At 45.1% G+C, this 60948-nt stretch overlaps 2 protein-coding genes across 2 annotated transcripts in view; one reads left to right on the forward strand and one right to left on the reverse strand.

The window, feature by feature from the left end:
- lamp1a (lysosomal associated membrane protein 1a) overlaps positions 1 to 26732 on the forward strand; it is a 46980-nt gene extending 20248 nt beyond the window's left edge. Inside the window, exons 3-9 of the mRNA XM_067992478.1 lie at positions 1234 to 1444; positions 3456 to 3617; positions 7471 to 7667; positions 15787 to 15909; positions 16855 to 16924; positions 22033 to 22203; positions 24491 to 26732. Coding sequence (XP_067848579.1) covers positions 1234 to 1444; positions 3456 to 3617; positions 7471 to 7667; positions 15787 to 15909; positions 16855 to 16924; positions 22033 to 22203; positions 24491 to 24630 — 1074 coding nt within the window. The 3' untranslated portion in view covers positions 24631 to 26732. The remainder of the gene's footprint in view (positions 1 to 1233; positions 1445 to 3455; positions 3618 to 7470; positions 7668 to 15786; positions 15910 to 16854; positions 16925 to 22032; positions 22204 to 24490) is intronic.
- Positions 26733 to 32813: 6081 nt separating this feature from the next.
- grk1a (G protein-coupled receptor kinase 1 a) lies at positions 32814 to 58492 on the reverse strand. Its single transcript, XM_067992262.1, has 7 exons — positions 57791 to 58492; positions 46057 to 46184; positions 40269 to 40426; positions 39097 to 39180; positions 37568 to 37692; positions 36412 to 36613; positions 32814 to 33109 (listed from the first exon to the last, which is right to left on the reverse strand). The coding sequence occupies exons 1-7, from the start codon at positions 58490 to 58492 to the stop codon at positions 32814 to 32816; spliced, it is 1695 nt and encodes a 564-aa protein (XP_067848363.1).
- Positions 58493 to 60948: the final 2456 nt, after the last annotated feature.

Below are 60948 nucleotides of genomic sequence, written 5' to 3' on the forward strand. Positions count from 1 at the left end.
AGAATAAGGAGGCCACATACTCCTTGGGAAATAGGAGTCTAAAAGGGGTAGAGAAGCAGAGGAATTTGGGGGTACAGATACACAAATCACTAAAAGTAGCGACACAGGTTTTAATAAGGCCACAAACAAAGCACTCTGGTTCATTTCTAGAGGGATAGCATTGAAAAGCAGAGCAGTTATGTTAAACTTGTATAGAACCTTAGTTAGACCACAATTGGAGTACTGTGAACAGTTCTGGTCTATTATAAAAAGAATATAGAGGCACTGGAGAAGGTGCAAAAAAGATTTACTAGGATAATACCAGAACTGAGAGGTTATACCTATCAGGAAAGATTAAACAGGCTGGGGCTGTTTAGAAAAGAGAAGGCTGAGGGGTGACCTGATAGAGGGCTTTAAGATAATGAAAGGGTTTGATGAGTGGATGTATAGAAGATGTTTCCACTTGCGGGGGAGACCAGAACTAGGGGCCATCAATATAAGATGGTCACTAATAAATCCAATAGGGAATTCAGGAGAAACTTCTTTACCCAGAGAGTGGTTAGAATGTGGAACTCGCTACCAAAAGGAGTAGTTGAGGCAACTCTCATTGAAGGGGAAGCTAGATAAACACATAAGGCAGAAAGGAATAGAAGGATATGTTGATGGGTTAGATGAAGTAGGGAGGGAGGAGGCTCATTTAGAGCATAAATACCGGCGTAGACCTGTTGGGCCAAATGGCTTGTTTCTGTGCTAATATTCTATAATTCTATGTAAATAAGATCTGTAAATCTACAGATTATGTTTCATGCTGGTCAGCTATACATTGAAACATTTTTGCATAGCACATTAGCTGCAGGATTAGCAGTTGTACTGTATCTGATCAAATAGAGAGAGTAGCCTTGAGTGATTTCATGGTTCAAAATTAAATGTACTAAAAGAATTGAAGTAAGTTTAAGAATTGAAGTGATAAATTAATGTTCACTGCAAAGCGACCTGAGAGAGTTGCTGAAATGGCAAGCATGAATTCATGAAAACAAAAGGACAATAATGAACGTGTTTATGCTGAAACGAGTTTGGTACAGTGAAATTTGTGTGCAAATTCTTTTAACTTGTTTATCAGATTATTTCAATCTGGGTATTGATACTTCTGGTGACATTATGATCGAGGATTAAACCAGAGTTCACACAGAATTATGTGCTGAATGATTGTAACCTTTGGAGAGCTGTCAAGCAATTTTTTTTTTTCTGTTTCAGAGTACAGTTTTGTTCTCCCTCCCAGCAGATGCACAAGTAAACCAGGACAGTGGTTGTAATAATATGACTGCACTGCTGGTGGTCAGCTTTGGGGGCGGTCATTCTGTCAGCTTGAACTTCTCAAGGCACGACCGATCATACAAAATGGATGCACTGACTGTTTCTTGCAACGAGGGTGACACTGCACTTTTTCCTAACGCAAGTCATATTGGTAAGTTATAGTCAGTATCTATATGTGCTTCAGACATCACACAGTCTAATGCAAATTTCAATGTTCTATTTAAATTTCTTCCACTTGATTAGCTGATGTGCATATTTATGCCCAGACAATCCTGACTTGTTCTTCACCTGTCCAGTCTGTCCCCTCAACCTGTGCACTCACCACCAGACCTGTGCCTGCTATTTTCCTGCACCTTCCCCTCCTGTTCTTACCCCTTGAGGTTCCATGTCAGTTTAAAGTTGGTTTTCAGAGCTAAATGTGCATGCACTGTATTTGACTGTATACAGCATTTAGCACTGAAATGTTTCAAGAGGCAGAGTGGGCCAGGAGATGCCAAACCCAGGTTCCCATCCCCAGTTTTGCCAAATTAAATGGGTACCCCTGCAGTTCTCCCAATGTCCAGGCCTCTGTGGTACTTTACATCCCAGGACTTCTTTCCATCCCAGTGTTGCTAAACACTAGGTAGCCACATTAAACCGCTGCACATATTGATTCTGTATCTGATGTGGAAGTTAAAAATTTGAAACCCAAACTGAAATGCAAAGTATAAGAAAAAAAATGAGCGAACTAGAGTCATTGATTAAAATAAATAACAGGCTTTCATGTCTGACTGAAACACGCCTGCAGCTGGGTACGGGTGGGCAAAACCTGGACAAAGCAGGATAGGGAAGGAAGGAAGGGAGAAAGGGGACTAGTATTTGAGACAACATTATAATGCTAGTGTCAGGATTTAAACAGAGGTAGTCCAAATAGAATTTCTGGATTGAGCTGAGGAATAGCAAGGCATCAGTCACATTACTAGAAGTATATTATAGACTGATTGACAGTGGAAAGAACGTTGAGGATGAAATTTGCAGACAAATTAGACAGGTGTATTTTAACCAGAGAGAACTTTGTCTCTTCACAGAAGAGAGAGATGCTGAAATTGAAGAACCACCAGAGGTGGGTGACCTATAGTTAGTGGGGGTGGTTGTTCCAAGAGCAATGATTCTAAAAAAAAAAGTAAGTCAAACTTAAGGTGGATAAATAAATCAGTGGGATCTGATAATATATAATCAAAGATCGTGAGGGAAGTGTAGGAAGAAAAAGCAGCTTTGACTAATTCTCCATAATTCCATGGAAGGGAAAATTGTGCTGGAGGACAGCAAATGTGACCCCCGCCCCCCGCCCCCCCCCCCCCAAAAAAAAAAGTGAAGAGGGATAAGGAAATTATATTCCAGTTGGCCTTAATTTGATAAACTACTAGAGCCTATAATATGGGAAGAAATCACTTAAATGCTTAGAGAAACAGGAGCTAATCAGGGCCTGTCAGCATAGATTTCTAAAAGGCTGGGATCTGTACAGAATTATTTGAAGGAATGAGGTTAGATAAAGGAAATGCAATGGATGTGGTTTACATGGATTTTCAAAAAGCATTGGATAAAATACTTGACAGTTTATGGCATGTACTAATGTAGGTTGTTATGTTAGATGGGTTGAGTGTCAATATAAAATTGGATGGTGCTCTGCCGGTCACCAAGTGGCTCCCTAGACTCTCAATAGAAAATTATGTAAATCTTGCTGCGGGTATAAATTACTTCACCTGAAGGCCACTGAATCAAGTTCATTAATTTGAGTGCTTTTTTAAAAAAAAGTCACTTTTATATGGGTTGAAAATCTGAGTTGGGGTTTGCTAAAATTTTCGAAGTCCATCAGATCCGCATGGGAACAACACCACCTGCACGTTCCCCTCCAAGTCACACACCATCCCGACTTGGAAATATATCGCCGTTCCTTCATTGTCGCTGGGTCAAAATCCTGGAACTCCCTTCCTAACAGCACTGTGGGAGAACCGTCACCACACGGACTGCAGCGGTTCAAGAAGGCGGCTCACCACCACCTTCTCGAGGGCAATTAGGGATGGGCAATAAATGCTGGCCTCGCCAGCGACGCCCACATCCCGTGAACGAATAAAAAAAAATCTAAGAATTGTTTCTAAATGCTGTTTTGAAAATTCCCCCAGATTTGTTCGTGAGGACTTCAAGGTCTGTAAACATCAGTGCGAAAGTGAATACAACGTACAGGTGTATGAGTGATTCTACTGTGCACATGGAGAATATAAGCGTAACTCTGAGCAGTGTCCGAATGGAAGCATTTCCACCAGATGATGATTTCAGTAAAACCGGTAAGCATTTTCAGCTTTCACACACAGTATAGAAGCTTTCAACTAAGTAATGTTTGAAAGTAGTTGATCCTTTTTTTATACTGTTTCCTTTGTGCTGTGGGCTAAAGCAGAATCTTACTGTCCAAAAATAAGCAGCACAATCCTATATTTAGGTTACTTTCCAACCATTTGAGGATATCGCCTGATTGGTTGAGATTTGGAAAATCCACTTCTGATTGACTGAAAAGTGATGATGGTTGTGTTAGATCAGTGCTTTCCATACTGGCTTGTTCTATCCATCCCCTCAGTCTGTAAGGATGTAGGTTTTATGACTAACTTTGGTGTATTATAGGAACCATTATTGACTCTGGCTCCATGGGTGGCATGACACTGCTTTGGCTTATAGGCATGTTTCCTTAGCAATCGTTTTAATATTTGGCTAGGGTTGCAGACACCTACACAAAGGTCGGGGCCCACCAGCAGGATGTGCATGTTTCGGCCTGTGTTAGTGGAATAGCTTCTAGATTTTTGTGTCCAGATTTAGAGGAATCATCTATTTGGAACATCTGAAGCGCTATATTGGGACATTCTGGCATTTGAAGTGGACAGTTTTATTTCAGGTGCCACGAGGTCATTAGAGAAGAGCTGTTATTTATATTACCGTGTGATTCCTTAAATTATGCAATATTGCTTTATTGAATTTTCCCAGTTAATTGAACAAATCCAATACAAGAATTGTTAAACTAACTGGGGGAGGGTGGAGAAGTGGTGGGAAAAGTTACAATTATCTGCCTCAAGTTATCCATAAAATTTGCCCAAAGGTTTTAATGGCTAGTGCCCAAGTTTGATATTTATAGCAAGTGCCCAATACCTTAACAGCAACATCTCGAGAGTGGGGGGGGGGGGCGGCCCCTCCCGTCGAGAGTGGGGGGGGGGGGCGGCCCCTCCCGTCGAGAGTGGGGGGGGGGCGGCCCCTCCCGTCGAGAGTGGGGGGGGGGCGGCCCCTCCCGTCGAGAGTGGGGGGGGGGCGGCCCCTCCCGTCGAGAGTGGGGGGGGGGGCGGCCCCTCCCGTCGAGAGTGGGGGGGGGGGGGGCGGCCCCTCCCGTCGAGAGTGGGGGGGGGGGGGCGGCCCCTCCCGTCGAGAGTGGGGGGGGGGGGGCGGCCCCTCCCGTCGAGAGTGGGGGGGGGGGGGCGGCCCCTCCCGTCGAGAGTGGGGGGGGGGGGGCGGCCCCTCCCGTCGAGAGTGGGGGGGGGGGGCGGCCCCTCCCGTCGAGAGTGGGGGGGGGCGGCCCCTCCCGTCGAGAGTGGGGGGGGGGCGGCCCCTCCCGTCGAGAGTGGGGGGGGGGCGGCCCCTCCCGTCGAGAGTGGGGGGGGGGCGGCCCCTCCCGTCGAGAGTGGGGGGGGGGCGGCCCCTCCCGTCGAGAGTGGGGGGGGGGGTGCGGCCCCTCCCGTCGAGAGTGGGGGGGGGGTGCGGCCCCTCCCGTCGAGAGTGGGGGGGGGGGCGCGGCCCCTCCCGTCGAGAGTGGGGGGGGGCGCGGCCCCTCCCGTCGAGAGTGGGGGGGGGCGCGGCCCCTCCCGTCGAGAGTGGGGGGGGGGGGCGGCACCTCCCGTCGAGAGTGGGGGGGGGGCGGCCCCTCCCGTCGAGAGTGGGGGGGGGGCGGCCCCTCCCGTCGAGAGTGGGGGGGGGGGGTGCGGCCCCTCCCGTCGAGAGTGGGGGGGGGGGGTGCGGCCCCTCCCGTCGAGAGTGGGGGGGGGGGGGTGCGGCCCCTCCCGTCGAGAGTGGGGGGGGGGGTGCGGCCCCTCCCGTCGAGAGTGGGGGGGGGGTGCGGCCCCTCCCGTCGAGAGTGGGGGGGGGGTGCGGCCCCTCCCGTCGAGAGTGGGGGGGGGGGGTGCGGCCCCTCCCGTCGAGAGTGGGGGGGGGGGTGCGGCCCCTCCCGTCGAGAGTGGGGGGGGGGTGCGGCCCCTCCCGTCGAGAGTGGGGGGGGGGGTTGCGGCCCCTCCCGTCGAGAGTGGGGGGGGGGCCTCATCTCCACTAATCTGAGAATGTACTAGATTTAAACACACATTTTGTGCTGTGTTTTGAGCAGAGTGCCTATGCATTGGTAAGGTTGTGACCAGCCACGTTTCCCAGCATAAGGCACTTACTCCAAGCATGCTTCAGAATGCATATTGCTGCCTGCCATCTGCCTCTTGATAGGGTTACGCATTGTGGTGTCCTGGTTTCTGAAGGGTGACTGGCAGGTATGCCTCTTTTGATTAAATTGTTCCTACATGGTGCTAGAACCTCTTGAATCCATGTCCTCCTACCATCTTAAACTCCTGTCTAAGGCTATTGCTTTACTAGCCTTGTGTCAGTGCAGTTAGTATTCTAGATATACATCTATACCTCATAAATGGAAATAGAATATGCCAAAAATACAGTCTTATAAATCTACATTCACAATAAGGACTTCCCTTTTAAAAACTGCAAAATGTGTCAGCCTTGGATCAGTGGTAACATCCTTGTCTGAGTCAGAAGGTTTTGTGTTCCAGCCCCACTCCAGACACTTGAGCACATAATCTAGGCTGACAGTTCAGTGTGGGGAGTGCTGCATTGCCAAGAGGTGCTGTCTTTCAGATGAGATGCTAAACTGATTCCTGCCTGCTAGGGTGAATGTAAAAGGTCCCATGGCACAATTCAAAGGAGAGCAGGAAAGGTCTCCCAGTATCCTGCTCAACATTTATCCCGTACCATCATCATTAAAACAGATCATCTGGCCATTTATCTTATTGCTGTTTCCCTACATTATAACAGTGACTGCACTTCAAAAGTACTTCATTGGCAGTGAAGCACTCTGGCATGCCCTGAAGACATCAAGGTGCTATATAAATACAAGTTAATTTTTCCTTTCTCTTTGCAGTTGCTACTTGAAGTATCTTTCCCACCTCTGGGCGTTACTGCTTAGATCTGTCCTCCAAGGATGACCTGAGTTTGGCTGGCTGTTTTGTCTACACTGTTTTTCCCCCTTCTCCACCACCACCACCTACCCCCTACCCCCCACCCACCACTTCCCAGATTTTTCTTGGGATAGATTCCTAGCGTGTCTTGTGGGGTAGTTTTCATTCTTGAGACAAAAGCAGACTTACAAGAACCTGCTGAACTCTACAGAGAAGATATTGTTTTCCATGTTCATTTTTTTTCATATTTCTGCCTAATATGAAAAAGAACTGACATGTAGCCCAGTAGAGATACAAGTACAGAATAAGGAAGAATGTGTGGGTGTTTGTATAATGTCACAACGAGCAATGGGACCTGTCTGCTTGCAGAGATGGGACTACAGCTCAATAGTACATGCACTACCCAAGACAATAAGGTAATCAATTTAAATCTTTCTCAGTGGTTCTCCCTATTGTCAGCATGGTCCTACTCTTGTAATACACAGTAGGTGCTTTACTTGAAGAATGAAGCTGCTGCAAGGTAGCCAGCTGGGGGAAGGGAGCAGGGCAATGGGAGTGTAAAATCAGCTCTCTCGAGGGACCTAAATTTAGTGCAGGTACGAGGGGCTGAATGGCCGCCTGTGATTCTACAGAATGTGATTTTTTTTTTCATAATTAGTGTCCTGTTTCTTCTTCTTTCATGTGCTATTTCTAAGGCAAAATGTTTTAATTCATTGTGGAAAAATCCATCAGGCACAAAGGGTACTTGCACTGGGATCTAAGACAAATGTTCTCAAATTTATATAAAAATACACAAAACTGAACTATTAGGTGACACAAATGATTTTCTATTAGTATGTAATTGAAGTGTACATTGTATAGTAAAGCACTATTTATATGGGATTGTCCTGGCTTTCATAAAGTCATGTATTTATATCCAGAGTGATTTTTTTTTTAGAAAGTATATGCCACGCTGATGTGACTCCAACTGTACCTACCACGACACTGGTTACCACCCTGGCTCCAACTACTGCAACACCTCCGACCAGGAATCCTGTTCAAGGAAAATATAATGTCACAACGAGCAATGGGACCTGTCTGCTTGCAGAGATGGGACTACAGCTCAATATTACATACACTACCCAAGACAATAAGGTAATCAATTTAAATCTTTATATTTGAAGTGTAGTGTGGGAGGTATTTGCTTGTAAATTGTGTTTTACCAAAATAACTTATTGAAAAGAATCCTTCATAAACATAGTATGATATAGCCCCTTCTGTGCCTTTTCCATAACATTATGGTGAACTGCATCAGTCTACTTAGACATTTTTTGATTGGAGAAAGAGATGGCAAGGATTAGTTTCATTAAATAATTTGAGTTACGCTTTATAAATCTCATAAGGTGTGCATGTCCTGTACTTGTCCATGGAACTGCTGTATTATTTTAAATGGCTTGTGTGCTTGTGGAATGATTTGAGTCATTTAGATATGTATGCAATCTTGAGTATTGGCCCCAAAACAACCAAGATATTCATCCCAACCAGCCTTACCTAGGCAGGAAGAATCTGATCAGATACAAAGTTGGTGAAAGTTTCATTTACCAATGAGTGCAATTTAGATGGATAAAATAAGTTTGCTGTGTAGATCGATTTAATGTTGATTAGCTTTGAGTAGATGTAGGGGAAAATCTAAAATGTTAAAACAATTTAGTTTTTAGTCGTATGACTGGTTCAGCCCTTTAGAGTGCATGTAATATAATGTCTTTTTGGAACAGTTTTGTCAGCTATATTCACATGTTGAGCTCATCAGTTGATTTGCTGCATAAATACTGAATTTTTTATGGTACAGGTGGCTGAAGCTAATTACCTTTGACAGAGCTTAGATTAATGCTCTTTATTTTTTAAAATCTTAATTACATTTGACTCATCTATTGCAGATCCAAATTTGTATAACTTGGCAGTGCCGATTTATAAATACTGCATGCACCATAAAAATTAAGATTTAGTTTTTGTAGCAACGCTTTCACGGTGTCAGCTGTGGCTTGTTAGCACTCTTGCCTCTGAGTGAGAAGGTCATGGGTAAAAGCCTCACGCCACAGATTTGAGCACATAATTTATTGCATAATCTGGTAGATTAATTTCTCTAATCGCTGACTCACTGAAGGAGAAAGTTTGCAGGAAGATTGTAATACCTAGACGTTGACACCTCAACATGAGAGTGTGGACAGGTCTGACTGTAACATGAATTCCCACAATACAAATCAAGGAGTAGATTGCTTTAGTTCTGAATGGAGCTCTGAATTCCATCGGTGGTATGGATTTAGAAGCTTACATTTCCCAATGCATCATGAAGGTTTACAAAAGACTTTGATCTAAAAATCTGTTTATTATCGGATTGTGCAAGAAATACAATCCAAAAAAGGTCTTTTAATCTCTTGTGTACCTTGGTCTGAAAGTGTGCCATTATCCACCATTTGGAGCAGACAGGAGAATGTGGGTACTCCACATGATTTCCAAAGGTTAATACTGAGGGGTGTTAATCTTATGACCTGCTATCCCACTCTGGTTAGGGCACAGGATTTGATTCATGGAAGATTAAGTCTGCATATGGGAATTGCTCTTTTGCCGTGAATACAAGGCTTAAGAGAAACTAACCCTTCCAGGTCTTAAATAGACTCATGAGACCATTTTCACTGAGTTCCTTGAGATGTTCTATGTCTCCTCTTGTTGGACCTACACTCCGCTCTCTGTGTCTTTAATCCTCTTTCTATAATGAGGTGCCCAAAACTGTGCACACTACCCTATCCATGGCCTAATCATCACCTCTTTGGTCTTATACTCTTACGCCCTTATTTATAAAACCCGAAATGCTATTGGCCATTAAATCTCTTAAATTTACCACCTAGGGGTATAACCCCAGACCCTGTGACTGCAACTCCAAATGTAGGGATGAGCTCTTGTCGAATTTGTCATTGGGCACTATTTGCTTACAAAAGAGTGATCCAACCCCAGGTGGTTGCTAAAGCAGACTGTGGCATGTATTGCAACTAATGCCCTTTGAGGATCAAATGTAAGCTGCCATACTGTCAGAGGAGGCAATATTTCACTCCTTGGCCACTGGACTGAGATTAATTTGTTGGTTTGCCCCACAGATTGGGGTAGCTGTGTCTGGTATCACTCCTGTGGGAGCTGCAGCGCCATCTGCAACTGTGACAGACACGGGCTGTGCCCTGTGCCACGTTAATATTTCTCGATCATATTTTATATAAATTGTAGAGGGCAGGGCACTAGAATATTTTTTAATAAGTGGGAGCCATGACTGCTTTTCTGATCAGACTTCCAACATGCTTTTGTCTTGAGAGCTTGTGGGTTGATCAAATCTACAATTCTGTTTGGAGGTGGGATACATGACAGTTAATAGTGCAGTGATCCTCTCTGGTCTGTGTAACAATTGATGGTTTGTTGATGCACAGTCTTGCATAAAAAGGGTGGTCTGTCCAGATGTAATATTCCAATGGCTTTGTGTAACAAACAACTCGATAGACAGCCAAGGGAGTTGTTTTCCCTTCCCATCCACCCATGGTGATAAAAGGACCAAGTTATAGTCCAACAATTTTATTTTTAATCCCACAAGCTTTCGGAGGCTTCCTCCTTCCTCAGGTGGTGTGCTTCCTCCATTCCACACCACCTGAGGAAGGAGGAAGCCTCCGAAAGCTTGTGGGATTAAAAATAAAATTGTTGGACTATAACTTGGTGTTGTAAAATTGTTTACAATTGTCAACCCCAGTCAATCACCGGCATCTCCACATCATGATAAAAAGACCAGCAGCATCACATCCTGCAAGAAAATGCTTGCTTGCTTTCCTGGCTGCTGCCACAGCACCATCATTTTAAGGCAAGCCTCCCTTCATGCTTCCGCATTCAGCAGGAATAGAACTTGGCTGGGTAGATCCTGGGACATTGAGGCAACCCTTTACAGCTATGGCTAATGACATCAACTGAGAACATCCTTCAGCCATCAGAGTTCTCGGAGAGCACACTATTTAAATGTTGAAGGCATGCTTCAGGTGTGTGGATCGGCCTGAGGGTGCTCTGAAATATAACATTGCTAGGATTATGATGCTATGCTGCATGTTGCTCAGTTTTGCCTTATAAAGAGGTCTCCTCGTGGAGGTTGTGAAGGAGAACAGCTCCTGAGCAGCAGAGAGGTTCAAATACAGGCAGCAGCAGTAATGTGGAGCGCAACCCTTTTCAGCTGCGAGACATTTGTGCCAATTGTGGCTACCACATCTGCCTGCTGCATGAAGTCCTGCCTACATCTTCCTCCTTCCAATAGAAAGAAATAAGGACTTGCATTTATATGGCACCTCAGGGTGTTCCAAAGCGCTTTACAGCAATGAAGTATTTTTGAAGTGTAGTCACTGTTGTAATGTAGGAAACACAGCCAATTAGTGCACAGCAAGCTCCTGGCAATGTGATAATGACCAGATAATCTGTTTTACTGATGTTGTTTCAGGGGTAAATATTGGCCAGGACACCTGGGATAACTCCCCTGCTCTTCTTCGAAATAGTGCCGTGGGATCTTTTACGTCCACCCGAGAGGGCACTCGGGGCCTCGGTTTAATGTCTCATCTGAAAAACACAGATGCCTTCACCTATAGTCGCTTCTCAGTGCACGTCAACTTGCACAACTCCCATTCATGCAACCTTGTGAAAGCCATTCTGAAACATTGCAAAAATGTCTGCTTGTACATCAATTTTAGTGCAATAGAAACATTGTGTGTCTGCTGTATCTTACTCCATGCTTCACCTTGCCCTCTTAATGCTAGCCTCGTGCTTCTAGGTGCTGCCTGAGTGGCTGGCGTTTGTGAGGTTGGTTGGTTTGTTCCTCCAGGAGCCTCATTGGACTGGGATAAACTTATCTTATTAGTACTTCCCACTGATAGGTGGGAAAGCAGACACCAGCCAGATTAGCAAAGCTTTTAGATTGATGTCTATGACTGGTTGCCAAGCATGTTGAAGTTAGAGACAGTCCCCTCCTCTCGGGCAGCAGACTGAGCATTTACAACAGAAGCTAAGACAGTCCGTAAATCCTCTGGTGAGGGGCCTCTGCTGCAGAATGAGCTGCCACGTGCTCCAGGGTGAAAGTGCTGAAAGCCCATTCCTTCACGGTACCACAAATGCAGGAAGTGGGTTTCTCCCAATTGTCCTGCCATCTTCACATTCCAATCCATGCTTGGGGTATCGTACACATCTATCACCATGTACATGATAACCCCACTAGATAACAGTCACACAACCTCGGTTGTTATCTGAACCATGAAGAATAAATTGCAGACAGCTTAAATGTCAGGATTGCTTAGAGTTGCAATGCCATAGAAATTACATGGTTTGAAGGACACAAATATTTGTATATGGTGACCTTATGGTTTATATCTGTTAAGTGCTAGTTATTAACCAACATAGCCACCTTTATCTGTGATCAGATTAATGCAGTGTTTTTTTTTAATTCAATCATGGGATGTGGGCATCGCTGGCAAGGCCAGCACTTATTGCCCATCCCTAATTGCCCTTGAGAAGGTGGTGGTGAGCCTCCACCTTGAACCCCTGCAATTCGTGTGGTGAAGGTACTGCCACAGTGTTATTAGGTAGGGAGTTCCAGGATTTTGACCCAGCAACGATGAAGGAATGGTGATATATTTCCAAGTCAGGGTGGTGTATGACTTGGAGGGGAACGTGCAGGTGGTGTTCCTATGTGCCTGCTGCCCTTGTCCTTCTAGGTCGTAGAGGTCGCGGGCTTGAGACGTGCTGACGAAGAAGTCTTGGCGAGTTGTTGCAGTGCATCTTATAGATGGTACACACTGCAGCCATGGTGCGCCGGTGGTGGATGGGGTGCCAATCAGGCAGGCTGCTTTGTCCTGGATGGTGTCAAGCTTCTTGAGTGGAGAGTATTCCATCACACTCCTGACTTGTGCCTTTGTAGATTGTGGAAAGGCTTTGGGGGAAGGGGGGGGTGTCGGGAGGCGAGTCACTCGCCGCAGAATACTCAACCTCTAACCTGCTCCTGTAGCCACAGTATTTATGTGGCTGGTCCAGTTAAGTTTCTGGTCAATGGTGTCCCCCAGGATGTTGATGGGGGGGATTCGGTGATGGTAATGCCGTTGAATGTCATGGGGAGGTGATTAGATTCTCTCTTGTTGGAGATGGTCATTGCCTGGCACTTGTCTGGCGCGAATGTTACTTGCCACTTATCAGCCCAAGCCTGAATGTTGTCCAGGTCTTGCTGCATGAGGGCATGGACTACTTCATTTTCCGAGGGATTGTGAATGGAACTGAACACTGTGCAATCATGAGGAAACACCCCCACTTCTGACCATATGATGGAGGGAAGGTCATTGATGAAGCAGCAAAAGATAGTTGGGCCTAGGACACTGCCCTGAGGAACTCCTGCAGCGATGTCCTGGGGTTGAGATGATTGGCCTCCAACAATCACTACCATCTTCCTTTGTGCTAGGTATGACTCCAGCCACTGGAGATTTTTCTCCTTGATTCCCATTGACTTCAATTTTACTAGGACTTCTTGATGCCACACTCGGTCAAATGCTGCCTTGATGTCAAGGGCAGTCACTCTCACCTCACCTCTGGAATTCAGCTGTTTTGTCCATGTTTGGACCAAGGCCGTGTAATGAGTTCTGGAGCCGAATGGTTCAAACTGAGCATCGGTGAACAGGTTATTGGTGAGTAAGTGCCGCTTAATAGCACTGTCGACGACACCTTCCATCACTTTGCTGATGATTGAAAGTAGACTGATGGGGCGGTAATTGGCCGGATTGGATTTGTCCTGCTTTTTGTGGACAGGACATACCTGGGCAATTTTCCACATTGTCGGGTAGATGCCAGTGTTGTAGTTGTACTGGAACAGCTTGGCCCGAGGCGCGGCTAGTTCTGGAGCACAAGTCTTCAGCAGTACAGCCGGAATGTTGTTGGGGCCCATAACCGTTGCTGTATCCAGTGCACTCAGCTGTTTCTTGATATCACGTGGAGTGAATCGAATTGGCTGAAGACTGGCTTCTGTGATGGTGTGGATCTCGGGAGCAGGCTGAGATGGATCATCCACTCGGCACTTCTGGCTGAAGATGGTTGCAAATCTTCAGCCTTTTGCACTCACATGCTGGGCTCCACCATCATTGAGAATGGGGATGTTCACGGAGCCTCCTCCTCCTGTTAGTTGTTTAATTGTCCACCACCACTGGATGTGGCAGGACTGCAGAGGTTTCATCTAATCCGTTGGTTGTGGAATCGCTTAGCTCTGTCTATAGCATGCTGTTTTGCTTGATTGTAGTCCTGAGTTGTAGCTTCACCAGGTTGGCCTCATTTTTAGGTATGCCTGTGCTGCTCCTGGCATGCTCTTCTACATTCCTCATTGAACCAGGGTTGATCCTCTGGCTTGATGGTAATGGTAGAGTGAGGGCTATGCTGGGCCATGAGATTACAGATTGTGGTGGAATACAATTCTGTTGCTGATGGCCCACAGCACCTCATGGATGCCCAGTTTTGAGCTGCTAGATCTATTTTGAATTGATCCCGTTTAGCATGGTGGTAGTGCCACACAACACGATGGATGATGTCCTCATGTGAAGGCGAGACTTCGTCTCCATAAGGATGGTGCGGTGGTCACTTCCACCAATACTGTCATGGACAGATGCATCTGCAACAGGTAGATTAGTGAGGACGAGGTCAAGTTGGTTTTTCCCTCGTGTTGGTTCTCTCACCACCTGCCGCAGGCCCCATCTGGTAGCTAAGTCCTTCAGAGCTCGGTCAGCAGTGGTGTTACCGAGCTACCCTTGATGGACATTGCAGTCCCCCACAGAGTACATTCTGTGCCCTTGCTACCCTCAGCGCTTCTTCCAAGTGGTGCTCAACATGGAGGAGTACCGATTCATCAGCTGAGGGAGGGTGGTAGGTGGTAATCAGCTTGCCCATGTTTGACCTAATGCCATGAGACTTCATGGGGTCCGGCGTCAATGTTGAGGACTCCCAGGGCCACACTCTCCTGATTGTATACCACTGTGCCCCCACCTCTGGTGGGTCTGCCCTGCCGGTGGGACAGGACATACCCAGGGATGGTGATGGAGGAGTCTGGAACGTTGGCTGAAAGATATGATTCTGTGAATATGGCTGTGTCAGGCTGTTGCTTGACTAATCTGTGGGACAGCTCTCCCAAATTTGGCACAAGTCTCCAGATGTTAGTGAGGAGGACTTCACAGGGTCGACTGGACTTGGTTTGCTTATGTCGTGTCTGGTGCCTAGTAGTCTGATGCCGGGTGTCCATCTGGTTATATTCTTACGACTTTTTGTAGCAGGATTGTACAACTGGATGGCTTGCTACGCTATTTCAGAGGGCAGTTAAGAATCAACCACATTGCTGTGGGTCTGGAGTCATATATAGGCCAGACTGGGTGAGGACGGCAAGTAAGGACGACATTGGAATAATTGAGTCTGGACATGACAAAAGCACAGATAATGGTTTCAGCAGCAGAGGGGCTGAGGTGGTAGATGTTGCCGCGGTGGAAGTAAACAGTCTTGGTGATGGATGAAGTTCAGCACTGGGTTTTATGCAGTCTCATTCAGCCTGTGCGAGTGGTCGGGGAAGGGGATGGAATTAGCAAAGGATTTGAGTTTGTGGTGTGGATTGATAACTGTACCATGGCTTTTGTCTTTATTCACTTAAAGTTGTGACTCATCCATGACTTGATGTTAGTGATTATAGGATTGAGAACGGTAGTGGGGACATAGAGTTGGGATTAGGCATGGAGGAGGGAAATTGGCAGAGAGAAAAGATGGGAGAATTAAAATGTTGCTGTAAAAACCGCGTGCACTATTGCAATGAAGAATGTGAATCTGGCTCTTGCAGCCCCTTAAAGGAGAAGCAGCATGCATTCCCAGGCTATAGTGTTGTCATGGAGTTGGCAATCTTGGCCATCTGGTTCCTTTTGAAATTACACCTCTGTTCAAAATAGAGCTCTTCTGGGCTGAACTTATATTAAAGACAGTTAACGTCACCAAAGCAGCCCAGTGGGGAGGGAGGCCTGACTGGCAATGTTAACGTTTTGTTTAAGGCATCAGAAATAAGTATAACTTTTTGATCTAAAAGGAGATTCCTTTGAAGTGCCTCCCCCAAGATTTTCTTTCACTTTAAGTTCTTGTAATGTGAAAAGCAGCTTGTCATGTAGAAAACAGTACTTTGATGATATTGAGTACATTTTTCTTGTAGATTGCAGTGAAAGTTTTTAACATCCAGCCCAACATAACAACTTCAAGTGGAAACTGTAGCAGTGATCATGCATCTCTTCAACTGACAGATAACTGGACCAAGCTGAATTTTCTGTTTGTTGTGGTGAGTTGAGAGTGCTCAGTATTTTTTTTAAATAAGTTGTACAAATTCCATAAATGTTTCATTTAGGTGATGTGTACTTTTAGAAGAAAGTGCCTTTCCTTCTTTAGTTTTCTCCCCTTCCTGACCTCAATTAATTCTGGAGACACACTGGAGTCACTGGTTAGCAATCAGAAGTGAAGAACCTTCTGCCTAGTATAGGATTGCTGAGAACATCTTGGTGCTCCTCCTGCACCGTGGATGAGCTTGACTAACTCAGCACAGACTGGGAGCCCATATGGGACTTTCCTGGCCTGTCTCACTCAGTACCAGTTGGTGTGGTATATTTGCCCACTAAACCAGTGGATCTCGGATGAAGTCGTTTGAATAAACTGCTTAGTCGCAAATCATATTGAGGTAAATAGGGTCACAATAACCAAGATCCCAGTCCCAGGTTTAGGTTTGTCAGTTGAATAGTCCTAGAGGCGATCGTCTTCATTGCTTGGGTATGAAGAAGATACATTGAATTTGGGAGACCACGGCAGATCTCGAGTGTAAGCCATCTTCTCCACTAATTATAAAAGGAATCATTAGGTGGCAAATTGGGTTAGTCCGCGTCAAAAACTCCTTGCACAGTTAAGACTTCTGAATATACAAAGCTTATAGATGACCTTTACCAAAAATGCTTGGCAGAAATAATGTGGAAATTTAGGACTTTGTTAACCCAACTTTCAAGAATCCTCTGTTGGATGAGAATTATACCTGACTTGGTATTGATGTTTATTTAAGCTGACATTCTTACCTGAGGCGATGTTCTGTTATGTGAAGCATTACTGACTTTACAATTGTTTTCTGCAATGCCTTTTCAAAATAGTGCCCACTGGTTTTGTAAAGAACTAGCTCTCCCAGTTACTCGACTGCTTAATCATATTCAACTTGTGATATGAAATCTGTTGTCTTTTTGTTCAGAATACTACTATCAACAAGTTTTATCTGAAGGAACTTTCTATCTCCACAAGCTTTGTTTCACCTGCTAAAGGTAAGTTTCAACCTTTAGAAAATGCACAGTTGGATGCAATTAAAGTGGTGGATAGAAATTTAGTTGTGGAAAAACTGTCATTCAGATCAACCTGGGTGTACACAATACAGATTTGATATACTCTGTCTCCTAAAAAGAGCTGTCACTTCATCAACATCGGTCCTCCTGTAAATAACTTGCCCAATACTAAATTACTACTGGGCTTTTGATGTATCATAGTACGTACAGCACAGGAGGAGGCCATTTGGCCCATCGTACCTGTACCAGCTCTTAAAATAATAGACCTGCAACATCATTCAATTTCAGATGTGACAAAATGTTATTGAAAACATTCTTTGTAGGACCTATAACTGGGTCCTGCAGTTTAGCTGCGCTGTGTCAGGGTTGCTGGGGTTTAGCAGCATGGGGAGGGATCTCAGCTTTGGCAAGATTGGGGGATAAAATGTGGGATTTGGCTCCCTACTTGGATCCCTGGTGCCTGCCAGCTGTGAGGGGACTGGGAGGGCATGAGCCTGATGGTACTCTATCCTTCCCCTCCCTGGTCTCATCGGTGTCAGTAATTAGAATGATTACAGTTCTTAAGTACCTGCAGAACACAGTTCGTAATCAGAGGCTTTGTTCACTTTCAAAACTTAACTGAACTTTAAGAGCCCATATTAGGATGAGATGAGACATTTTTGGGGCTTAATATGCTTTTTGAAATTTATGGAGTATTTATAATTCTAAACCAACAAAAGTTGCAACAGGTGTATATTCAGTACAGTATCATTGATTTTCTTGCTCGCCCTTTTTAAAAAAAAATATATATATTTTGCCCGCGTAAAGCTTTTGAAATTTGTCCCATAGGTTTTTTCAAATAATTTTGAATCCAACAAAATAGATATTTAGAAACTGAAGAGGAACAGTGTAGTATTTGGCTAGCTGAATGCTACTGGTGCATTCTGGGGAATTGTGCATACTGCACATGTTCAGTCTGCAGGACCCGCCTTCATCTCCAGGCAAAAATAGCAAGCTCAAGCCCAGGTTTTTGGTTGGTAGGGCCATTAAAAACATTAACCAAGGTTTAGTCACAAAAGACAATTCAATGGATATTCATGTTGTGAAATGCATCATGTTCTATTTTTCAAATATTTTTGGACATTAGAAAATTTAGTTAGAGGATAATTGTTTTGAGGGAGCATTTTAAGTTTTGGTTCATCGGCTAAGTTTGACAAAATACTGACACATGACTTTCCCTTCATAAAATGTTGACCGTGTTTTCCATTATAAAAGTGACTCAGGAAATAAATTGATATATACAGGAAGTGCATGCTGTATACAAGACTTTAAATTTATGGCACGTGCTTCCTACCAACAAAGCTTACTATTTGTCACGATTTTATGTCGCCCTTCTGTGTCAGCATTTATAACAGGAAAACCCTCTGTTAAACATAACTAGTGTTTGACAAATTTGAGACTTTTTTTAAGGTGACTATAAATAAAGGTAGTAGATGTGATGTACAGGCAGCTTTAGAAGGTGTTCAGCAAGGTTCCCACGGGAAGCTTGTTATAAATATTTGGGAGATTGTGTTGGATGAATAGCAATATGGATTAAAAAGTTGTTTGACAGGTGGGAAATAATTTGGAGAGGGTTGGAACTGGTGTACCCCAAGGATTAGTGCTGAGTCCACTTTTGGGCATAGGGAACCTGGTATTGAAATTTGCTGCTGACCTAAAAGTAGGGGGTGCTGTCAAACAATGAGGAGAACTGTAATAGACTTTGAGGCTATAGACTGGTTAATGAAACTGGCAGCCAGGTGGCAGATGCAGTTTACTGTGGGAGTAAGAGGTAATGTATTTTCAAGGGAAAATTGGGAATGGAAAGATGGTGATGGGTCTGGTTCACGAGTGTACAGATGGATAAAGCCGTTTTTTTTTAAAAAGGGCTTAACATTTTGGGTTTTATAAATGGAGGCATAGATTACAAGTCGAAGGAAGTTATGATAAATTTATACAAAACATTGGTTAGGCCACAGTTAGAATACTGGTTCACAAATGTTCTTAAGGGCAGGGAGGCTGCCACTCCTGCTTGGTCTGGCCTACATGTGACTCCAGTACCACATGCTGTGGTTGACTCCTAATGCCCTCAGGGTTTCTAGGAATGGGTAATAAATGCTGCCATGCCAGTGTCACTCATATCCCAAGAACAAATCAAGTACATGGTCCTCTATGAGGCAGGTTGCCTGACGTCAAAGGGCAGGAGTCTTGAATTTCCCCTATTGGTGATGGTGTCGCCCTAACAAGGGAATATGATGTAGTGGTGATAATGGAGACATGGCTCAAAAAGGGCAGGATTGGGTACTAAATATTCCTGGAAACAAGGTGTTAAGGAAAAATGGATGATGGGTGTCAGTATTGATTAAGGAGATTATTGCAGTGTTGGGGAGAGAGAGGATGTCCTTGAGGGGTCAAGGACAGAATCTATTTGGTTAGAGTTGAGAAACAAGAGGTGCTATTACACTACTGGGTGTATTCTATAGGCCACCAATTAAAGGAAGTATATAGAGCAGCAAATTTGCAGGATAATTATAGAAAGGTGCAAGAACTATAGAGTAGTGATAATGGACTTCAACTATCCTAATATAGACTGAGATAGTAATAGTGTAAGGACAAAGAGGGGGAGGAATTTCTGCAGTGTGTTCAAGTGAACTTTCTTGATCAGTATGTTTCTGGCCCAATGAGGAAGGAGGCACTGCTGGATCAGGTTGTAGGGAATGAGGTGGACCAAGTGGAGCAAGTGTCAGCGGGGGAACATTTAGGGAACAGTGATCATATCATCAGAAAGTTTAGATTAGTTATGGAAAAGGACAAGGAGCAATCTAGAGTAAAAATGCTTAATTGGAGAAGGGCCAATTTTAAGTGGGTTGAGAACTGATCTGGCCCGGTAAATTGGAATCAAAGATTGGCAGGCAAAACTGTAATTGAACAATGGGCGGCCTTTAAAGAGGAGATGGTTCTGGTACAGTCTAGGTACATTCCCACGAAGAGGAAAGGTAGGGCAACCAAAGCCAGAGCTCCCGGGATGACTAAAGAGAGTAAAATGAAGCAGAAAAAGGGGGCATATGACAGATGTCAGGTTGATAACATAAGTGAGAACCAGACTGAATATAGAAAGTAGAGAGGGGAAGTGAAAAAGGAAATAAGAGGAGCAGAGAGAGAGTATGAGAATAGGCTGGCGGCGAACATAAGAGAATTCAAGAGTCTTCTATAGGCATATAAAGTGTAAATGAGTGGTAAGAGGAGGGGTGGGGCTGATTAGGGACCAAAAAGGAGACCTATGCATGATGGCATCTGTCTTTACCAAGGAAGAAGATGCTGCCAAAAGAGAAGGTAGTTGAGATACTGGATGGGCTAAACTTTGATAGAAGAGGTTCTAGAAAGGCTGGCTGTACTTAAAGTAGATAAGTCACCTGGTGGGATGCATGCTAGGTTGCTGAAGTGCTGGCCATAATCTTCCAATCCTCCTTAGATATGGGTGTGGTGCCAGAGGACCGGACAATTGCAAACATTACACCCTTGTTCAAAAAAGGGTGTGAAGGATAAGCCCGGCAACTACAGGCCAATCAGTTTAACCTCCGTGGTGGAGAAGCTTTTAGAAAAGATAATCCGGGACAAAATTAATAGTCACTTGGACAAGTGTGGATTAATAAAGTAGAGCCAGCACGGATTTGTTAAAGGCAAGTCGTGTTTAACTAACTTGATTGAGTTTTTTGATGAGGTAACAGAGAGGGTTGATGAGGGCAATGCGGTTGAAGTTGTGTATATGGACTTTCCGAAGTAGTGTAAGTGACAGGAAACGGAGAGCAGTGGTGTGGTTGTTTTTTGGACTGGAGGAACATATATAGTGGTGTTCCCCAGGGTCTGGTACTATAATCACTGCTTTTTTTAAAATATATATATATTTATATAATGGCTTGGGTGTACAGGGCACAATTTCAAAATTTGTAGATGACACAAAACTTGGAAGTGTACTGAACAGTGAGGAGGATAGTGATAGACTTCGAGAGGACATAGACAGGCTGGTGGAATGGGCGGACACGTGGCAGATGAAATTTAACGCAGAGAAGTGCGAAGTGATGCATTTCGGTAGGAAGAACGAGGAGAGGCAATATAAACTAAAGGGTATAATTCTAAAAGGGGTGCAGGGACAGAGATCTGGGGGTATATATGCACAAATCATTGAGAAAGCGGTTAAAAAAACATACAGTATCCTGGGCTTTATAAATACAGGCATAGAGTATAAAAGCAAGGAAGTTATGTTGAACCTTTTATAAAACACTGGTTCGGCCGCAACTGGAGTATTGTGTCCAATTCTGGGCACCGCACTTTAGGAAGGATGTGAAGGCCTTAGAGAGAGTGCAGAAAGGGTTTACTAGAATGGTTCCAGGGATGAGGAACTTTAATTACGTGGATAGATTGGAGAAGCTGGGATTGTTCTCCTTAGAGCAGAGAAGGTTGAGAGGAGACTTGATAGAAGTGTTCAAAATTATGAAGGATCTGGATAAAGTAAATAGAGAAACTATTCCCATTGGCAGAAGGATCGAGGACCAGAGGACACAGATTTAAGGTGATTGGCAAAAGAACCAAAGGCGACATGAGGATAAACTTTTTTACTCCGTGAGTAGTTATGATCTGGAATGCACTGCCTGAAAGGGCGGTGGAAGCAGATTCAATCGTGGCTTTCAAAAAGGAATTGGATAAATAGTTGAAGGGAAAAAATTTGCAAGGCTACAGGGAAAGAGCGGGGGAATGGGACTAACTGGATTGCTCTTACAAAGAGCTGGCACAAGCTCAATGGGCTGAATGGCTGCCTCCTGTGTTGTAACTATTCTATGCTTCTATGAACTCAAAGGTTAAGATTAATAACTGGGATGCAGTTTACTCCTGGATCATTTTGTTTTTATTTCTGTTTTTATTACCTCCCTAGACATCGCAACAGCCTGAATTTCAGTTCTTCCGTTTCCCTTGATTTGCTCTTAATTACTAAATACAAATATTGAGGGTGATTTTGCCCATGCTGCCTGATAGCTCACCTCATTGTCACTGACAATTTACATTTTTACATTTAGGAAAGGAGTTTATGGCGCAAAATACCAGCCTGACCTACCTACAGACAACTTTAGGCAAATCTTATATGTGCCATTCTGAACAGATGCTGCAAGTGAACCCAAACTTCTCCATCAATGCATTTGAGCTCCACGTTCAGCCATTCAAAGTAGACAATTCCAAATATGGAACTGGTAGGTTATTGCAATTTTAATATGTGAATACTTTGATAACTGCATCATGTGAACAGCACGTGCTGTCTGTATTCTGATATTTCTCTAATTGGTATGTAGATTAATGTAATAGTGTATCTTCAGTTCCCCCTTTACCCCTTAGTTGTCTGACGTACATGGCTAGCATTAAATTCAGTTGCATTTCAGTTAATGCATGATCAGTGTTCACACACACTCCATTTATCCTGCCAGATATATGTAGCCTTCAACCAGGTACACTTGATGTTTGTAGGTAATCTCTCCACATAAACTTCGCTATTGCTCTTAATTCCTGCTATAGCTACTGTCTGCTGTCACAGTTCAAGCTCACTCCAGCTACCTTTTCTCAAACAATCGGCTGCTTTTACCTTTAAGGTATGCACTGACAGTGGTATGGATTACCACTGTACACTCTTCATCTCTCCAGCTAGGAGGCAACTAACACAGGTACAGACCACGTATCTGACTCCAACTAAGCCAAGTTTATTGAGTGAAGTTAAACAGAAGGAAGAACAGACACAGTAGATTTAAGCATTGCTTAAATTACAATCCCTGTCATAAAATAAGCACCTGTAAGCTGTGAAGCTGCAGGCTGTGTTCCTTCACTATGGGGTCACTGGTACACTACACTCCTCACTCCCTTCAGAAGCTTGGGGAAATCTGTGAACCGATTGAGAATTGGAAGATCCAACCTCCTTGACTTTGAGTAAGTGGGTTCACAAGTGACTGAAAAGCCGTATGGGAAAAGCCTTTGACGGGATTTCACATGAAAGCTGTTGCTTAAAACCATGGGGATTCAAAGTAAAACCTGGAAATGGGTTAGAAATCAAAGGACAGGATGCAGCAGGTAGTTAGGGGAGTTATGTCAGGGTAGGGGAGTGCTTAATGGAGTCCCTCAAATCAGTGTTGATGTATTAAATGTCATGCATCACTGTTCTGCTCCCTCACCAACACAGGTAAGAATGCAGAACAGTAGTGAATGAAATTTAATACAGGCAAGTGTAAAACGTTGCATTCAGGAAGAAAAGATAGGTGTCATAATAACTATGAATAGCTGCGGGTGAAGTATTAGACTCAACACTTCATGCACAACACTGGTTTCATGCAAACCAGAAGGTGAACAGAATGCTGAACCAAAGAACCAAACAGCAACATACAAGTCATTGTACAGTGCTCCAGTGTATAACCAAACAAGGGAGTACATCATTGTACTGCGCTGTAGTCTGGTAAACTATGTCCAGTTTTGTTTACCAAGGCACTAGGAAGATATTCAAACATTGTAGGTACTACAGAGAACAGCCATGGTCTGATCCTTAGCATCATGGAAAGAATGAAGAAACTTGTAAAGTGCTTGCTCTCCTCCTCCGCCAGCACACTCCTCCTGAACTGCTCTGTTGGCTGTATTACACTGTCTGGTTGTTCGAAGCATAAATTTAAGATAAATAATTACTATCTTGTAGGCACTTTAGTCTTTTTAATGTGCACCCGCCACATACCACAGTCCTACCTGGCCATCTCCTCATCCCTATAGGGGCACAGGGTTTTCATCGGGGTGGGGTTAGGAGTATTGCTAGTTGGTCAGTTTCAGTTTAGCTTCAGATCAAGTTGAATAGGTGCGGTAGTGTCTTAGAGAACAAGGGAGTAGATGACTACCTGCAGCACTACCTGTGTGCAGTGTCATGTGCACCTGGTTTCCCCGCAGCCGGTCAGGTTGGGTTTTACTCCTGTCTTTCAGGTAGGACATTAAACCGAGCCCCCGTTCAGATGAATGTAAGATTCCATGGCAGTAGTCAAAGAGCAGAGGAGTGCCCCTGGTGTCCTAGCCAATATTTATTCCTCTATTAACATCACTGAAACAGGTTATCTGGTCATTTATATCATTGCTGTTTGTGGGACCGTGCTCTGTTTGCATACATTACAACAGTGACTACTTCTAAAGTATTTCATTGGCTGTGAAGTACTTCGGGACGTCCTGAGGTTGTGAATGCGGCTATATAAATGCAAGTCAGTCTTTCTGATCTGTGGTAGGTGCATATCATTAAAGAATGAAAGACTTTATGAGGATTTGATGCTCTTTTAGTAGCAGAGGTGTTCAGTTGTACTGTAAGGCTTTCATTATTGGCCTCAATTAACTTGATCTGTAGAAGTGAAGGGTGCATTTACCATGAAACTAAATGCATGTGTTTTAAATATCATTAAAGCAATACTTAGCCACTTAAAGTATGCATTCTGCATTTAGGTTTATAAACCTTAATTTTCTTTTGAACAGCTGAAGAATGTCAAATGGACAAAGATGACATGTTGATCCCTATCATAGTTGGTGCAGCTCTTGCCGGCCTTGTGCTGATTGTGTTGATTGCTTATCTGATTGGAAGGAAGAGGAGCCACGCTGGATATCAAACCATCTAACCTCGTATAGATTTAGCTATTCCACCTCTGTAACTAATTCTTTTTCAAAGAAATGCGCACACATTCTCTCTGGAATCTTGGGGATGGACCTGCGTTAAAGGGAATTAAGAGAAAAAAGTTTACTGACAAATGGAATCCTCTGCCTGACAACTTGCTTCTAACATTATATGTTTTTAACCGTATATGGTGAAATGTTCCCCCCACCACCTCCCACCCCTAGGTCTTGAGATGGGGTATATTATTGCAAATGCATTACAATGTGTACCTATGGGGGTCAGTGTCCCATTTGGGGAATAAATGAATGGAAGTTACATGCAAACTGAAACCCAAGGCTCACCCTGATTAGAGAATGCAATGTTGCCAGGAGGGTTTAAACACTTAATTCAGGTTGTGAGGGTACGGCATCTGTGCCGACTTTCCACATTTATGTTTCTACAGCCGGTTCCTTTATCCTGAGTGTGGGCATAGTGGGTAAGATGAAGAGGTCGGGCTTGTTTACATTATGGAGTGCAGCCAACCAAGGGAGATCAGTTTTTCAGCAGAGGCTGTGCTGGTATAGTGTAAGAGCACCTTTGGAAAAGGACTGTTTGTGAGTAAATTAATAACATTTCACACTTCTGCTGTGTAACAGAGTGTTCATTCCTGCTTTACAAAACTGTAATGGTGTGTTGTGCTAATAAGTGATTTTTTTGGCTAATTAGATTTAACTTTTCCATAGGGGTGTGTGTATGTATACATAAATGCACAAACACATGTGCCTGTAAATTAGGCTACTTGCAAATTATGCTCTCCTCCTCTTTCTCCCGTTTCCCCCACCCCAAAAAAAAATTAGAAATAAATTACTATGGCCGGGGTATTTCTGGGTTTAATCTGGGTTGAGTATTCTTTAATCATTGGAATGAGACCTTTAGGAATGGGCTTGTGGTCTGCTCCTTGGCATTTTTTTAAAACTACCTTGAAGTGCAGATTGTGTTGCAGTGTTTGACCTTTTCAGAATATAAAAGCACAACATTGCTCTCGCCTTGCTAGCCTTTCACTGCTGTTACCACTCACACAGTGATTGATTTATACCCATACTATGTGCATTAGGTCTTAATCCTGCAACAACTTCAGTAATTACTGATAAATAAAACCAGCTGAATGCTGATCAATTAAAGTGGTAAGCATCTCGTGCACCTTTTTGTGAACTTTGAACTGTAAACCTGAAGAAGAATGTTGGTTGGATTAAAGGTTAACCTAGTGCATTTAACACAAGATGTTCTCACCAACGCTCTCAACATATGCATAGTTTAAGCTTGGTTTAACTTGATGGCCACATGTTTTAAAACTGGTTTATGGTATTTAAAACTTTATTCCTGGGTTATATTTTTAAGATGTTGATCTAAGCTTTTGAGTGACCTCTATTGGGTGCTCTGCAAATGGTTAGGAGCTGGCACTCTGTGTTCTCTCCCAATTTTTTTTAATCAATTGCATTTTTTGTGACCGCACTTTTCCAGGCATGTCTTACCGTAAAAAGAAAATTCAGCCTGGCAATCGTGCTTAAGAGCTTGTTTGGGACTGTCGACTGAAGACTTGGCACATAAGGTGTATGCATTGCCTCTAACAGTGCTAATAAAGGATTTGTTTCTCAAAGGGCTATGTGCTGGTTTCCCTTCTTCTGTTAAAGGCATTTAGCCAGCTCTCTCAATTGTATAACAAAGGGAATCTTAACTCTGTCGCACAATCGTTTACTAAGTGTTGAGCATTTGTTATGGAGAAACCCAGTTTATAAGATTGCATCTTGGTAGCAAGTCTTTGTTTCCCTCCTTCTCCCCAGTGCATTCTTGACCATGTAACTGCATCAAGTCTGAGGTTTTGCTTGTATGATTTCCTGCAGCATTTTGGGGCCTTTTTTCTTAATAAGAAATGTTTTCATCAGCATTGCAAGTTGCTCTTTTTTTCATGACCTGCTTGATTTGACCTGTTTGCACTCTGTTCCATTCCTTTTTTGTACTTTGCGTTTGAGTTTTTTTGTTTCTGTAATCCAGGTTGATGTTGGAGATGAAAATTTTCCTGACTTGTACTTGTGCACCAATAAAATGATTTCTATTCTGTCTGCCAAACATGTTTTAAGTTTGCATTAAATACATAGTTAGGTTGGTCTCTGACCAAGAACTCTCTGTCATATAATCTCACTCCACATTCTGATAAAATTGCCACTTCGCATGGGCAATTTCACCAAGCACAGCAAATTCCACAGTGGAATCGTGTTGTCCTGCTATTCTCCTTTCCTGTGCCCTAACTTCATGTTTGTTCTCCAGTTTTCTTTATCATGTTAAAACATAAATCATAAATTTGTGATAGACCCCAGATTATCAGGGAATTTAGTTCAGTGTCTTGCACTGGGGAGACAGATAATGTGAGAGTTAAGTGAAGAGAAATTTATTTCAGGAATTATGGGCACATCAGGGAATGGGGCAGGCTGGCTGAATTGTTACAGGCCATTTGGGATAGCAAAAGACTTGACTTTAGTAGCAGCCCAATGTGGAGCCGCTGCCAAAGTCATAGAGTTATACAGCACGGATAGAGGCCCTTCGGCCCATCGTGTCCGCGCCGGCCATCAGCCCTGTCTACTCTAATCCCATATTCCAGCATTTGGTCCGTAGCCTTGTATGCTATGGCATTTCAAGTGCTCATCCAAATGCTTCTTGAATGTTGTGAGGGTTCCTGCCTCCACAACCCTTTCAGGCAGTGAGTTCCAGACTCCAACCACCCTCTGGGTGAAAAAGTTCTTTCTCAAATCCCCTCTAAACCTCCCGCCTTTTACCTTGAATCTATGTCCCCTTGTTATAGAACCCTCAACGAAGGGAAAAAGCTCCTTAGTATCCATCCTATCTGTGCCCCTCATAATTTTGTACACCTCAATCATGTCCCCCCTCAGCCTCCTCTGCTCCAAGGAAAACAAACCCAATCTTCCCAGTCTCTCTTCATAGCTGAAGCGCTCCAGCCCTGGTAACATCCTGGTGAATCTCCTCTGCACCCTCTCCAAAGCGATCACATCCTTCCTGTAGTGTGGCGACCAGAACTGCACACAGTACTCCAGCTGTGGCCTAACCAGTGTTTTATACAGCTCCATCATAACCTCCTTGCTCTTATATTCTATGCCTCGGCTAATAAAGGCAAGTATCCCATATGCCTTCTTTACCACCTTATCTACCTGTTCCGCCGCCTTCAGGGATCTGTGAACTTGCACACCAAGATCCCTCTGACCCTCTGTCTTGCCTAGGGTCCTCCCATTCATTGTGTATTCCCTTGCCTTGTTAGTCCCTCCAAAGTGCATCACCTCGCACTTTTCCGGGTTAAATTCCATTTGCCACTGTTCCGCCCATCTGACCAACCCATCTATATCGTCCTGCAGACTGAGGCTATCCTCCTCGCTATTTACCACCCTACCAATTTTTGTATCATCAGCGAACTTACTGATCATACCTTTTTACATTCATATCCAAGTCATTAATGTAGACCACAAACAGCAAAAATTATTTCTGCAGTGGAAAGTTCACAGTAGATAAACAAAATTTGAATCTAACAAAATTGAAAGATTCTAGAGCACTGGAGACAGCAGATGAATTTAGTGAGATGAGCTGATTTTGAGCTGGAAGTCAGGTACTTGAAGGGATCTGTCGATCTGATGGCTGCAAAGCTCCAATGTGCCTAGAAGTGTCAGTTTCTGTATTGTGTCTCCTATAAGCCTTGGGCAACATTAACGCTGCCACTTTTATATCTAGACAATATGGTGAGAGTGTACATCAATGCAAAAGTGCTATAACTGAATAGTCTACTGATATATTAAAGCCCAGGAGTGAGGGCCTCACTCAGGTTATTTGCAAAGCCACCAGTAAAAATCCAGCCCAAATTAAAACTAAATATCAAAGGACTTTGGTGCACTGTACCTCTTTAAAAAAGACATCCCTTATTTTGATGATCTGAATTGAACAGTACGCTGTCTGGTTGGAGATGGTGTCATCTTCATCACCCTGGCACAATGACAGGTGCTATGTAGCCGAGCTGGTTCCCCTCCTGCGTCATGTGCTTGAAATGTTACTGTGGCATGGGACTTTTTTTTTAAAGTGTCACTAACCTCCTGTATGTTAATGGAATGGAAACCCTTGTGGTTCATGAGGGCTGTGGAATTGTGTAATGGCCTGGTCCCATCAGTAACATTTTTTTTTAAAAGCCTGCTCTCCATTTAATGTCCAGTAAGTGGGTGAGCTGAATGGCCAGTGCATTCCTGGAGAGCAAATTGGGAAACTGCCTTCAACTACTTTCCATTCATCTGCCTTTAATGAAGATTTTGCACCTTTTGTTCGGTCTCCAGCCTAGCGCAATGGTGTGCTGCGCTAAGCAGTTAGGGACCCAATGCAAGGACTCCCCTCCTGCCCCCCACAGGCACATTCAATGCCAACAGGACTGAACCCACTGGCTGGATTTTTGTTTCTTCCTTTCCAAATAAAAGTATGATTGCTTAATTTTTTTCACCTAATGCACAGTTTAATGGAAATGTTGCTGACATTAGGTCAGCTTTGAGATGATCCCTTTGTTTCTGTAACTGGTGGGTCCCATTATTGAAGGAGGCATTGGGCAGCTATGTCAGCCTCTTGCCCAGTAGCAATTTGGTGAGAAAGATGAAAGGGCTGGGCATCAGTCACCTGTCTGATACACGTACGAGCAGCACATTTGCTGATGCTGCGGGTGATTCCCACACTAGCCTGGAAGGAGATGGAGACAGCAAAGTTGGGGGCTGTAGTGAAGTTGACAGGTGCTGCCACCATTAACCCAATGGTGCAGGTTAGCTATGAGTTTTCAACACATGGCACAACTCTGCAACTGGCTCCATGCTGAGTTGTCGCAGTAACAGGAGTAGGCCATCGTCTGTGGCAGTTTGCTGTATTTATCCCAATTGCCTGCTTTTCCTGTATCCCTGGTACCCTTCCCTACTAAACAGGAGTCCAGTGTTTGGCAGGGGCAGGGGCTACACATTTTTCAGCCTCTGTAGACGGCCGCCACTCCACAGAGCTGCTGTCACTAATGGATTGACCCTCCCCCTCCAGCGGCGGTCCCCAGGAGCTGCCGGCCATATCCTAAACCGCATCAAATCCCATTCACCCATCACCACTGTGCTCGCTGATCTGCATTGGCTCCCGGTCCGCCAACACCTCGATTTTAAAATTCTCATCCGTGTGTTCAAATCCCTCTGTGGCCTCGCTCCTTTCTATCTCTGTAACTTCCTCCAGTCATACAACCCTCTGAGATCTCCAACGTTCCTCCAACTCTGGTCGCTTGTGCATCCCCGATTTTTATCGCCCCTCCATTGGCGACCATGGCTTCAGCCATCTAGCCCCTAAGTTCTGGAATTCCCTCCCTAAATCTCTCCACCTCTCCTTTAAGACACTTCTTAAAACCCACCTCTTTGATGAAGCTTTTGGTCACCTGTCCTAATACCTCCTTCTTTGGCTCAGTGTCATTTTGTGTCTGATTAAGCTCGTGAAGTGCCTTGGGATTTTTTTCCTACATTAAAGGTGCTGTTTAAACCCAAGTTGTTAGGTTTTACAGAATGTGTTAGAACCCTCCTCATACAATGAGCAGAGAAATGGTCAATGAAATTAATACAGACAGATGTCGATATTGGATGTTGGGGGAATGAATGAGCAGGATTTGTTCTATAATGAAGGGATCAGAATTAGCTCATGGGCACCCTGAAAGGACTGTGGACTCATCACTTTCAATGTCGCGACATTATGGAAAAGCAACTTTAAAAGAAAGGAATATTGGGATTTCCAGCTGAAAGAGTGGAGTACGAGTCCGCAAATGGCGAGCTGAGGCTTTCCAATACACTGGGTAGAAACTGCTCCAAGCTGGATCATCCTCTGAAATTGGGCGTCATTTTGGTGGTGAGAAAATTGGGTGATGAGCTTTTCCCCTGAAAGCTGGCCACTTTAACGTCACGACTGTGATTTTCCTAATACAGCAGGATGTATTTAAATTATATCCGCAGTGAACAGAGCAAGTAGACAGTTTGGTCCCAAACCTTGGGGATCGGGGCAAATGGAAACTAATGGGGTGAGACCCAGTAACGCTGTCCCATTTGTTGCGTCCCATTTTTATTATTTGAACTGCGTCTTGCGTTTCGTAATCAACGCTTCCAGCTAATGTGTTTAATTATTATTTGGATCTGCGAGATCCTTTATTCACCACAGCTCGTGAAGCCTGCGTCCAAGTTGTACTGATTTGAAACATTACCAAGGTCGAAAGTCAGAAATCGATTAACACATCCCCTCTTCCGAGAAAATTCAAAAGATTTACATTCCTCAAGTATCCAATGCCTTTCTACTCATTAAAAAGCATTTGGACAGTTACATGGGTAAGATGGGTATAGAGGGATATGGGCCAAGTGCAGGCAATTGGGACTAGCTTAGTGGTATAAACTGGGCGACATGGACATGTTGGGCCGAAGGGCCTGTTTCCATGTTGTAACTTCTATGATTCTATTTGGTTTTAATTCCCCCCCCCCCCCATGTTATTAATCCATTACAACAAAATTCAACTTCATAATAAATGGGCAGGAGTTGATATAAACTCTTAAGTTAAAACTATTCAGCTACAGCACCCATTTGGTCTCAGTAATTCCATTCCCCCTTCAGCCAACTGTAGTCCTGCAAGGACAGATCATCAGTCTCTGCTGGCGATTGGAGCCTCACTAAACAGAAGTTGGAGTACCGGGGCGGGACGTTTGGCGACTGGACTACAACACTAACCAGAATTCCTAGCCCCAGACCTCTCAAGACCACAAGATAGATACAGGTGAGCAAGGTCATTGGACCCACCTTCAATCATCCACATTGCGTCTCTGCCCAATAAAGTTCATGGAGTGAAACTAATGTGTGCGACAGTACTTCAGTCCTATGTGTAAATAATTCTTCCTCAATTCCTGAATTTTAAAAACGTGTTTATTCATCCAATCTAAATCCAAATTGAGGCTTTTGATTAAAACATTGTTGTTCCATTTTAAGCAGCGATAAAGCATCTATTGAAATGTTACCAGGCTACTTATCTGCAAATATTTTCTTTTGTACAAGAAGATTGTTTTTAAAATACTTGATAGTCTAAGTAATTGTTCCTTGATAAAACTATCGGAGGATTAACAACCCACAGCCCTTTTGGCGCGCTCCTGATGTAACATTGATGGGAGTGCCCTGGAAAGGCTGCAGATCAGGCAGCGACCGAGGCGGCGGAGACCCTCTCATTATACCGGTACACCCGTGAATTACTGCAACTACATACGGCAGTGAGAAAAGCCAAGGGAGTGGAATGCAGCAGGCAGGTTAGAGGCTTCCAGGCTGCAGCAGGGAAGGAACAGAGCTCGAGGTTATAGACCAAATAGATTATAGACCAAAATGGAATGGGAATGGAGTACAGCAGGTCAAGAGGACGAAGCTGGATCAGAGCCCGAGGGTCGAGGCGAGGGAAGGAGGGACATGCCCTTGAAAGCGGGGGCTGAGAATTGTCTGCGTGTAGCGCACAACACAGAGGGTGTTAGTGCAGGAGTTGGAGAGCACACTGCCTTGTCAATGTCGGGTCCGTCTGATGCTCTGATTCATTTGCTCATCACTGACCCTGCTGCTTCTCCGCTTTGGTTTTTAGAAGTCCCCAGTTGATGAGTCAGTCCCGGTGGGAGGCTGGGCTCAACACTCCTGGTCTGCCGTGTCTCCAATTTGGCCGCGGAGAGTGGCGGTGAGGAGCCCACTCCCGGCGCAGTCGAGGGAGTGAAGCCTGAGGATTCAGGGTGGGGTAAGGGACATGTGAAACTCTCCGAGCAGGTCTGGGAGGACGCAGGGAGTGAGCAGTGCGAGTAAAGTGTCCCAGAGGGAGGGTTAACGGAGGAGGGGGAACCACACGGATGCTGAAATTGGGCTGCAGTATTTTTCCAACAGCCTGATTGATCCATGTTCCCTGTGATTAGCATGAACTAATACTGGGATCTGATAGCTTGTGACACTGCAAACCTATGTTTGAAGCTCACTACAGTATTGCAGACAGAGGATTTTCAACAGTATAAGTAGATTTCAAAATTACCCCAATGTGTATGTCTTAGCCATGCTACTCCTTTTTTAAAATGTAGAACCTTAAACAATTTCTTTACTCGTTTAAGCAATGGAACATACTCCTGATTTGGAGGGAGGGACCGCCAGAATTGATTCTCCCCTTAAATCATTTGGTAATGCGCCATCGGCCCCCCACACATTGAGCTCGTCAAAGACACCGGTCTCGATCATCTCTTCTTGCCATGGGATAGAGATGTTTCCAGTTGCAAATTGCTCAAAAAAATTCTTGTCTGAATCTTCAAAGGTCACGCCTTTCACAGTTGAGAAGGCGCCTACATCTTGAATGTCTTTTGCATACACTGTTTTAGAGTCAGGAGTAAAAGGAGGTGGAAGTATACCTAGAAGGGACCAGACGCAAAGTCAACAGAGATCAACATTAATACATCCCATCACTTTCTATTAGGACCACCCTACGCTTCCTTTTGAAGGGACAGTACTTAGACTGCCACTCCTGTGCAGTTCCAGGGGATGCTGCACTTTTACAATTGCCGTCTAACGGATCAGATGCTCAACTCGTGGCCCCACTAAAGATTCCATGGCACGACTGGAGGAAGAGCGGCTTCTCCTGGTGTCCTGGCCCAACACTCGTCCTTCAACCAAAACAAACAATTTAACTAGCCAGTGGAAGTTGTGCAAAAAATTGACTGCTGAGTTTGCCTACATAATAACAGTGACTGCTTCAAAAGTAATTTGTGCAAGTTGCTTTGAGACATTTCTCAGAGATGCTATATAAATGTAAGGCTTTTTTTTTTGCTTTTATCCTTTCCAAATTAATATATTATAAAAAATCTTGTATAGGGCAAACACTTCCTATCTGCAAACCTTATTTTCTGCTGTCATGAAATTTGGACATTTTTTCTGTCAACATTTCCCATTCAATTTTTGCTATGTCAACGGTCACAATGTAGTTATAAGTCCTGGCACAAGGTGACTCTGGAGTGAGTTTCTGATGTCTCCCAAAGCAGTCACCATCTTGTAAATTAAAACACTTTCATCAACTGATGGAGGCAATGGCGCAGACAATGGACTTGTAATAATAAAATAGATACATTGACTTCTACTAACTCATTAAATTGCTCTTTTTGCTTATTTTAAAATTTGAGTAGGGTGCCTTAAACTCCCACTACACCCAGTCTGTTAATGCCACTGCTGTGTGGGGAAACTGCCTCTGAGATACACCATCTTCTCTACTGGTACTGGGTACAGGATTCTAGTTACCAGCAATCAGTGAGCGGGTCAAACAAATATCCTCTAGCCCCTCTGAGACACTGCCCTGGCAACTTTGCAATCCGTGGACATTGACCTCTCCAAACAGTCCCCCAAGACCTGCAGTCCTTCATTCAGTGCCTCCCCGTTGAGTTGAGTGACTCCGCTGGGTCCCTCAGGAAGCAGGGGAAGGTTTTGCAGATGCTCCTGCTCCTGCAGCTGCTGCTTTTTCCAGGCTGCCCTGCAATGAGTTGAACCCTCTGGGAGTTTGGCGCACAGCAAGGCAGTGGATTCCAGTTGGCTTGAAAAGCTTCAGATTTAGAGCTGTCCAGGGCTCCGCCAGTGGCTGAGAGATAAATTAACCCCTCCTTCGCCATGCAGACGAGAAAAATTCAAGGCTCAAGCCCCAGCCTGTGCTGAGTGGGCTGACCTGATAAGTGGGACTGCTACAAATGGGCACAGGTCCCTTTCTTGGGTCCTAACACCCCAGCTGCCAGTACACACACGTGCGGTTGTTCAATAAGGGCAAGACTGTCCACCAAAGCCTGCTGACACTCACTGCCAAGACTAACACATGGACAATGCCCGCATCTGCTAAGACCCAGAAAGTGACCACTACCCAGAAAATCCTGCGTCCGGTTTTCATCCCCTCCACCCAGCAACTCCCCATTGCAAACAACCTCCTCCATTGCATAGAACCCTCTTTGCTGAAAAGAAACCCTACATTGTAAACACTCCATTGTTAAAAAAAACCCTCCACTGCAAACAAACCCTTCATTGCTTCATTCTGTTCAGCCATTATGACCAACACCAGCTTTTATCTCCACTGGTTCTGTCAGATCCTCCATTCTCTTAGATTCCATTAAGCCCTCTGGTCCTGTTGGGGTTCTGTATGTAATCCTGTCCTGTGATATCTCTTCAATCCCTCTTACGTCCTGTCCTGCTCCTTGGACGTTCGCCTGGTACTTTCCAAAGTTATGGAAACTCCTATTAATCCTCAAACTTCTGGCCTAGCCCATAACTACAAGTATGGTTTTTGGTTGTTCCGCTCTTGATCTTGTTGCCTAAGTTAGGCACTTTTGGAACTCTGCTCTTCAAAACATTTTTTGGATCATCTTTCCATTGCCTTGGACATTTCCAAAGCCTTTGACAGGGTCTGTGTATCACATGGCTTCATAATAAAATTATAGCTTCCTTCAAAATCGCTCTATCTGTCCTGTAGTTGCTGGGTCATCCGCTGACAGTTTCTCCATTACGTCAGGGATTCTCCAGGGCACTGTCCTCTCTCCCATCCTGTTCCTTCTTACCAATGGTCTCCTGCACTCCTTGTCCAACTCGCTCTGTTCTTTTATTGATGATTCTGCTCTATTTTCATCAATTCCTTCAGGTCCCACACCATCAGTGCACACAATCTCCATTCATTCACAGGGAAATGGGGGACCTACTCCGTGCCTTTTACTGGACCACATTTTCTTCATAACACTCATGAATCTAACCAACATCTCCAGCCTATTGCCTTTGATGGTTCCACCCTTAGTCCTTGTTCCTCAATCAACATGCTTGGTCTCAGTGTCTTCTCTAACTATGAACAGGGCTCCCAAGCCTCCTCCATCACTAAAGCCACTTTCAAGAAGCTCATTTTTTTTCTCATGTCAAATATTTCTTTCCCCTCCAGACGCCTCTCTCACTCCTGGAAAGAATAGTCATTTAGCAGCTGGTTCCTCTCTCACTATCTCCTAACCTCTCCCTCTCCCTGACATAACCTTGCTCCCACTACTTTATCTGTACTAATATGGTTGGTGCACTTTTGAACTTCTCTTTTATTTCCTCAGCAATAAATACCGGCTCTTCCTCCTCCTTATAGCCTCAGTGTGCCGAACCCAAGGCCTGGAATTTACTCGAAGTTGGTTCCACCCCACTGCCGTAACTTCACCGTAAGTACGGCAGACTTCCGACGCAGCTGTGGAGTCTGAGTGGGAGCAGCTGCAAGAAGTTCGGGGTCCAAAACTCGTCCCACTGCTTCTTACATCGAGCCGTCCTCGCCCAGAACCTCCAAACCCTCCCTCGGTCCTTCCTTTAAAACCAATCTTGGTGTTACCTCATTCCTGATCTACCCTGTCATCTTTTTAGCTCTGTTCTCCCTTGGCGCTGTCCTGCACTGTGGGCCTCCACTCCTCGTAAGAAAACACTAATCTGCCCCTTGGTGCATTTCGCCTCAGTTAATCCAAACAAGGAGTCGCGATGATCTCGGAGCAGAATTTGAAACATTCCGCCATTTACAGGATAGATACTCTCCCAAGGATACCTTGGACAGAACATCATTTTGAAATATTATTCGAGGAAGTTAGACTTATTATTATCAGGATCTTACAAAAATGTAATCCAGTCCCTCGTACATTTCGCAAATTTAAAAAAGTGCATTTTTAAACTTTACCAGCTTCAAGTTTTCTCCAGTTAATGTTCTTGAAAAAGAGATGGGCCTTTAATTCATCACAGCCTTCATCCCTGAATCCAAGGCGTTTGTTTGGATCTTTCTCCAGCAAAGCATCGCAAAACAACTTGCTCGGCTCGCTAAACTTTTCACTGTATGTCACTGGGTCGTCCAGAATTCGCCTCTTCACCTCGCTGTGTTCAACCTGGTAGCAAACAGCATGCAGATGCTTAGAAAGCCGAGATAATATCATAGTATGTTACAGCACAGGAGGAGGCCATTCAGCCCATCGCGCCTGTGTCGGCTCTTTGAAAGAGCTATCCAATTAGTCCCACTCCCCTGCTCTTTCCCCATAGTCCTGCAAATTTTTCCTTGTCAGGTATATATCCGATTCCCTCTTTGAAGGTAAATCAGGCTGGTTTGTGGGCCGAGAAATTGCAGATAGTCAACTGCGCAGGCATTGACAGTTGAAAGCGTCGATGTGAGGGGAGAAGCTAATTAAAGTCGGGCACTGTGGGCACTTAGCAATCGAGTGGGTCTCCCTCGCACATCAGAGTGGATCTTCCATACCAAGGTCCTGGCATGGACCGACACCCACTGGGAATATACATCGGGTGGGTGCGTGTGCCAGCTCATCGCTTCCTGATATGTCCTCCCAGCGGGGGAGGCTCCTCACTGGGAGCTCGCTATCAGAAAACCTACTCAATTGAATAGATTCTGAATTCAGCCGTTAGCCATTATTTATTGTGTGGTATAAATGTACGATTAAAGTAGAGTTTCTGCATTCATTGTTACTGGAGTTTGGCAGGTCTATATTAATTACGAGGAGTGTGTTTTAACACTTCCTGTGTCTTTTCAGTGCATTACTGAGGGAGTGCTGCACTGTCAGAGGTGCCATCTTTTGGATGAGACATTAAACTAAGGCCCCATCTGCCCCCTTAGGTGGACGTAAAAGATCCCACGGCACTATTTCTAAGAAGAGCAGGGGAGTTCACAGACTTTATTTATATTGTATCACTGGGCCCAGGGGCTAGCTGTTTAAAACTGGCCCGTTGACCAATAGTTTAAAATCTAGGCTTTTGTTTCTTGCTGATTGTGTTTCTCGTTAACTACAGATTACAACAGATTTACTAAAGAATAACTTAAAATGGCTCCTCACATGCTCCCCTCTGCATCGGAATGGGCCCCTGGCTGCAATCATCTCATACAGTGTGACTCCCAGCGTGAAATAGTCCACTGAATAATCATATTCCTCACCGAGAAGCAACTCTGGGGCCATGAAACCTGAAATTGAAACAAGTTAGATCATAATCTACAAAATCAAAACACTGGAGGTACTGATAATCTGAAACAAAAACAGAAGACGCTGGAGACACACAGACACACACACACGGACTGACACACACAGACACACACACACACGGACTGACACACACAGACACACACACACACACAGACTGACACACACAGACACACACACACGGACTGACACACACACGGACTGACACACACACACAGACTGACACACACACACGGACTGACACACACAGACACACACACAGACTGACACACACAGACTGACACACACAGACTGACACACACGCAGACACAGACACACACACACAGACTGACACACACACACAGACTGACACACACACGGACTGACACACACAGACACACACACAGACTGACACACACAGACTGACACACACAGACTGACACACACGCAGACACAGACACACACACACTCACAGATAGACAGACACACGTACATACAGACACATAGACACACGCAGACAAACATGCCTCCTGCCCCTCTTCCTCTTCCTCCCCCCCTCCTCCTCCTCTTCCCTTCCGCTCCCCTCCTCTCCTCCTCCCCCTTCCCCACCACCACATCCCCTTTCTGAACTCCTCCTCTCCTCCCCTTCCTCCAACTCCCCTCCTCTTTCTCCATCTCCCCTCCCCCTCCTCCTACGCCCCTCCCCTCCTCCTCCTCTCGCTCCTCATCCCCCTCCTCCCATCCTCACCTCCCCTCCTCCTTCCCCACCTCCACCTCTTCATCCCCTCCCTCTCCCCTCCTCCACTCCTCCTCCCCTTCCTTCTCCTCCTCCCCCCTTCTTACCCTCCCCTTCCTCCAACTCCTCCCCCTTCTCCACCATCTCCTCCCCTCCTCCTCCTATCACTCCTCATTTCCCCTCCTCCTCCTCCTCCCAACCCCTCCTCCCCATCCCTCCCTCCTCCTCCTCCTTCCCTTCCTCTCCATCCTCCCCCTTCCCTTCCTCTCCATCCTCCCCCTCCCATCCTCTCCTCTTGCTCCCCACCCCTCCTCCTCCCATCCCCCTCCCCACCCTCTCCTCCCCTCCCCCCTCCCATCCCTCTCCCCACCCCACCCCTCCTCCTCCTCTTCCCCTCCCCCTCCCCTCCTCCTCCTCCCCTTCCTCTCCATCCTCCTCCTTCCATCCCCTCCCCCTCCCCTCCTCCTCCTCCCCTTCCTCTCCATCCTCCTCCTTCCATCCCCTCCTCCTGCTCCCCTCCTCCCCATTAAAATTGCAAACAGGAGTTGGAGCTCAGTGGAAGTCCGATCTCATTGATGAGAATGTGCCCCCAACCTCAGTCCACAATGCATGATGAAGCCGATTATTTATCGCTCGTGCTTTTGTTGAACTGCAGAGGATTTATGGGATGTACCTGGAGTTCCAGCGTAGCCCGAGGTCTTATTTTGATCACGTTTCAGTTCTACAGCAAGTCCAAGATCAGAGATTCGAACATGGCCTGAAACACAATCGGTTACAATAAACTTCAGTTATGTGGAGAGATTAGAGAAGCTGGGATTGTTTTCCTTAGAGCAGAGAAGGTTAAGGGGAGATTTAATAGAGGTGTTCAAAATCATGAATGGTTTTGATAGAGTAAATAAGGAGAAACTGTTTCCAGTGGCAGAAGGGTCGGTAACCAGAGGACACAGATTTAAGGTGATTGGCAAAAGAACCAGAGGCGATATGAGGAGAAATGTGTTTACACAGCGAGTTGTTATGACCTGGAATGTTCTGCCTGAAAGGGTGGTGGAAGCAGATTCAATAGTAACTTTCAAAAGGGAATTGGATAAATACTTGAAAAGGGAAAATTTACAGTGCTATGGGGAAAGGGCAGGGAGTGGGACTAATTGGATAGCACTTTCAAAGAGCTGACAGGCACGATGGGCTGAATGGCCTCCTTCCGTGCTGTAACATACTGTGGTTCTATGATTCTATAACCCCAGATATGCAAATCACAGAGAATCGAGACTTGTGACTTATTCTGCAAGTCTATGAAAAAATGGAAGAATTGAGCTCAGATTTAACATGCAAGTAAAGAGCTTTAGTGTATTCTCCTCCTCCCATCCCCTCCTCATCCCCCTCCCCTTCTCCCATCCCCCCTTTCCCCCCCTCCCACGCCCCTCCGCCTCCTCCCCAGCCTTCCCTCCTCGCCTCCCTCCTTCCCTTCCTCCCTCTCTCCTTCCCCTTCTCCCTCTCTCTCTCCTTCCCCTTCTCCCTCTCTCTTTCCCCTTCTCCCCCTCTCCTCCCGACCATCTCCCCTCCCCTTAATGTATACCGTAACTCAATATACTCAATAACTATCATTCCTTCCAGCTCCTCTTTCAGCCACAAGTTGTTCTGCGGGGGTTAAAATTCCCCCTTGTGCCCAGCCAGTGAATCCCCACCCACATCACTCACAGTGACTGTCCAAACTACAGCTCCAGGAGTCAAAGTTCGATCACACTCTCAACTAGGAATGGGATCCGACAAGGGGTGAGACCAATCAAAGAAGTGATGCAGCAACTTGTCCCAAGACTGTCCCCTGATTCACAACAACCCCCAACTCACCATCGTTATCAAGGAGGACATTTTCTGGTTTCAGATCGCGGTAGATGATCCTGGATTGGTGAAGATGCTCCATGCCACACACGATTTGAGCTGAGTAGAAACATGCTCTCCCCTCATCAAAACCAGGATTATTCTCATCAACGTTGTAAATGTGATATCTGGGGAGAGAAATGGACACCAAACTCACTGCAGCGATTAGTTTAACATCACAACGTTCAAAAGTAACAAAAATTCAAAAGGATATAGAGGCACTGGGGAAGGTGCAAAAAAGATTTGCTAGAATGATACCACAACTGAGAGGTTGTAACTATCGGGAAAGATTGAACAGACTGGGCCTCCTTTCTCTAGAAAAGAGAAGACTGAGGGGTGACCTGATAGAGGTCCTTAAAATTATGAAAGGGTTTGATAGGGTAAATGTAGAAAAGATGTTTCCGCTTGTGGGGGAGACCAGAACTAGGGGCCATAAATATAAAATAGTGACTAATAAATCCAATAGGGAATTCAGGAGAAACTTCTTTACCCAGAGAGTGGTAAGGATGTGGAACTTGCTACCAAAAGGAGTAGTTGAGGTGAATAGCATAGATACATTTAAAGGGGAGCTGGATAAGCACATGGGAGAGAAAGGAATAGAGGGATATGTTGTTAGGGTGAGATGAAATAAGGTGGGAGGATGCTCGAGTGGAGCATAAACACCAGCATAGACCAGTTGGGCCGAATGGCCTGTTTCTGTGCTGTACATTCTATAATTCTATGTAACTCAATGAGTGAAATATTTGGAGATGTCTTGATGTCACAGGGCTCTCAATAAATTGAATTCTTCTCATGAGTTGCACAAATTAGCCCCGCTTTTTCCCATAAACCTATAAATGATTGATCAAGTCCTGCCCACAAATCTTACTCTCTGTGGTCACGATTTTTGTTCATGTTTTTCTGCCAATGACTCCCATTCTGATTCCTGCATCGATAGTCCGGATGATGTACGGCCAATGGGTTGGAGATTGGCGTGGGGGCCTCCCCCCCTGTTGGAGCGCCGCGCTGAGGGGAGGAGCCTGCACCTGATGCTGGAACATTCAGCTTAGGCCGGTGTGTAAAGCGGGCGATATTTGGATCGGCCACCCATAATACACCCAATAATTGAAGTCAACGGGAATGAAAATGGGCCGGGTGTATAACGGGAGGCCCGGCTGATATCGTCCATTTTACACCCGCCAAAGTTCTGTCCTTCTCTTCTTTCACCAGACCCCAGGGCCACTGGAACCTGCTCCACTTTGCCTGTTTCTCATGCTTCCTCTTCCAGTTACCAATCCCCCCTTTAACTATTCTCACCCTCTCTGTGGGTGAGATACAACCTGGGCAGGAGTACAGTGTTACTGAATTGGCCCCCTGTTAAACACCCCGCCCGATTTACCTTTCCTTGGATTTGCTATCGCTCGTTAAACATCCCGCCCAAGTTAAATTTCACCCCCTCTGTGACTTTTATTTTCTTTGATTTCTCTCATTGTGCCTCTTTTGTTTCCTGCACTTATCACTTCTGCCCTTTCACCATCTCCTGTTCTCCAGGTCATTCTCTGTCTTTTCCTGTATGTTGGACAAATGTAAGGAGTCTTACAACACCAGGTTATAGTCCAACAGTTTTGTTTGAAATCACAAGCTTTTGGAGGCTTCCTCCTTCGTCAGGAAGCCTCCAAAAGCTTGTGATTTTCAACTAAAACTGTTGGACTATAACCTGGTGTTGTAAGACTCCTTACATTTGTACACCCCAGTCCATCACCGGCATCTCCACATCATGGCCTGTATGTTGGGTCATTGTGTGCTTTCCCCTGCCAGTTTCCCCTGTTCGTTTCCTTTTTAAATGTTGTTCATCTCTAATCTCTTCCAGTTCTGAGAAAGTTACATAGAATTACATAGAATTTACAGCACAGAAACAGGCCATTTGGCTCACCTGGTCTATGCCGGTGTTTATGCTCCACACGAGCCTCTTCCCTCCCGACTTCATCTAACCCCATCAACATACCCTTCTATTCCTTTCTCCCTCATGTACTTATCTAGCTTCTCCTTAAATGCATCTATGCTATTTGCCTCCTTGTGGGAGTGAGTTCCACATCCTCACCACTCTCTGAAAAAAGAAGTTTCTCCTGAATTCACTATTGGATTTATTAGTGACTATCTTATATTTATGACCTCTAGTTTTGGACTCCCCCACAAGTGAAAATATCTTCTCTACGTCTACCCTAGCGAACCCCTTCATAATTTTGAAGACCTTTATCAGGTCTTCAGCCTTCCCTTTTCCAGAGAAAAGAGCCCCAGCCTGTTCAGTCTTTCCTGATAGGTATATCCTCTCAGTTCTGGTATCATTCTTGTAAATCTCTTCTGCACCTCCTCCAGTGCCTCTATATCCTTTTTATAATATGGAGACCAGAACTGTGCACACTACACTAAGTGTGGTCTAACCAAGGTTAGACCACACTTAGACCAAGGCACCATGGAATCCAGGGTGCCTTGGCACTTTGGATACAAAACTGGCTTAGTGGCAGAAGGCAGAGGGTGATGGTCGAAGGTTGTTTTTGTGACTGGAAGCCTGTGGCCAGTGGGGTACCACAGGGATCGGTGCTGGGTCCCTTGCTGTTTGTGGTCTACATTAGTGACTTGGATATGAATGTAAAAGGTATGATCAGTAAGTTCGCTGATGATACAAAGATTGGTAGGGTGGTAAATAGTGAGGAGGATAGCCTCAGTCTGCAGGACGATATAGATGGGTTGGTCAGATGGGCGGAACAGTGGCAAATGGAATTTAACCCGGAAAAGTGCGAGGTGATGCACTTTGGAGGGACTAACAAGGCAAGGGAATACACAATGAATGGGAGGACCCTAGGCAAGACAGAGGGTCAGAGGGATCTTGGTGTGCAAGTTCACAGATCCCTGAAGGCGGCGGAACAGGTAGATAAGGTGGTAAAGAAGGCATATGGGATACTTGCCTTTATTAGCCGAGGCATAGAATATAAGAGCAAGGAGGTTATGATGGAGCTGTATAAAACACTGGTTAGGCCACAGCTGGAGTACTGTGTGCAGTTCTGGTCGCCACACTACAGGAAGGATGTGATCGCTTTGGAGAGGGTGCAGAGGAGATTCACCAGGATGTTACCAGGGCTGGAGCGCTTCAGCTATGAAGAGAGACTGGGAAGATTGGGTTTGTTTTCCTTGGAGCAGAGGAGGCTGAGGGGGGACATGATTGAGGTGTACAAAATTATGAGGGGCACAGATAGGATGGATACTAAGGAGCTTTTTCCCTTCGTTGAGGGTTCTATAACAAGGGGACATAGATTCAAGGTAAAAGGCGGGAGGTTTAGAGGGGATTTGAGAAAGAACTTTTTCACCCAGAGGGTGGTTGGAGTCTGGAACTCACTGCCTGAAAGGGTTGTGGAGGCAGGAACCCTCACAACATTCAAGAAGCATTTGACTCTATGGATGAGCACTTGAAATGCCATAGCATACAAGGCTACGGACCAAATGCTGGAATATGGGATTAGAGTAGACAGGGCTGATGGCCGGCGCGGACACGATGGGCCGAAGGGCCTCTATCCGTGCTGTATGACTCTATGACTCTAAGTTTAGCATAACTTCTCTGCTTTTGAATTCGATCCCTCTAGAAATGAATCCCAATGCTTTGTTTGCATTTTTATGGCCTTATTAACCTGTGTCACTACTTTTAGTGATTTGTGAATCTGTACCCCTCGATCCCTTTGCTACTGTACCCCATTTAGACTTTTATTTTCCAAGGAGTATGTGGCCTCCTTATTCCTCCTACCAAAATGCATCACCTCACATTTATCTAAAATTCATTTGCTGTTTACATGCCCATTCTGCAAGTTTATTAATGTCTTCCTGTATTTTGTCGCAGTCCTCCTCGGTATTAACTGCACCTCCACAATTTGATGTTGTCCGCAAATTTTGAAATTGTACTTCCGATTCCCCAGTCCAAACCATTTATGTAAATGGTGAACAACAGTGGTCCCAGCACCAATCCCTGTGGAACTCCACTTCCTACCTTTTCCCAGACTGAGTAACTACCTTTAACCCCTACTCTCTGTTTACTGTTTTGTAGCCAGCTTACTATTCATTCTGCTACTTGTCCCCTGACTCCACATGCTCTGATCTTAGTCATGAGTCTACTATGCGGTACCTTATCGAAGGCCTTTTGAAAATCCAAATAAATTATATCTACTACATTCCCCTTGTTTACCCTTTCTGTTACTTCTTCAAAGAATTCAATAAGGTTGATCAAGCATGACCTTCTCTTCTGAAATCCGTGCTGTCTATTCTTTATTATATTTTCGGTTTCTGGATGTTTTTCGATTACATCTTTGAGTAAGGATTCCATTATCTTTCCTACCACCGATGTTAAGCTAATTGGTCTATAGTTCCCTGGACTGGTTCTATCTCCCTTTTTAAATATAGGAATCACATTACCTGTCCACCAGTCCTCTGGCACTGTTCCCTTTTCTAATGAATTTATATATATATATATGCAATCCAACCAGGAGTTTTATTCTCTCTTAGTTTGATTAGTTTATCAATTATCTCTCCCCTTTCTATTTTAAATGTCTTGATATCTTTTTTTGATCTCTTCTTCTAATGTCCTGCCCACCTTGTTAGTCTCCCTGGTAAATATGGAGGCAAAGTAATTATTAAATATTTCTGCCATTTCACTGTCATTACCTGTGAGTTTATCTTGTGCATCCCTTAGTGGCCCTATCCCTATCCTTAGTCTGACTTTTATTATTTATGTGTCTGTAGAATATTTTACTATTTCCTTTTATATTCCTTGATAATGTAATCTTGTAGTTCCTCTTTGCTTTCCTAATTCTTTTTTTGATTTCTTTCCTAACTTCTTTGTATTCCCTTTTATCATCCTCTCTTTTATTGTCTGTGTACTCAGAGTATGCCTTTTTCTTTAGTTTCATTGTTATTCTTATTTCTTTATTCATCCATGGTGTGTCATTATTGGCTCGTTTGTTCTTGTTTTTTAGTGGAATATATTTCTCCTGAACTCCATTGATCACCATTTTAAAATATTTCCCACTGCTGTACTATCTCTTTGACTGTTAACATTTCTATCCAAGTTATATTGCCTAGTTCCCCGTAGTGACCCGTAATCATGGTTTCCGCTGAACCCCTGGCTGAAATTCTGGTGATGGAGCAGCAGCAACTCCGTAGAAACTCCCAGTGATTACATTGATCACCTAACCATGGACAACACCACAGACAAGTTACTAGTATTCCTTTTGGATGAGACGTTAAACCGAGGTCCCCTCATCTGCTCAGGCGGAGAGAAACCATCCCACAGCGGGTTTTTTAAAGAGGAACGACGAGTTCTCCCGGTGTCCTGGCCAACATTCATCCCTCAACCAACGCCATCAAACAGATCATAAGGCCATTCATCTCGTTGGCTGTTTGTGGGACCTCGTTGTGTGCTGATTTAGCTGCCGTGTTTGTCTACAGAACATTCAGTGGTTGTGGGATGTCCCGAGGAAGTGAAATTTCTTTCCTCCCTCTTCCTGTGTAAATATTTTCAATGTGAACTAAGTGTTTTCTTCAGTTTCCCAGCCACGGGAAGGGCTGAACCTTGTTTGGAAACTCAGTGGGGGAGGGTATTGAGTTTGGGTCGGAAAACCAGCGAAAACAGCTGATGTGGTGACTGGAGAAATGAGTGGCCCGATTTTACGCAATGAAAACTCAATGTTTTTGTGAAAACTTTTAGAGAACTATTTAATGAGCAGCCACTGTTTACCTCAAATCTCCTCCATTCATGATGGTCATCACCAGGCACAGCTCCTCCTTGGTTTGAAAGGCGTAAGCTAAAGAGACAATGAATTGACTGTGAACCCGTGAGAGGATTCTCTTCTCTACCAAAGCACCCTGGAAAATGAAGACCAGCCTGATTAGCTCATGGGTTTTATTCACAACACTCGCCAGGAAATTAGTCAGAGATATACAAAGCCTTCCTGCTCTCTGCCCTAAATCTCTTACATTTTACCTTCTAGCTGTGTCCACCTGTTCTCGATTCTCTCGAATCAGCCCGGTATCTATCAAATCAGCCTGGTATCTATCAAATCAGCCCAGTATCTATCAAATCAGCCCGGTATCTATCAAATCAGCCCGGTATCTATCAAATCAGCCCAGTATCTATCAAATCAGCCCGGTATCTATCAAATCAGCCCGGTATCTATCAAATCAGCCCAGTATCTATCAAATCAGCCCAGTATCTATCAAATCAGCCCAGTATCTATCAAATCAGCCCAGTATCTATCAACAGGTATCTATCAAATCTGTCTGGTGCCTTCATAATTTTAAATACCTTTTATACACTGACTGTGCTTTTCAATTGAGGCGGGGTTAAGAAATATTACTAGTCTGCCCTATAAAGCCCCAAATTAAAACTGGGATTGTTTACAAAAGGGTCGAACAGGTTCAGAGCCGGAATACAGAAATATTATGTTGATCCTGTGGGAAAAGTCACCATTTTTTCACTCTGCTGTCACTTCTAAAGAAAGAATATAATATAGAGCCAGAGAGCAGGGGTGGGGATGGGGCATAAATGGAGTGAAGGAGGTGGACCCTAGTAAATGAGCAGACCCGAAGCTCCTGGTACAGTGTCACTCCGTACACGGGCACAGGTGGGGCGCCTGGTACAGTGTCACTCCGTACACGGGCACAGGCGGGGCGCCTGGTACGGTGTCACTCCGTACACGGGCACAGGCGGGGCACCTGGTACAATGTCACTCCGTACACGGGCACAGGTGGGGCACCTGGTACAGTGTCACTCCGTACACGGGCACAGGTGGGGCACCTGGTACAGTGTCACTCCGTACACTGGCACAGGCGGGGCGCCTGGTACAGTGTCACTCCGTACACGGGCACAGGCGGGGCACCTGGTGCAATGTCACTCTGTACACGGGCACAGGCGGGGCGCCTGGTACAGTGTCACTCCGTACACGGGCACAGGCGGGGCACCTGGTGCAATGTCACTCCGTACACGGGCACAGGCGGGGCGCCTGGTACAATGTCACTCCGTACACGGGCACAGGTGGGGCGCCTGGTACAGTGTCACTCTGTACACGGGCACAGGCGGGGCGCCTGGTACAGTGTCACTCTGTACACGGGCACAGGCGGGGCGCCTGGTACAGTGTCACTCCGTACACGGGCACAGGCGGGGCGCCTGGTACAGTGTCACTCTGTACACGGGCACAGACGGTGCGCCTGGTACAGTGTCACTCCGTACACGGGCACAGGCGGGGCGCCTGGTACAGTGTCACTCCGTACACGGGCACAGGTGGGGCGCCTGGTACAGTGTCACTCCGTACACGGGCACAGGCGGGGCGCCTGGTACAATGTCACTCCGTACATGGGCACAGGCGGGGCGCCTGGTACAGTGTCACTCTGTACACGGGCACAGGCGGGGCGCCTGGTACAGTGTCACTCTGTACACGGGCACAGGCGGGGCGCCTGGTACAGTGTCACTCTGTACACGGGCACAGGCGGGGCACCTGGTACAGTGTCACTCTGTACATGGGCACAGGCGGGGCACCTGGTACAATGTCACTCCGTACACGGGCACAGGCGGGGCACCTGGTACAGTGTCACTCCGTACACGGGCACAGGCGGGGCACCTGGTACAGTGTCACTCCGTACACGGGCACAGGCGGGGCACCTGGTACAGTGTCACTCCGTACACGGGCACAGGCGGGGCACCTGGTACAGTGTCACTCCGTACACGGGCACAGGCGGGGCACCTGGTACAGTGTCACTCCGTACACGGGCACAGGCGGGGCACCTGGTACAGTGTCACTCCGTACACGGGCACAGGCGGGGCGCCTGGTACAGTGTCACTCCGTACACGGGCACAGGCGGGGCGCCTGGTACAGTGTCACTCCGTACACGGGCACAGGCGGGGCGCCTGGTACAGTGTCACTCCGTACACGGGCACAGGCGGGGCGCCTGGTACAATGTCACTCCGTACACGGGCACAGGCGGGGCGCCTGGTACAGTGTCACTCCGTACACGGGCACAGGCGGGGCGCCTGGTACAGTGTCACTCCGTACACGGGCACAGGCAGGGCGCCTGGTACAATGTCACTCTGTACACGGGCACAGGCGGGACACCTGGTACAGTGTCACTCCGTACATGGGCACAGGCGGGGCGCCTGGTACAGTGTCACTCCGTACACGGGCACAGGCGGGGCGCCTGGTACAGTGTCACTCCGTACACGGGCACAGGCGGGGCGCCTGGTACAGTGTCACTCCGTACACGGGCACAGGCGGGGCGCCTGGTACAATGTCACTCTGTACACGGGCACAGGTGGAGCACCTGGTACAGTGTCACTCCGTACACGGGCACAGGCGGGGCGCCTGGTACAGTGTCACTCCGTACACGGGCACAGGCGGGGCGCCTGGTACAGTGTCACTCCGTACACGGGCACAGGTGGAGCACCTGGTACAGTGTCACTCCGTACACGGGCACAGGTGGAGCGCCTGGTACAGTGTCACTCCGTACACGGGCACAGGCGGGGCGCCTGGTACAGTGTCACTCCGTACACGGGCACAGGTGGAGCACCTGGTACAGTGTCACTCCGTACACGGGCACAGGTGGAGCACCTGGTACAGTGTCACTCTGTACACGGGCACAGGTGGAGCACCTGGTACAATGTCACTCCGTACACGGGCACAGGTGGAGCACCTGGTACAGTGTCACTCCGTACACGGGCACAGGCGGGGCGCCTGGTACAGTGTCACTCTGTACACGGGCACAGGTGGAGCACCTGGTACAGTGTCACTCCGTACACGGGCACAGGCGGGGCACCTGGTACAGTGTCACTCCGTACACGGGCACAGGTGGAGCACCTGGTACAGTGTCACTCCGTACACAGGCACAGGTGGAGCACCTGGTACAGTGTCACTCCGTACACGGGCACAGGTGGAGCACCTGGTGCAATGTCACTCTGTACATGGGCACAGGCGGGGCACCTGGTACAGTGTCACTCTGTACACGGGCACAGGTGGGGCACCTGGTACAGTGTCACTCCGTACACGGGCACAGGCGGGGCACCTGGTACAGTGTCACTCCGTACACGGGCACAGGCGGGGCACCTGGTACAGTGTCACTCCGTACACGGGCACAGGTGGGGCACCTGGTACAGTGTCACTCCGTACACGGGCACAGGCGGGGCACCTGGTACAGTGTCGGGCTGTGTGTAGGGACTGTAATGTGTGGGAGTTTGTGGACAGCGAGACTGTCCCGATTGCCACATCTGCAGTAAATGTCTCTGCCTTGAGGCACTCTGGCTAAGAGTCGTGAGCTGGGGTGCGAGTTAGAGACACTCCGACAAATAAGTGAGAGGGAGGAATCTTTGGACAGTTTTCATCAGAGTACAGTCACACCTCAGAGGAAAGCACAGGTACAGGAAGGGGAGAGTGTGACTGTTAGTCAGCAGGATAAGGGGAACCTAGGGGAGATAGAGAAGGAGGTCCCGCAGGCATTCGACCTGTCCAACAGGTACAATGTGCTTGCTACCATGCGGATAAGGATGAAGGTGCAAGGAGGATGCGCAGAATGCTAACCATGGCACCGTGGAGAATGAGACAATCCAAGGAGGTTGGTGGGGAGGGGGGAGGAGGATGAGAATAGAAAGGTTGTAATGGGATTCGATAATCGTGGGATAGATAGTGTCCTCTGCAGTCACCACCGAGAGACAAGGAAGGTGTGCTGCCTACCTGGTGCATGGGTAAAGGACATCTCGGAAAAACTAGAGAGGAACTTGGAAAGGGAGGGGGAGGATCCAGTTGTCGTGGTTCATGTCGGTACCAATGACATAAGGGAGAACAAGGAGGAGGTCCTGATAAGGAAATATCAGAAGTTAGGAACTAAATTAAAAAGCAGGACCTCATGGCTGGTAATCTCAGGATTACTACTCGAGCCACGTGCTTATTGGGATAGGGATAGGCAGATCAGGAAGGTGAATGCCTGGCTGAAAGACTGGTGTGGGAAGGAGGGGTTCCATTTCATGGGATTGGCACCAGTACTGGGACAGGAAGGAGCTGTTCCACTAGGTCGGGCTCCACCTGAACCGGAATGGGGCCAGAGTCCGAGCGGAGAGGATAAGCAGGACAATGGAAAAGGCTTTAATCTAGCAAGACGGGGGGACAGATCTGGTAGCAATAACAAAAGCCTAAAGATAAAAAAAACAGGGGGATGAATGTAAAGGTCAGACCAGGGTAAGGAATAAAGATAACATAAACGGTCAAGGAACAAATGCAGTTATAAAACACAAGTATAAGAGGACTTAAAAATAAAGTAAAAGGAACAACTATAAAAGGTGAATTAAACTGCCAGTACAGCAATGTCCAAAATTAAAATGGGGAAACTGGAGGCAATAATCTGTAGCGAGGAACTAGATGTACTAGGAATAACTGAAACATGGCTACATAAAGAACAGGACTGGCAACTAAATATTGTGGGTTATAACATAATCCAAAAGGAAAAGGAAGAAAGAAGGGGGATGGAGTAGCTGGACTAATTAGAGATAATGGCAGTAGAAAAAAGGGGCATAACTTACAGAAGGATAGAAACAGGATCCGTTTGGATTGAAATAAAAGCTAACTTGATTGAGTTTTTGATGAGGTAGCAGAGAGGGTCGATGAGGGCAATGTGGTTGATGTGTATATGGACTTTCAAAAAGTCTTTGTTAAAGTACCACATGTACTTTAACAAAGTACATGGCATGTCAGCAAAATTGAAGCCCGTGGAATAGAAGGCGCAGTGGCAGCATGGATAGGAAATTGGCTAAGTGACAGGAAACAGAGTAGTGGTGAACGGTTGTTTTTTGGACTGGAGGAAGGTGTACAGTGGTGTTCCCCAGTGGTTGGTACTAGGACCATTGCTTTCTTTGATGTATATTAATGTCATGGACTTGAGTGTACAGGGCACAATTTCAAAATTTGCAGATGACACAAAACTTGGAAGTGTAGTAAACAGTGACAAGGATAGAAATAGACTTCCAGAGGACATAGACAGGCTGGTGGAATGGGCGGACACATGCCAGATGAAATTTAATGCAGAGAAATGCAAAGTGATACATTTTGGCAGGAAGAATGAGGAGAGGCAATATAAACTAAATGGCACAATTCTAAAAGGGAGTGCAGGAATAGAGGGTCCTGGGGGCATATGTACACAAATCTTTGAAGGTGGCAGGAGAGGTTGAGAAAATGGTTTAACAAGCATATGGGATCCTAGGCTTTATAAATAGAGGCATAGAGTACAAAAGCAACTGAAGTATTGTGTCCAATTCTGGGCATTGCACTTTGGGAAGGATGTGAAGGCCTTAGAGAGGGTGCAGAAAAGATTTACTAGGATGGTTCCAGGGATGAGGGACTTCAGTTACGTGGATAGACTGGAGAAGCTGGGGTTGTTCTCCTTAGAGCAGAGAAGGTTAAGAGGAGATTTAATAGAAGCTTTCAAAATCATGAAGGGTTTAGATAAAGAAAATTAAGAGAAACTGTTCCCATTGGTGGAAAGGTGGAGAGGACACAGATTTAAGGTGATTGGCAAAAGAACCAAAGGCGACATGAGGAAAAACTTTTTTACGCAGTAAGTAGTTATGATCGGGAATGCGCTGCCTGAAAGGGTGGTAGAAGCAGATTCAATGGTGGCTTTCAAAAATGAATTGGATAAACACTTGAAGGGAAAAAAATTTGCAAGGATACGGGGACTAACTGCATTGCTCTTACAAAGAGTCGGCACGGGCTCGATGGGCCGAATGGCCTCCTTCTGTGCTGTAACCATCCTATGACTGTATAATTCTGTAAGAAGGGATCGATCATGTTAATAGGGGTATACTACTGACCACCTAATAGTGGACAGGAGGTGGAGGAAGAAATAAGTAAGCATATATGTGAAATGAGTAAAGGACATAGAATAATAATCATGGGAGATTTTAACTGCCCCCAAATAAACTGGCAAGAAGAGGCAGGTAAAGTAGTGCAGGGAATGGAGTTTTTACAATGTGTGCAGGACTCCTTTCTTACCCAGTACATAAAAGCCCAACAATAGAGAAAGCACTGCTGAAAATGAACCAGAACAGATAAGAGAATTAGGGGAACATATAGACAATAGCGATCACAACATAATAAGATTTAAGATAAAGATTGAGAAGGACATAAGTAAGACAAAGACCAAAGTAATAAATTGGTAAAAAGCTGATTTTCAGGGGATGAGAATGGAACTTAGCAAAATAAACTGGAAAAATTTGCTGAACAGCAGTGGGAAACATTTAATAGAGTCCAGGAGAAATATATCCCACTAAACGCAAGAACAAACTAACCAGTAATGACACACCACGGATGAATAAAGAAGTAAGGGCAAAATTGAAGCTAAAGAAAAAGGAATAACTAAGAACATTGACAATAAAGGAGAAAATGACAAAAGTGAATATGAAAAGGTTAGGAAAGAAGTCAAAAAAACAATTAGGAAAGCAAAAAGAAACTACAAAATTAAATTATCAAGGAATATAAAAAGAAATAATAAAATATTCTACATACATAAATAAAAAAAGAAAAATCAGGATAGGGATAGGGATGCATATGATAAACTCACAGATAATGACAGCGAAATGGCAGAAATATTAAATAATTATTTTGCCTCCATATTTACCAGGGAGACTAACACGGTGGGCATGACATTAGAAGAAGAGATCAAAAAAAGACATTTAAGATAGAAAAGGGGGAGATAATTGATAAACTAATCAAATTTAGAGAGGATAAAATCCCTGGTCCGGATGGAATGCATCCGTGCACATTACAAGCTAGGGAAGAGAAAGCAGAGGGACTATTATAAATATATAAAAAATTATTAGAAAAGGAAATGTGCCAGAGGACTGGCAGACAGGTAATGTTATTCCTATATTTAAAAAGGGAGATAGAACAAGTCCAGGGAACTATAGACCAGTTAGCTTAACATTGGTCTATAAGATAATAGAATCTTTACTCAAAGATGTAATAGAAAAACATCAAGAAATGAAAATATAATAAAGAATAGTCAACACGGATTTCAAAAGGGAAGGTCATGCTTGGCCAACCTTATTGAATTCTTTGAAGAAGTAACAGAAAGGGTAGATAAGAGTAATGTAGTAGATGTAATATATTTGGATTTTCAAAAGGCCTTTGATAAGGTAGTGCATAGTAGACTCATGACTAAGGTCAGAGCATGTGGAGTCAGGAGACAAGTAGCAGAATGGATAGTAAGCTGGCTACAAAACAGCAAACAGAGAGTAGGGGTTAAAGGTAGTTACTGAGACTCACAAATGGTGGGAAGTGGTGTTCCACAAGGATTGGTGCTGGGACCACTGTTCACTATTTACACAAATGATTTGGACTTGAGAATTGAAAGTACAATTTCAAAATTTGCAGACGACATCAAATTGTGGGGGTGTAGTTAATACTGAGGAGGACTGCGACAAAATACAGGAAGACATTAATAAACTTGCAGAATGGGCATGTAATTGGCAAATGAATTTCAATAGATATAAGCGTGAGGTGGTACGTCTTGGTAGGAACAATTAAGAGGCCACAAACTACTTGGAAAATAAGAGTCTAAATGGGGTCGAGGAGCAGAGGGATCTGGGGGTACAGATACACAAATCACTAAAAGTAGCAACGCAGGTTAATAAGGCCATAAAAAAAGCAAACAAAGTAGTGGGGTTCATTTCTAGGCGGATAGAATTGAAAAGCAGGGAAGGTATGCTAAACCTTTATAAAACCTTGGTTTGACCACACTTGGAGCATTGTGCACAGTTCTGGTCTCCATATTATAAAAAGGATATGGAGGCATTGGAGAAGGTGCAAAAAGGATTTACTATGATGATCCCAGAACTGAGAGGTTATACCTATCAGGAAAGATTGAACAGGCTGGGGCTCTTTTCTCTAGAAAAGAGAAGACTGAGGGGTGACTTGATAGAGGTCTTTAAGATTATGAAAGGGTTTATAGGGTAGATGTGGAGAAGATGTTTCTACTTGTGGGGGAGACCAGAACTAGGGGCCACAAAAATAAGATAGTCACTAATAAATCCAATTTCGAATTCAGGAGAAACTTCTTTACCCAGAGAGTGATTAGAATGTGGAACTCGCTATCACAAGGAGTAGTTGAGGCGACTAGCAAAGATGCATTTATGGGGAAGCTCGATAAACACATGAGGGAGAAAGGAGTGGAAGGATATGGTGATGGGGTGAGATGAAGTAGAGTGGGAGGAGGCGCGTGTGGAGCATAAACACCGGCACAGATCTGTTGGGCCGAATGGCCTGTTCCTGTGCTGTACATTCTATGTAATTCTATGTAAAACATGGGCACAGGAGGAGCTCCTGGTACAACATCACTCCGTACACGGGCACAGGAGGAGCTCCTGGTACAACATCACTCCCGTACACAGGCACAGGAGGAGCTCCTGGTACAACATCACTCCGTACATGGGCACAGGAGGAGCTCCTGGTACAACATCACTCCGTACACGGGCACAGGAGGAGCTCCTGGTACAACATCACTCCGTACATGGGCACAGGAGGAGCTCCTGGTACAACATCACTCCCGTACACGGGCACAGGAGGAGCTCCTGGTACAACATCACTCCGTACATGGGCACAGGAGGAGCTCCTGGTACAACATCACTCCCGTACACGGGCACAGGAGGAGCTCCTGGTACAACATCACTCCCGTACACGGGCACAGGAGGAGCTCCTGGTACAACATCACTCCGTACACGGGCACAGGAGGAGTATCTGTTACAAAACTGTTGAGGCTCTGTAGCTGTGATTCACAGAGCAGGACACACAGAGAGAGTCAGACAGACAGAGGGAGACAAAGAGGCAAAGAGAGACACAGAGCAAGAGAGAGACAGAGAGAGGGAGGCAGAGAGGGACAGAAAGAGACAGAGAGAGAGGGACAGAGAGACAGGTAGAGAGAGACAGAGACACACAATAGAGAGAGTGACAGAGAGAGAGAGAGTGAGAGAGATAGCAAGAGAGAGAGATGGAGAGAGACAGAATGTGAGAGAGACAGAAAAAGAGAGAGCATGTGTGAGAGAATGTGAGAGAGACACAGCGAGATAAACAGAGAGAGATACAGAGAGAGAGGCAATGAGACAGATAGAGATAAGAACAGAGACAGACAGAGACACACAAAGATAGAGACAGAGAGATAGACAGAGGGGGAGAGTCAGAGACAGAGAGAGTGAGACAGATAGAGAGTGAGACAGATAGAGAGAGAGAGAGACTGAGAGAGAGACTGAGAGAGACAGGGAGAGTGTGAGAGAGAAAGAGAGAGGGAGTGTGAGAGAGTGTGAGAATCAGACAAAGGGAGACACAGAGAGAGACAGGGAGAGTGTGAGAGAGACAGAGTGTGTGAGAGAGAGAGAAGGAAGAGCAGCATTCCACACACCTTACACAACCGATTTTCAACACTGGGGCCTAATTGGTTGGTGCTGGCATAAAACGGGCGCCAACGGGACCAAAATGGCAGGTGGCATGCACACGCACATTCCGCCTCCGGAAGCAGCTATGTTGGGCCCTGCAGATGGAGGACAGAATTCCCGGGAAAGGAGCACTAGATGCACTGAGTGATTTGACACTGACTATTCCAGTTGATTTAGGTTCAATAGAAAGAAAGACTTGCATTTCTACAGCACCTTTTATGACCCAAATCATCCCAAAGCGCTTTGCAGCCAATGAAGTGTGGTCACTGTTGTAATGTAGGAAATGCAGCAGCCAATTTGCACACAGCAAGCTCCCACAAACAGTAATGAGATAATGACCAGATAATCTGTTTTAGTGATATTGATTGAGGGATAAATATTGTCCAGGACACCGGGGAGATCTCCCCTGCTTTTCTTCGAAATAGTGCCATGGGATCTTTTACCTCCACCTGAGAGGGTAGACGGGGCCTCGGTTTAACTTCTCATCCGAAAGACGGCACCTCTGACAGTGCAGCACTCCCTCAGTACTGCCCTGGAGCGTCAGCCTGAATTATGTGCTCAAGTCCCTGGAGTGGGGCTTGAACCCATGACCTTCTGACTCAGAGGCGAGAGGGTCACCCACTGAGCCACAGCTGACAATAAATGGACGTTATATGATGTGTAACGATGTAGGGATCAACTAAACCTGCAAAGGTACTCACAACACTCACATTCAAACCCCGCGATGACATTAAAGCAGATATCCACATGCTGGGGTCGCTGCTGACTTATTGGGGCAACTGACAGCAACTTCTACATCCCACTCCTCACACAACTCCAACTGAAAGGGCCTTTCATGTAAAGAATCCTTAACATCCCAAGGGCTGACTGCCTTTGCCTGGCATTAATGGGGCGTTAACGGCCTCACTATGGGGTCAGTCACCTTCCCACCCCATTAACACCGGCGATGATGCAATTAGGACCCTGATTGCCATTCTATGTCAGAACTGGTTGGAGCCTGTGACCAGCTCCACAGGTTATGGACCCCAACAGGCCCGGCAAATCTCAGAGCTGGAGTGACCCTCTGGGGCCCACAAAAATAATTTGTGCAACTGCCCACTCCCCGGCCATGTAACTTATTGTGCTGCCTGCTCCCCTGGCCCGATCTCGAGGCCTCGAGCTGTGTCAGGACATCTGTTTGATGCCCTGGAGCTTGTCAGGATCGTGAGGTGGGGGGCCTCTTCACCGCTAGAATGGGTGGCCGACCAAAGTCAGAATAGACCCCCAAGTGTCACCAGGAAGGGTTTTGCTCAGTGAATTCTGACTGGTTCCTGCAACAATTCCTCAATATGGTGATGATCATCTCTGAGATAGTGAATGGTTTCAGAGGGGAGGTTTCCACTGGGATTCAGCATTGCTCGGGCAGAGCCCGTTACAGAAGGAAGGGAACATAGGAACGGGAGGAGGCCATTCAGCCCCTCGAGCCTGTTCCACCATTCAATTAGATTACGGCTGGTCTGTACCTCAACTCCATCTACCCGTCTTGGTTCTATAACCCTTACTATCTATCGACCCTAGGGAAAGTCAGGCTGGTTCTGTCTCCCAATGATATTATCTGTATTTTTCAAAATTATTTTTGTTTTACCATTTTTGCGACATTGTTTTCATTGGTCGTCTATTTTGCAACATTCATTTGGGTTAAGTGTCATTCTAGCAATTATGTATGATGATGGAAATTATCATTTGTACTTTCATTGATCAATTTATCAATAATCTTCATAATGAATTGTATTTTAAAGGGTCGATTGCTCTAAATACTTCACAGTGATCAGAATCTGGCAGGTGTTGTTAAGGCCAATTAATCTGTTCCTAGGTCAGGTTCACCAGGAAGGTTATTGAGATGATCCCTTTAGCTGGTTATAGCCTCCCTTTATCCAATTACTCTAACCCACATCTTGTGGAGGATCTAAATTTGCGTAGTTTCATTCCTCTTATCACAATAAGGCTCTAAATTCAAACTATTCAATCTTACTTTATTTCCTTTTCTTTTCTTCAGTCTTTTCTTATTCAGCTTTTTGCAGGCGTATAACTTCCCAGTTGCCTTCATCTGACAAGCAGACACCTCCCCGAATCCTCCTTTACCCAAGACCCTAAAGTCCAGAAACCAGTCCTCTCCAATGGGTTGAGCCTCCAGCCATTTCCACTGCAAGAACCTCATGAGATACATGCTCTCTTTATAACTCTCAAAGGGACTGCCCTTTAAGAACTTCATGGTGGCTTCTTTGCACTCTCTGAATAGATCATCCCTGACATTCACACAGTCTTCCTTCACCCTCAAGATACTCTTCTCTTCCAAATAACTACAGAAAAGCTCAGCCCCTGACTCCAAGAACTTGCTGATAGCACTTTGTGCTTTCCGAGCCCGGTCTTCGTCTTCTGCTGTGTCGTACTCTTCAATGTAATTCCAGAGCTGGTAGGCCGGTTTATACTCATTGACCGTATCTAAGTATTGTTGGAACAGCCTCTTCCCAATGGGCTGTTTGACACAGATGCTTTCAAACTCCAGTTCAATCTGGTCCTTAAGACTTTCACTCTGTGTGATGTGAGGGAGTTTGAGTTTGGCTCGGTATTTTTTATCTCTGGTCATCTGGACATTGCAGCCTGCATCAAAACTGCCCCGGGCAGAAATATAGGCGGAGTTGGCCACCACTGTCTCCAGACACCCTAAATCCATCCTGATGTCTTTTGTTTTTAATTCACTTCAGCCAAAGCAAGAACATGAGAGAGACGACACTCAAACTGTCATTAAAGCACAGAGCAGGAAAACTCCTGTGATTTCAAAGCTCCCAGAAACTCAATACAGTCTGCTAAACATCCGATCAAATTCAAGTAACTGAGGGCATATGATGAACGCCCGAGGTGCTGACATGACTGTCCCAGCTGGAAGTGAGCAGTTTAATTCATGTTACACGTTCTGAGCTCCCTTAATCTTAATCTCATCCAACTGCATGTCTGTCTTCATTCGAGCTGATGGGTGAAGAGCAGCAACAGAAATAATCCTGAGTCAACATCTTAGACAAAGTTGTTATCCATTTAGAAAATAATCCCTGCACCGAGTAATTCCTTTCTTCCTGACATCGCTGTCTATGTTATATCTGCATCACTCTCTCTCATTACATCTGCATCACTCTCGTTATATCTGCATCACTCTCTCACGTTATATCTGCATCACTCTCTCACGTTGTATCTGCATCACTCTCTCACGTATCTGCATCACTCTCTCACGTTATATTTGCATCACTCTCTCACGTTATATCTGCATCACTCTCTCACGTTATATCTGCATCACTCTCTCACGTTATATCTGCATCACTCTCATGTTATATCTGCAGCACTCTCTCATGTTATATCTGTATCACTCTCTCATTATATCTGCATCACTCTCATGTTATATCTGTATCATTCTCTCATGTTATATCTATCACTCATGTTATATCTGTATCACTCTCTCGTTATATCTGCATCACTCTCTCATGTTATATCTGTATCACTCTCTCATGTTATATCTGCATCACTCTCTCATGTTATATCTGTATCACTCTCTCATGTTATATCTGCATCACTCTCATGTTAAATCTGCATCACTCTCTCATATTATATCTGTATCACTCTCTCATGTTATATCTGTACCACTCTCTCATGCTCTCATGTTATATCTGCATCACTCTCATGTTATATCTGTATCACTCTCTCATGTTATATCTGCATCACTCTCCCATGTTATGTCTGTATCACTCATGTTATATCTGTATCACTCTCGTTATATCTGCATCACTCTTTCACATTATATCTGCATCACTCTCTCATGTTAAATCTGCATCACTCCCTCATGTTATATCTGCATCACCCTCTCAAGTTATATCTGCATCACTCTCATGTTATATCTGTATCACACTCTCATTATATCTGTATCACACTCTCATAATATATCTGTATCACTCTCTCATATCATATCTGTATCACTCTCTCATTATATCTGTATCACTCTCATGTTATATGTGTATCACACTCTCATAATATATCTGTATCACACTCTCATGTTATATGTGCATCACTCTCTCATGTTATATCTGTATCACACTCTCATGTTATATGTGCATCACTCTCTCATGTTATATCTGTATCACACTCTCATGTTATATGTGCATCACTCTCTCATGTTATATCTGTATCACACTCTCATGTTATATCTGTATCACACTCTCATGTTATATCTATATCACTCTCTCATGTTATATCTGTATCACACTCTCATGTTATATGTGCATCACTCTCTCATGTTATATCTGTATCACACTCTCATGTTATATGTGTATCACTCTCTCATGTTATATCTGTATCACACTCTCATGTTATATGTGCATCACTCTCTCATGTTATATCTGTATCACACTCTCATGTTATATGTGTATCACTCTCTCATGTTATATCTGTATCACACTCTCATGTTATATGTGCATCACTCTCTCATGTTATATCGATATCACTCTCTCATGTTATATCTGTATCACACTCTCATGTTATATGTGCATCACTCTCTCATGTTATATCTGTATCACACTCTCATGTTATATGTGTATCACTCTCTCATGTTATATCTGTATCACACTCTCATGTTATATGTGCATCACTCTCTCATGTTATATCTGTATCACACTCTCATGTTATATGTGTATCACTCTCTCATGTTATATCTGTATCACACTCTCATGTTATATGTGCATCACTCTCTCATGTTATATCGATATCACTCTCTCATGTTATATCTGTATCACACTCTCATGTTATATGTGCATCACTCTCTCATGTTATATCTGTATCACACTCTCATGTTATATGTGTATCACTCTCTCATGTTATATCTATATCACACTCTCATGTTATATCTGTATCACTCGCTCATGTTATATCTTTATCACTCTCTCATATTATATGTATATCATACTCTCTCGTTATATCTGTATCACTCTCTCGTTATATCTGTATCACTCTCTCGTTATATCTGTATCACTCTCTCGTTATATGTGTATCACTCTCTCATGTTATGACTGTATCACTCTCTTGTTATATGTCTATCACTCTCTCATGTTATATCGGCATTACTCTCGAATGCAATAGCTGTCTGAATCG

Source organism: Heptranchias perlo, chromosome 11 (assembly GCF_035084215.1).
Source record: "Heptranchias perlo isolate sHepPer1 chromosome 11, sHepPer1.hap1, whole genome shotgun sequence".
Taxonomy (NCBI): domain Eukaryota; kingdom Metazoa; phylum Chordata; class Chondrichthyes; order Hexanchiformes; family Hexanchidae; genus Heptranchias; species Heptranchias perlo.

Coding starts and splice junctions, on each gene's coding strand:
- grk1a (XM_067992262.1), bottom strand. CDS start 58,492: ATGGATTTAGGGTGTCTGGAGACAGTGGTGGCCAACTCCGCCTATATT. Junction 46,185..57,790: donor AGAAAAGAAAAGGAAATAAA/GTAAGATTGAAT, acceptor TTCATTTTCCAG/GGTGCTTTGGTAGAGAAGAG. Junction 37,693..39,096: donor GGGCTACGCTGGAACTCCAG/GTACATCCCATA, acceptor TTTCAATTTCAG/GTTTCATGGCCCCAGAGTTG.